Genomic DNA, 69650 nt, shown 5'->3' on the forward strand with positions numbered 1-69650 from the left:
TCGTGTGCTGTCACGTGACCAGCTTCACCCAGGGTCTCTCTCTTTCTCTCGCTAAGGCGGGAAGAAGAGAGACCCTGGGAACGAGGTTGTCTATCATCTCATATCCAACAAGCGCAAGTGGAATAATTGTTGATTATACTTCATAGACCCTTCTTCAAAATGACCGCCGAAAATTCAAATAAGTTAAAATTAAAAATGTATACCAGCACTAGAAAGAGCACTTTTACTTTAGTAACCCTGCAAAGTCAGTCAGCATATCAAGTGTAATATCAGCTGAGAAAATGTAAGTTGAAAAATGAAAAATTTCCAGACGTTTGTATGACTGGGGGTATGACGTATACCCCCAGTCATACAAACGTCTGTAAATTTGTCAAATTCATCTTACATTTCCTAAGCTGATATAACACCTAATATGCTGAAACTTTACAAGGTTACTAAAGTAAAGGTACTCTTTCCAGTGCTGGAATCAGTTTTTCATTCAGTTCAATTTTAACTCATTCAAATCTGTTGCCGCTATTTTGGAGAAGGGTCTATTGCTTGGCACTGAAGTCCTCCTCTCCATATTTTATAATTGCAGGTCCCATATATTGTCCACCCACCGGACCCGAAAGCAAAAATCCCTGAAACCCGGATGACGGAAAAAGGCTGCTAAATTTATGAGTTCTGAGGATCATTACATTTGTAACTTTATAATCCACCATACCGGTAATAAAATAGGAAAAATAATAAATTGTGTTTCTTCTCTGTTCTTCATTGTAGGTGTCGCCCTGGTTGGGTGCGTACAGATGTGGCCGGGCCTAGAGCAACAGAGTCTCCAGAAGAAGGTATATATAGGACTTTTTTAAAAGCTTGAAAACTTTCATTTATGGTCAGAGTTAAGGACTTCATCCACCGTGTCTGCAAAATGCTTTGGGATTTCATTTGCAGACTTGAAACTTAATTAGAACCTCCTTGTACATCATAATAAACAACACCACAGAAAAATACTACTCATGCAGTAGCTTTCATTTGAATGGCCACACCTCAAGGTTTATTCACGGACAAAAACCATGCTGAATTGTACAGAACAGTAACCTTTATTTGAATGATCACGCTTGAGTATTTTGACTTCATCTTGAAAGAAAGAGCCAACTTGTCCAGCTAAGAGTAATAAAACAATCATACAGAAAAGTGCTGCTAGCTGTGTCTAAGTGCCTTTTATATCAGTGGTGAAACTAGAGGATCGACAGAAACAGACCCTGATGGGGGAGCTGAGGGACTTGACGGGGGTGGTCGTCGTACCTTTTAGGGGTTAAAATTCGCTGATGTATGTTTGTAGTTATCTTTTTGTAACTCTTCACTGAAAATAAAATAAAAAAGACAAAAAAATATATAGCATGACAAATCTTACACGTTTTTGAAACTTAGAGTGCTTTTTCATTCGCCAGAACTATCCGGCCGGAAAAGCCAGTCTGTAAATCGAATGCGTCATTTTGAAGGTATGGTGTTGAAAAATCTTGAAAAATAATCGCTCCGCAAAAATGGTCGCCTTATTTGGAAAAAAATTCGAAGGACTGGACTTTAAATGTAAGTAAATAAAATGAGAAGCGATGCATGAGCCGCGCGTGTAAACGTATAAAGTTGAAGGGCGCTAAACATTTTATGTTTGCGCAAGCCGTTCATACGTCGCTTCTTACGCACTTAAAATTTTACGCGACATTGGAATTTCCACCTTTAGAGCGGATTTCAATTGAGCGTCGAAAGTAATCTCACGTTTGCTTTGGTTTTACTTTACTTTGTTCTCTGATTGGCCAGCAAAAGACGCGCCACCTTCTCAACCAATTAGCAGCAAAACCAAAACCAATAGTGACTTGCTCGCACGCGTTTTCCCGCGCTTAGCGTCCTGTCGGCTACATGTATTTGCTTCGATTTCTGATTGGTTCATTGCGCTGTTTACGCCTGTTGTGATTGGTCAGAGCAATTATTTTGGTTTTGGTTTTACGACATTCAAATGTAAACTGCTCTATCCTTCAAATTGGTACATTCCTTTTACAACCAGACCAGTTTGGACGACTAGTTCTGACAAATGTTTCAAAGGGCCCTTAGACTAATAGAAGTACGTTAATACAACGGGATTAAAAGACGCAAACTGAGCCGTAGTAGTTGGATCCTTTCTTCCTTTTAAAATCATCTGGTTTCATCTGCCGAGTTTTGTTGTTTAGTTCGCAAACTCGTTTGGCATTATCAGCACCGGGATGAACATTATATGATTTGCAAGTGTTGTTTTCGATGCACTTCAGCTGACATTCAAACTCGTCGACAACAAATGCCTTGCACATCACATGACCCACTAAAACGTGATCTGAAAAACGATAAGAAAATAAAAGAATTGTTAAGGCGCCCAACAGATCGTTAACGTGGGAAATTTGTTGCGAATTTTCTGGTTCACTAAAATTTCTCCTTACACTTGGGAAAAGTTAGCAAACTTCACCCTAATTTGGTTGAATTTGGCTCACGCTTGGGAGTGTCAGAATGTATAGCACGAATACTAAAGCAAGCTTAGGATGCCGTACGCGAATTTTTTCCTAACCAATCATGATCAGAGAAAATTGCCTCCAGCCAGCTCCAATTTTAGCCGCAACGCACATATGTCGATCCTCTTCTGTCATCGCTCGCCAAAGTTATTCCTGATACAAAGTCTCACACTCTGCTATGGCATCTCGTTCAGCTATGTTTTGGTTCGGGGACTTCCATGTTGGTAACGAGGTCACTCCAATGGATGTTGACAATGTTTCGAAATGTTGTGTTCTTTTCTCAAGGTTCTTACTGTTCGGCGTTTATTGTTTTCGTTTTCTACGTTGTGACGTTAGCTATTTTAGTTCAGGCTATTGGCAATCTGCATATGTTTAAATTTTTTGTTTTTGTTACTTTAGTAATTATGCTATCTAATTGTATCTCCTCCTCAGTATTTTAAATTCTAACGTCTTCAATTTTGCCTTAGGGTCAGGCGAGTCTGAAATGCCCTGTTTGGGCGCTGTCAGCACTCGAAAAGAAGGAGAAGTGTGGCTAAAGAAGTGAACCTCCGTCTCGCTGAGTATTTAACTGGGAACTGATCAATTTGTGACTTCGTAGCTCGCGCTGTCGGGTAAATAATGAAGTTCACTCATCCCGCAAACTCCTTTCAAATTCCCTCAAATGATAGGCGAAATCAGAAAAGGAGATAAAAGAAGACATTCTAAGGGCTTTTCTCACTTTTTTGTTGTTGGTTTTCTCCAGTTTCTGAATGGAAGCAGTACATGCACGGTTTATAAGTTTAAACGACTGAAAAAGGAATGAAACCGTGTTAACTTACCGACTTGAGTTTCGAAAACACGTGCACAAGAATCTGTGTTCATCACAACGAGCAAAACTCCAAACAGGATATTGAAAGACACAAAGATCAACCGAGTCAACCACAAAACAGCGGCCATTAGTCAAAATAATATCCGTGTTCTTTGGCGCTAAACAATTTCAACAACGTTTCTGGGCAGCTCCAGAAGCGGGGCTTGGCTGCACTTAAACAATAAAAAACCCCGAAAACAACCCTGATAAAACACCTTGTATTAATTATTAACTTGTTTTCAAGACGCTCTGCTTGTTTTAGGCACTGAGTCAAGAGCTAAGTGTCACGTATTGGTTTTCTTGATTATGTATGTGTCCTTTAGTGAGTCAAACGGTCCACTAAAAAGAACTGAAAACAATTCAATTTCAGGAGAAAGCAAATGTCAATGTCCTACAACAACAACAAAAAAAAAAAAAAAAAAAAGAAGAAGAAGGTGAATTAAACGAAACAGGTGGAACGGTAGAACTTAATTATTTAACTTGTGAAGACGTCCTTCCCCAACTACCAGAATTTTAATTTCAAACGATGACAAGGAACGTCTCTTTTAAGCTTGATTGCTGTTTCCTCCATTCTTAAACGAGTTGCCTTTCAACTATAAATTAACAGTACTTATCAGTAGAAGAGCCAACGACGAACAAGCGAAATTTGGGGCTTGTGCCTTTGCGAAGTGTGTTATAAACAATTTGGCATTGAAAAAGAGTGTGTGGTAATTTTATTGAAGTACTAAATATGCCGGGCCATCCTTTTTGTAATTATGTCTATAACAAAAGATATGTTAATACAACCTTGAAGGAGTGTTTTATTATTCTGTGTAAAGAGACCAAGATGAAGACTACCTGTATGATAAAGCTTGGTTTTAGGCTATGTATAAAATAATTTGTGAAAAAAAAGTTGAACGAAAACTCAACATGAAAAGTGTCTTAGTTTTCTAGCAGGATCTAAAAAGTGTTGTTTCAGAAAAAATCCATCGACACATGGAAGAAATTGGAAATTCCAGAGGGGAGGAGCTACGCCTCGCCAGTAACTCTAACGCATCTTTCGTGCTCTGGTCTGCTTGCCAAACTTCCCGCGTTCTTCATATCTCGTTCTCAAACTCATTCATGAAAAATTCATCAAGAGAAAACAAAGAAAATCACTACTGTGACCTTGGTTTGGATATGTGTTCCTAATTACCATAACATTTTGCCAACTTTAGCCTTGAATTTCTCCAAGAATTATTAATCGTTTGAGAAGCCATATCAAACACTCGAAAGTGTGTTTCATCAGATATCCAAACAGCTCGAAGTCGTTTAAAAAAAACTCGGCGGCGCCTCGTTTTTTCAACCTACTTCTCAGTGTTTGGATATCTGATGAAACACACCTTCTCGTGTTTGATATATTACATGAACACTCGCTGACGCATGAACCATTTGTTAAATTTAACGCGAAATACAGGAAATAGTCAAAACTGAGACAAGAAATCTATTCATCGAAAAGAAGAATTTATAGTCGGCTGAAGCAACAATATTCAGTTCACTGACAGCAAATTGAATTATTTCAAAGCTGCAAAAAGAATTTTTTTCTATGGCTAAGGGAAAGCCTTACATTTACATAAAACATGGAGACATCTGTTCGTATGTTTGTATTTGCATTCCAGGCTTGCTGTAAGTTGATTAAGTTGCGAAACATACGGCGTGGGTTTGTTTCGCAAATTACAGATCTGTACTTTGCAGCAAAACGGCTACGCTGCATTTTAATATTTGTTTTCTCTGTATTGAAAATCCATATCTATATTTTTTTTTATACATTTCGTTTCGTTTCGCAAATTGAGTTAGCCTTTAAGTGTGACTCTTTGAGCATCTCTTAAGATGCATTATTTTTGGACATTCCAAGCAATTCTTATTCCGGTTTAGGAATATTAGAATAGACTTTCACTGAGTTCCCAAAAGAATGCAATTTTCCATGTTCCCATTAACCTGAAAACTTGCAATTTCCCTTTAATTATAATATTCCGAGTAAACCCATTCTCATGCAGAGATCCGGCAGGGCAGCAGAGTTGGATCAGGAAGAAGTCAAAAACGGTAAAGGGGTAAGTTTACACGGAACGAACGAGCAAGCCCCTGGGATTCTACTCCTTCCAAAACGAAACGCGCAACCTTTGCCAATCATCAATGTAGATGTAGAAAACCCATTGAAATCCTTGTTTGTGATATTTTGTGGCTAATCAGAGTCGCTCCTTTCGCGCTACTTTCGTAATTTCTTATACGAAAGTGTTGACCGGCAAACTCTGCTAATCACCTGTTCCCCATTCAATAATTGTCCGGCTTGTGTAGGATAATCTTCCTTGAGAAGAGTTTCACTGAAAAGGGGACTCATAAAACCAAAAAAAGTGTTCAAACTGCCCTATTACGCTAACCCTGGATTAACGAGAATTTTGATTCGAGTTTAATTACTAAACAATAAAGATTTTTCAAAAAGATTTCTTTGACTTTTCTTTACCATCGGCTTAAAATTGGGCTTTAAAAACATTTTAACGAGCGAGCTGAAAACCTCGGTTAACTTTTAATCGTGGATAAGCGTTAATCGGCTTTCGAACAACTGGGCCTGAAATTTAGCATGTTCGCAAGCCAAACCTCAAAAGCGCCAACTGGGAAAATCAGACAAGACTGTGGACTAATCTAAGGTATGTTCGTATTAAAACGAACGAAAATGGCCATTGCATGAACTCTAAAATTATTTTACTCTTTACCTCGGCGATCAGTTTCCCGTTTTTCCTCGAGGGGTGGCGGGGGGGGGGGGGGGTGCAGCTACACGTAGGCTACTGCGATTTGGGTCACCAAATTGGTCAGCAGTGTACTTTAGCATGAAAATAGAAGAGTCTAAATATAATAAATAAATAAATAAATAAGTAAATTTTTAAAAGAATTGAACAATTTAAAATAAACATCGTTTTGTTTAGAGTAGACGAAGAATGGGTGGGGAAATTACGGCTGGGGTTAAATGAAGTACTCACTCAACTAGTTCTAGTCCTCGCTCGCTTTTTTCGGAATTGAAAACATTGTAGTTGGTGGGTTAGCGTCTGTTTGATTTTCAATGAAGGCAATGTAGCTGGAATTGATGATGGTATCAACGTAGTTCCTAGTTATGTCTGGCAAGTTGCTGTCAGCCCTGGTCCAGACCAAGTCAATTGAGCTGGTTTTGGCGCCAATCGCTGCACAGGTTGGCGAGTTTGTCTTTCAAGATTTGTAGTTTGCTAATTTTTAATTTAGGGAACTGATTTAAGTTTAATTAATCTTTACACAAGCTCGCACATTGACATTTAGGTTAGAGTGTCTTTATTGGTGAGCTCAAAAGTTGAATTCTAAGCAGTTTGACATGTTTTCATGGCACTGTCAAGATAGAAGATTGATGGAAATAACCAATAATTTTTCGTAAACCCTAATCAAATTACAGCATTCCATCAGTGCTTAATTATCAACATTCTTACCCTCCATTCCTGTGGTTTGGTATAATTCAATGTAATTGGCTAGGCAAAATTCCAAGTACCCTGAAAGTAGAGTTATCCTTGTAATTGTCTTAATGCACCTATCATCGGCCATCCCCTGGGGGGGGGGGGACCCCGGGCAAGGGAGGGGACTTTGTAAGGATCCTGTCGAAGTTCGTAACTTCCCCCTCCTTAATGGGGACAAAGAGTAGTCAAAGTTAAGAAATTCCCCCTCCCAGAGGGGTATCATGTTGAACAGTATGAAGCCAAAGCAAACTTAATTAAGATGGCCCTGCTTACCTGACTAGAAAACAGTACTTGACTTAAAAATAATAAGCAACAGTGTTCATGTCAATTAAAATTTTACATGTTCATTTATTCACAACTGCTGCCAAAACTACAAATATATATACAAAAAAGGTTATTTTTTACATGGTTTTTCACACAATTTCAACATTTCATCTTGCTGCATGGCCAGCTTATCAATATTATGTGTCAAATCGTGGTGCTTATACCCAATACCACTGCCAACCTCGTTCCCGGGGTCTCTCCTCTTCAGGTTGTACCTCTGTTGTATTGGCTTGGACTTTCACAGAAAGTTTATCACAATACTGACGACTATTTGAGTCAAGTATATTCTCTACAATTAAATTGTCACATGGGAAGAATTTGCAGGCAAACAATAGATTAAAAACATTAGTGAAAGAGTTGCACAGACTTGTCACTCTTAGTTTACAAAGTCCCCTGTTTTCCCCCTGGTGCAAGGCTTTTGGAAACCAAACCTCCGTCATTTCCCCCACCTCCAGGGTAAAATAATCGTTCAAATCTCCCATAAAGTCCCCATATAAAGTTGTATTTGCCCGGGGTCCCCCCCCCCCCCCCGGGATGGACGATGATAGGTGCATAACTCTGCTCACAGGAAAAAAATTGCCTAGATCTTCTCTACATACCATCACTGTGTTTCCTAGAAGGGGGGAGGGGGGTACTCCCTATGTAAGCTATATAGGTATGTGTGGCACTAGTGACATGGTTTATGAGCTGTTGTGGTCTAAAAATGGGAATACATTTTAATGATTTTGGTCTGAAAGCTAGATATGGGTATATGGATTTTACAGTTTTGGGGTAGAAATTCTAGAGACCAGGCCCCAGTTGTTCGAAGGGAGGATAATTTTATCCACTGGATAGTTCGCTGTCCAGCGGATAAAATGTATGCAAGATTTTTCGATAGTCCTATAATTTGTGAATAGAGACTAGAAGAATATGTCATATTTAAGAATGGGATTGTGTGGAAAACTTGCCAAAAGCATTGGTTGGAGTACATTATTTTGCTCCACTGGATAGCGACTTATCCAGTGGATAAAGTTATCTGCTGTTTGATCAACTGGGGCCAGGTCTGAAATTGGGGAAGAATTTGAGAGACCAGGTGTGCATTTCTCAAAAACTATCAAAGAGCCTTTGAGCCCAAAAGGTATTTTTGTTACCCCTTTTCTACAGATCGCCAGTCATTTTTTTTTTTGTACAAACTAACTAACAAGTGTTTCTGTCTCAATTATCTCAAGGTGTCACAGCTGATTTTGCTTAATGAGGCGGCACAGAAAGATGGTGTTCCATTGCCAGACTTGGTTCCCAGTGCTCAGCAGATCAGGCAGGCTGTTGAGAGTCTGGTACTGGCTGGAAAGAAGTTGGTTTCTGAAACTTCAGATAGTGTATGTTTAGGTTTGATTGTTTCTACATTACAATTTTTTATGCTGCCTAGTACCCAGGTATTGCCTTCCCATGCACTCAATTTGCCATAAACTTGTGACATCACAATGGCACTGAGTCACAGGCATCCTTTATGTGCACTTCAAGCCCCTCTCCTCCCCCCACAGCAGGATACTAGACTGTTTTTTTTATTGACTGAAATTATCCTGTGACAATGAAAAATATTGATAAGAAAGTGTTTTACATATAACAATCAAAATGAACATAAAATAATTATTTTGTTGTTGTCATTGATTTTTATCATGAAATGATTTTTCAAAGAAGCAGCTTTAAGTTATGTTATTCAAATATTTTTTTATTTAATAAATTATTAGACTGATTCTTTACTATCTAATTATAGATATGCTGTGACAGGTAAAAGTCATGTAATTGATAGATTTTAGTTTCTAACGAAGTTCATGTGCAACACAGTACATAGTTTTATGTCTTAACCATTGAAGACAATACCTTTAGATGTGACATTGTGAGTGAATCTTTATTAAATAAGCTCCATATTGAAGGTTATTTGACAGTGACAGCAGAGGAAGTTCCTTTTATCTGACCCTTGGAATTCTTGCTGTGTTATTAAACTTGTTATAACATAGGGCAGTATCTAGAGTTGTAGATATAAGACCATGTTCACTGAACAAATGAACTGACTTATGATTTTCACATGTAGGATAAATACGTGACAGTGACAGTAAAAGGAGTTGTTTTTCTCTGACCCTTGGAATTCTTGTTGTATTATTAACCTTGTTATTATAACATAGAGCAGTAGAGTTGTAGATATTAGACCATGTTCACTGAACAAATCAACTGACTTATGATTTTCACATGTAGGGTAAATACATGACAGTGACAGTAAAAGGAGTTGTTTTTATCTGACCCTTGGAATTCTTGCTGTGTTATTAAACTTGTTATGACATAGGGCAGTATCTAGAGTTGCAGATATTAGACTGTGTTCACTGAACAAATTAACTGACTTATGATTTTCACATGTAGGATTTGAAGTCTGAAATGCCGCCAGCATGTGATGCAGTGAAAGATGCTGGAAACAGTTTGTTAATGGCGACTCATCAACTTAAACAGCAGCCATTCTCAAACAAAGTCAGATACAATCTAGTTGATTCAGCAAGAAATATTCTTGAGGGAACCATGAAGGTATCAATATTTTTATCATTGATTCTTAACTATTTTCGGTAGTCAAAATGGCTTATTTTATTAAACGTGTAAAAATCTCAATTTCATTTCACCAAATATTGGCAATCCGGCAGACAACAAGGAGATACAACTGAAACTATTTGTGTATTGGACAACCCTCCACATGTTTGGTCATTTTTTATCATCACAACTGATCAGAATATTTTGTTTTAAGCCAAACAGTTTCCCATATTTCACAAGACGATTTTAATGAACTGTACTCTGATTACTGCATTCTGTAGGTATTGCTTGTTTATGATCAAGCCGAGGTTCGCAAGATTGTCACATCTGCTCACTGGGTGATGGACCGACTTCATCTGGTAGAAGCTGTTTCATCTTCTAGGGAACTGGTAGTGAGTTTCAAGGTATAAATTTATTTGCCTTATGTTTGGGTTACAAATTGTTTGTTGGTTACTTAACAGCCCTAACAGTGATCAACATCAAATTTCTCTTTGTAATATCGATGCTTTTTCAACCGCTGAGGTTGTGAGAATTAACCCTTTAACCCCTAATACCAAAGAAGAAAAATCCCCATACTTCTCTTATACAAGTACTGGAAATAAGTTATTTTCCTTTATTCTCATGACCTCAAGGGCTGAATAAGCATTGTTATTACAAGGAGAAATTTGATGCTGATCACTGTTAGGGCTTAAAGGGTTAAGGATATGATCACCCAAGCTGAATTTTCTTCAGTTGAATTTTCTCCCAGTACTTTTATAAGAAAAGTATGGGGACAAGATAGGAGAATCTGTTCTTTGACATCAGGGTTTAAAGGGTTAAAAGTATAATTATTTATAACCCATATTCTTTTCTGCTAGGGTTTTACAGAGTCTCTTATGGTCTTGGCAAGCTTATGCAACAAGAGGCAACAAGTATGTGGTATATCAAATTGTTTTTAATTCTACCTGTTATATTGGTAATGGTAATGGTAATGGTAATTGTAATGTATTTATATACTGCACATATGGCAGTCTCTTGGATGGCAGTTTATTCTTTTGTGGGGTGAGATTGGTCGTCAGCAGGTAAAGGCACCACTGGCAGCCGCTATCAGTCCATATTTTGATCTCACCCACCCACCCAACCTATGCATGAATGTGAAAGACAATTATGAAGTCAGAGATAGAGCTAGACCAACCCACAGATTATTAGGAATGTTAGTGTCATAGGACATTACCTGTGGTTGATTGTCCTTATCTGAGAAGACTAGAAACCATCTGCAGATGTCAGAGCAAAAGAAGCACTTTCCCTTCAGTTATTTAAAGACCCTGAGTGTTGGTCCGACCGGGCTTTGAACCTGCGACCTACCGCACGGTAGTCAGGCACTCAACCAACTGAGCTAACTAGTCGGCAGACATATTTTATATTGATCAGTTTAGAAATTGTATCATACTCTATGTATTTGTAATAGAATGTAATTTCTTGTTTATATATTAATAAGTGGCAAGAGAGTTTTACATTATTGCACTTGAAGCTTAAAAGACTGTATGACAATCTCATTCAAAAAATTATGGAATTAAAGGCACTCCTATAAAGAGTGTTTTCTTTTCTGTATAACTTGTGAGATGTAACAGTGATACCTTTGTTACTTTAGTAGCAGTGAAAAGATTCTTTTATTTTCTATTTTTGCAGGAACTCAGTAACCCGTGCCAGAGGGACAGGCTTTTGTCAGCGATGATGATTTTGAAGAAGTCTATAGGATTACTGTCAACATCTATGCAGACATACCTGAAAAATCCAGCTAATTTGCAAACAAAGGTTTGTGAAAGACAACAATATTTTTTCATTGTTTTCCAGTTTGAACTTGGTTATACTAATGAAACACTTTTTAGAGTGTGTCATACACTGACCAACTGAACAAAATAAAATTAAAATAATAAACTGACTGAATGGATTAATTGCAGCTTTTTTATTTTTTCATTCGCAGGCAAGTCGTGACTATGTGGTCGGTCAAATCATGTTAGCTTGCACTGAAATTATAAAAATAGTTGAAGCTAGAGGTGATTTGGATCAGAGCATAGAAGAACCTGGCTACATGGCTGCTACATTGGAAAAGGTTTGTGAAGTTGAATTATGAGAGATTTCACAGATGTATTAATTTAATAGGATGACATAGTCAAATTGAACAATGATGTGATGGGAAACAGAATCCACTTTTGCTTCTGAAGTAATCTTAAATATATTTTGAAGTTGGATTACTACTGGAGTTTTGATACCCTCAAACAAACAACCCCCACCCCCGAATCATAAAAGGTTCTTATTTATACAAAGAGGACTTTAATAATAGAATTGATTCAAATGTTGTGTTGTTCTTTTTTAGGCTCACAAGCAGCTGTCCCCTCACAGTAGACTGGGTACAAGTAATGAGCTTGACTGTTACCTGGATGCTATTGTGCGCAGTAGTATGGGCGTGGCCAATAGCTGTGAGGGAGGCAGAAGGGAGAGGATTGTACAGGCCTGTCAAAGTGTTAGTCATATTTAAATGTCTTTTTAATTAATATGTTCTTGTCATGACAATCCTTTGGATAATCAAGAAAGACTTGATTATAACAGGATTACAACAGGTTCACAGAAACTGCCAGTAGTAATATGGTCCAGATGTATGGATAAGGAACTTTGCCCGTATTGTACGAGATGTGATTTGGTATATTAATTAATTTTAATTAATGATTTGTTTATTTTTAAAAATATTTATTTATAAATCTATTATTCCTCGCGGAGCGAGGGCCGAAGGCCCGAGCGTAGCGAGGTTAATAAATTTGTCGGGCCGACCCGGCCCGAGCAGAGCCAAGCCGCGCGAATTCGAGCGAAAAATATATTTATATATATATATGTGTATATGTTTATATCTTTGAAGGTGTCCGCACTGAATGACGTCAGACTGTCTGGCGTCGTCTGGAGCGAAATTTGCATACATCGGAAAAAATATGCGTGCATGATCAAATTTCAACTGCAGTGTTCATCAATATTCACTGGATACCAAACTATCTCTCCAGAATCGTTTCCCTTTCTTTTAGAAATTTTTATTGTAAAGCATTGCATTGAAGAAATTACACGTTTTGTGGTAGCGGTGATAGAATTTTCCGTGGGAAATAAATTCATCGAACGCGACAGCGCTGCACGCCCGTTGTACATTACGTCGCGTCAGAAATTGATTTTTAACCACAAACTAGCCTGTGGAACTACGAAAAGACCATGTTCATCAAAAAAAAATTCCTATGCCCCATTTAATCTCCTCATTTGATGCTACAATACGAGTAAAGAGGCCTTTCCACCCAGCCCCAGCTTCGCGAGGTTTTGCGAGTCACGTATTTCTAGTAGTTTTATCTATTATGGGCTCTGCACTTTGAGAATTGAGCACTACTTTCATTGGCAATGAAACAGAAGTCAATTAATTTTTTTTTTTTTAATCTATTTATGTATTATGTTTAAAACACGAGCAGCAGTGTTTTATAGGGACTTGCGCCTCGTGGTTTTAGACCAGATAAAACACATGCTGCAACTGAACAGCTTCAAAAACATTCCTGGAAAAGTGTGTGTCAAGAGAGTTCATAACAATGATGCTTTTGTGAACGTTGGAAATTAGCATACGAAACACTGCATACTAATGAGGAGGAGGTTTTATCGGGTTTTAAAACCACTGCACGTGATGTTTTATGTTTTTGAAAGGTCAATGGGCTTATGAATTATTAATGAGTTTTTGAATTAATAATTAATAAATATTGTCTCTGATTAATTGTTCTTTCAAGGTTCTTCAGATGAGAAATGAACTTGCTGAGCTGCAGAAAGTCTTTCTAGAACGTCCTTTGTCACAAAGAACAAGGTATCAACATGAAAATTCTCCTTATCATTTTCCATAGATTACTTATGGTATGAGTTTGGAGAATTTGTCCAAAAATCAAGACCTTACATCTTTGCTGATCACTTCCTTCATTCTCCTCACCTGTGTGTTTGAACAATTAGTGACATTGTGAGGAGAAGATAGGTGCTCAATACCAACTATTTCACACTTTTAAAAGGAGGTTTGTAGACTTTTATGATCACAAAACCCTTTCTTATAATTCCCCAAGCGGTGGGGGTGCAAGTTGTTAAATTCACTTTAAATTAACTTGACTGTAATTATATGATAATTTATCACTATTAATACTTCTATTTTGTTGTCATATTAAATACTTTTAGTTGGGGGCTGAATATCAATTGGGACACCATCCTGTTTTCTGCTCCAGTTGCTGATGCTTAGGATATTCCTTTTTTATTATTTTAATTTTTTATGTATCAGTTGCAAAAAATTCAATAAAGTAAGGTATTCTTTTATGCACAGACATGAACTTGACCTGGCCTCTGAGCGTTTGTCAGTGGAACTGAAGAAGCTTGACCGTCTTGTCTCCACTGCTGTAGTTGATGACATTACCACTGTGTTTGCTGATGCCGAGCTTCCTGTGCATAATATGATACAAGCAGCCACGGCGCCCCTCCTGGTAAGAGTAAATTGGTGTAGAGATGCATCAGTGGGATCTAGCATGTCACAGGAGTGAGGGAACTTGCCTCCCAACAGACTCTAGCCTAGGTTCTAATCCTTTTTAGAGCATATCGAAGCATAGCTGCCTCTAATCATTCAGATTAACGTGCTGACCAGTAATGCACCACGCATCTTCACAACAAAAATTGTAGACAAATATCAGCATTGTGTGCACGAGGAACTGGACTTTCAGACAAACATGATCTTACAAATTTTAAACTACATGTCACCTAATTCAGGTATGAATCTTTGTGTAAGTACTTCTGATATTGCAGAAAGCTCAGAAGCACTGCAGAAACCCATCTATGTTTTTGCAGTAATATTATTATTGCAGAAGCCTTTGATTTACTCATTGTTAAGTTAATTTGTTTTTCACTAGACTAAGTCAGTTCTGAGCTTCATGACTTTTTTTGTTTCTGCAGGATATGAGCATACAAAGTCAAGAAGATGCAATGATGAGGTTGAAAGGAAAAGCTGATGAATTTCAGAAACATGCAGCAAGGTTAGCAGAGGTGGCCAGACAGTCTGCCGCAATATCAGCTGATGCCAGAAGTAAGTTGTATATTACCATTACTGACACAGTGACTATTAATAATATTGCTTAATTTTGTCATTGAACAGCATTCCCCTCACTGTCAACTGGGTTGAGTAAACTTTTGAACATGCAAGTTTTTTTTGTCCAAAATTGAATGCATCTACATTTTTTGAGCTTAAAAGAATCCAACAATATAGGCTTTTCTTGGTGCCAAATGCACTCAACTGCAAGAACAAAATACTATAGAAATCTGTTTGGATCTGGAGTCAGTTTCGCCAAAGTTCCATCAAGACTTCAGGCATGATAATTATTTTTCAAATCTATTTCCCAGCTTTTTGTGGAGACTAGGGAAATGTGTTTCCAATCTTGTAACGTTTTCAAAGTGTTTGCTTTCAATTTTATTAAATATCAAATTTCTAGTTATGAACATTGTTTTTCAGCGGTGAAGTGTTTTTGTAAATTTTGAGAACTGCATGCCTGCTTTCTGGAGCATAGCGACTAAGGAGCATGACCTCTAAACCCCTTGATTGGATACTTGTCCGTGGTACCAATTTACCAGCCACTACACCACGTCTGCTGACACTAGGGCTATAGCTTTTTAAAAATACCAGAAACTCAAAAGGGGTTGAAACTTGTAACCCCACTTGTAGGTCTTGTATTAAGGGTGCAGATATTCAATTTCCCAAGTACTATATTTGGAAGTTCAGCAGAAGTCTAGAGAAACGAACCAACCAATTGGTTAGCACAAGTTTTGTTACATAAAGGCAATTTCCTCGTCAGCATTCAGTCTTCAGCGAGTTTTTTCCAAATACGGTACTGAGCAAAAACGAATTTCCGCACATTGTGGGAGTTCATTACACGTCCCAACCCCCTTTCAGTTTCTATAAACACTTATCTAGTTATAGCTATCGCTAAGTGCCAGCGAACAAAGGTTTTACGTCTAAGCGCGGGCTGTTCAATTTGTTTAGAAAATTTAATGAATTACCCTAATTACCAACGACTTTAAATTACTCGAAAACAGTGCATTCTTGCTTGAATGTTCTGCATTACACGATTGGTTGAAGACGGGATGAGCGCATGGCTTTATTATGCTGCCGCCCTGCGTCTTCGCGAGGCTGCTCGTTGGCAATAAAACATTTAATTTAATTGGCCTTTTTTATCCTTGTTCATTGACAGGAGTACAAACTATCAATGGTACAGCCAATGACATTGAAAAACTTGCTCCTCAACTGATGTCAGCAGCTGCGAGAGTTCGACAGACTCCCACAGATGTTGGATGTACGGAGCACCTGAGTCAGTTAAGAAGAGACTGGACAGCAAGGATTCATGTTCTTACATCTCTGGTTGATGACATCACGGACTTTAATGACTTTGTGTTGATGACTGGTACTTAATTTAGCTGCAATTAACGACGGTGCCTACTTTTGCTACTGCGCATACATTCTGCGCATCTGCAGATACTCGGATTTCCCATGGGTGGTGCCTACTAATATTTTACGTGGTTTAAAATCATGCAGAGAAAGCAGAACTCAACAAGTGCTCTTGGTATCCAAAATGAAAATTGGGGGTAACCATGCATTTTTCAGAGATAGTAAAGCTTCAATTTGGAAAATGATGTCATACATTGCTTTGTATTTTAATGCTTTTTAGAATAATATGTTGCTTAATTATCTCTAGAAAATGCGTGGTTACCCCCAATTTTTTTTTTTTTTTTGGATTCCAATAGCCCTTGCAAAGATCTGCTTTTCCCTCATAGTCATAAACCGCGCATAAATACTTCGGTATTAGTAGGCACCGTCCTTAAATGAGAATGAAAGTTGACACAGGGTTGTTAATAGGGGCACAAGTTGGTTATTTCTTCCGGGCATCATTAGTTTGATTGAAAAGCAAAATATTGATGAAACACTAAGAAAGTACACCCAGGACTACTTTTTTTCCATTTCTCACTGACTTCGTAACTTGGTGACAGTCCTGCAGACAACTGGTGACGCTTTCCTCATGTCAACTCGTCCGATAAAATCTACTCACATTTCCATAATTAGTTTTAGCTGCAGATGGCTAGGATGGAAGTTGATTGCCAACTTCAAAAAATTGGGGGCCTTTTTTTTTCAAGTTCTTCTTGTGCATCTTGTGTGAGTCCCTAAAAACTGACTATAGTTCGTTCTTCTTCGGAGAAATCACTTATAATAAGTATTTCCCTTCCGGTGATCTAAGAACAATTTATGTTAGAAAAAAACTTCTTTGTCAAATAATTGAGCAGTTTTGACCAATATACAGCATATTTCTGAGATAGTTTTATATTTTCCTTTCGAAGATTTTAACATCCAGCGAGATATTTCACGTTCCCAAGAAGCATTACATCAGCAAGATATTTCAGCAGTTTCCCAAGCCTCGTTCCGAATGCTTGGCCGAGCCAGAAGAGTTGCCTTGGTTACAAAGAAAGAGATGAATGTCACAGCCGATCCAATGTACAAAGGAAAGTTACAGGCAGCTTGTGGAGAGCTGGAGTCAGGTGTGTCTAATTTTAATTTTTTTTCTCAAGATTTGTTCCAATTTGACAAAGAAAATGATTGAGCGGACGAAAATCGACCCGATTTATAAAAAATCTGTGGTAGTACTACATATTTTTTTTTTTTTTGATCAGGCTGATTTACACCCCGCGCGTTACCAACAGAAAAAGAAACCGTTCCAAACAAATTGTAACTTGTAAATTGGCCCACGAAATGAAATGAAAACGTTATTAATGTGTCGTAGCTTCTAGCGTGCTAGAATGTACCCTGACTGGGGACACCTAACTACTTTACACTATAAAATATACATACGATCGATCAATACCACTTATAAAAATTATAAAACTTATAAAAAAAAAAAACTATAAAACTTATAAACACCATGCGATTTGACCTACTTACCTGGCCGATAAATCGGCGAATTTATGTTGGACCCTTTCTATAAAGAAGACCGTTGTGTAATTAACATTAGGGGCGCAATACTTGATTTGATCACCCAACAATGGAAAAACACCCGATAATCTTGTCTGTTTTTTGTTCATACTTAACGTATTTTGTGTGATACAGGTTACTTTGTTACTTTGTAACTTTGTTTTTGTCGAAAAGCGTGCTTACAGTGTTTTGTCACGCTGGTTATAATAAGTTCCAGAGTTTTGGAGCATAAAATGAGAAGTCACGTTCACCATAAGTTGCTGTAGAAACTGTAGGAACTTGAAGGAGGTGCTTGTCACAGATGAGCGCAGTCTGCGAACCGATTAACTGATATCAAAGTTAGTAGTGTCAATGCTTTTTGGTGAAAATCACTGTAAGTTTTTTTTTTTTAATCTTTAGTTCTTCCCGTTGTCGTCCAAAGTGTGGAAGGAACGCTGTTAAACATGGGAGATGTTGAGCAACATAACAAGCTTTGTGAGAATTCCAAACTACTAAGTGACAAAATCAAGACGATAAAATCCGCTCTAAAACGGCCAACTGGAGTTGGAATAGGTATGTTGTGTTTGAAATAAAGCTTTTGCTTCGCTTTCGGCTTTAGACAGTCAAATCAATGAACCGATCAATTTTGGTTGCCATCTAGAACAGTCAACGGTTTGGTTTCGCTGGTTATTCCCGTCCAATTTTAATAACTTAAATTTCCGAATATTAATCCTGGGGTTATTTTAATTCGTTCACAGCACTTTTTTTTGGGTGGGGTGAGGGGTGGGGTTGGAAGGAATTTTGCGTTTTAAACTTACCAGAAAGCTTTGACGATAAAAACTATTTGAAACAGTAAGCTAAGAACTTAAAACAGCTGGGCTTATTATCGAAAGTGTTTTCGCGTTTGAGATCTGGGGGCTGTTTGGAATTTTACGGTGTTTTTCATTTTGCTTGCTTCCAGTCTACTGATTGCTTGATATCGTTGTTTCATTGCAGATTTAACTGATTACGACATGGGTGTTGCAGTTAGCAAAGTCTTGGATCCAGAGGATAATATGTTAGATTTGTTTGAGATTTTAAGGGGGCATCGCCCAGACACAGGTAATCTTTGTTACTGGCATGTTTTGTAAAGAAAATTCAGTCGTCACAAAGTGGTCAGTCTTAGAGGAATTCATGAATCAGGGACAAAAACCGTTACTGGTTTCCTTTCAAGTTATGCATCTTAAGCCAGTTCAGTGTTGACTCCATGGTTGGTTTCAGTTATCAACAGAGATCGTTGCGATTTCGAATCAAAACTTGACAGTTTTGTGCCTGCATGGACAGGCACAAAACTTGCGTGTTCTGTCAATGAAACTTCTAAAAGTAAGGAACGCCCTTTGAGCTGATGGACGTGCTTTTGGGCAGCAAGTTTGTTTCGCCAGAAAAACAAACAAACGGAAGCCAATTCCCGCCAACAAAATATGCTCAAGCCGTCAGTGGCCATAATTATTTGGCTTTAAATCGTTGTGTGTCTATGCGAGGTTTCGCGCGGCGGTGGCATTCCAGTCCACATACACAGACTTAACACTGCATGCACTGTGGTTCTGTATCTTAATCTTATTTGCCGTGTTTTACTTTTTTTTCTGCAGTAAGTGACACGGTATCAGTTGGTGAACCGGATTTAGCAGCCGATCTTGCAGCTGAACCTGTTACAGTTACCGCAGCACCTTTGGATCTTCCTAGTCCAGAAGAAGTAAGAATTTTTTGCAGTTACCGTTAATGTGATGCCTAAAGTATTTATTAATTTCGCACCCGAGTTTTGAGTGATGATTAAGCAACGGGAACCAAACATAACGATGTCAAAAAATCCCCAGTTGCTTTATCCTGTTTAACCAGAATTACGGGCCTCCCTGAAAAGAGTCTGACTGGGGCTTTCTCTTTTTGTGTTACCCGTAACTTCCATGATCTGAATGTTAATTCTCCTGACTGACTGCCATACATTTCTTTTTAAAGTTAGTTCACAGAATTTGATGTTACATAAAACAATATCACCAAGTTGATGATTTTCTTTCTGATTCTCATCACCTGTCTGGTTGACAATGTACTGATAATTTAAGGAGAAATTACATATTGATCACTCCTGCGAGTGAAAGGGCAGGAGGGGTTAATATATATTGGACTGTCACTTTTTATGCCCACCTATCCGGTTTTATCTGAACTGCTTCTGAATTAGCCACATGCTTGTCTGAGAAATTGTCATCCATCTCAGATTGAGCCCCAGCCAAGACCTATCCATACCAAGGTACCTAAAGAGAAGCGTGACACCTCACGTGACAGATCTCGGGATCGATCTCGGGACAGATCCCGCGGGCTTAGTCGCAGCGCGGATTCTGAAGACCTTCTGTTCAATTTTTCGGAAGATGACGAAATGGACAGGATCAATAGGAAAGCTCTATTTGGTAAATATCTTCATGAATATTTAATTAATTTTAGGAATTTGAAATCCGTGGAAAAGTAGGAGGAATAGTTCGAATGGGACAAAAAACCTCAATTTTTGGCTAAGGGGAATGTATTCGTGGCAGATACCAAATAGTCAATGTGGAACGTATCGGACCCAACGTACATGTAGTCTTTCCCGAAAACTTGATTGTGCAAGTTAGAAGCTTTTCAAGTCTGGAACAAGGTATAATGGCCTGCGCATCCGAACAAGCGATTGGAAGTTAAGGTCTTAAGTTCAACTCCTGTAAGGAGCACTCGGATTTCCTTTTTTCCGAGTATACCTGTGTCATTCACAGAATAATAAATCTCTCAAGGTATCCTTTTTCTGTAGAATGCTAACTAGATTTCTTTCAAACCTGTTCAAAATCCCTATTTGTGTAAGCCGAGGAACATTACTGTACGACGCGCCTAACCGTCTAACTTGTAAAAAACGTTTGATGGGTGACCACGGTAAGGCGCGTCGCACTGTAAATCGGCTTACCTGTACTTAGCTTCCTATCGCTGTTTTCAAAAATGCTGACATTGACCATTCTCGGATTTGCACAGACAACTGGGAGCTTTCCTTCATTATCCTTAGAGTATAATTCATTATTGTAAGTTGCTCTGGAACGCCTCTCAAGATTTCTTTTAAGAGTAGTTTGCATGCGTGAATAACCCATAGACTTTATTCCTTATCTATTTGCAGGGATAAGCGAGGAGCGCTGGGACGAGTCTTCACTGTCAGCAGGCGTTGTTCGTCCAATTAAACCGTCCCAGACCTCTCGCGCACCCGTCTCAAGGTTACTGAATGCCGTGAAAGGCAGAGATTTTGATTTGGCCGAGAGAGAACTAAGGAAAGTGGAGTCCAGAGCGTCCGCGGTGAGAACACTGGCAGGAACATGCGCGGATAAATCACGAAATTTGGATTCTGTTAGGTATCACATAATAGACCTTTTTAATTTAAGAATTTTGATTTGGGCCAGGTAACGGAAACCCATTGACACTACTTGGACGATCAGCTTAAAATTAGTAAAACTGACAAATTTGAGAGTCTTGTATTCTAATAAGAATAACGAAGATGTAGTTCGGTCAATTCAGGAAATTTTGCAGACCTTTGTATGAAGACGGGCAAAACTGGCCCGTTTCCCTACAAACGTCCATAACATTTTCAGACTTAACGAAACTATATCTTAAGAAACTACATTTTAAGAGACAAGACTCTCAAACTTGGCCTTTTTACTAATTTTAAGGTGCTCTTTCCAGCAGTTTCAATAGTTTTTGTTACGTGGCTTACATCAAAATTTATATCACCTTGATAGTGAAATTTATATCACCTTGATAGTGTTCAGTTTTGGGCAAGTCACTGTTCTTTTTCCTTCGTTAAACGAAGGAAAATTCATCTTAGTTTGGTTTCTGCCTGTATCCTCATAATTGTAATACAATCTTGTCCAACATCAGATCTATCTAAGCAATAATTGTGTCGGTTTGATTGTCTTGTTTTAGGCTTGTTCGAGTTTCTTCTGGCGAAATTGAAAAGCTCACTCCTCTCATCATACAAGCATCATGTGACTTTAGAGCTAATCCACGTGATTTAGTGGCTGTTGAACGCCTGCAGACGATTGGTCGAGAATGGGCGTCCAAAGTGCACGTGCTGTCTGGCGCAGTAGATAAAATTGTTCAGCCATGGTCAGCGGCGGCCTCTAAACTGGCGCTGGCTGCATCATCCGGGGATGCGGAACAGCTCAGGAAACAGGTAGAAATCCAAAGTGAACATTTATTGCAAAACGAACAGACAAAGAACAATAACGGAACCCTGAAATAAAAAGTAGAAATATGAAAAGCTTAGTCTTAAGCAAGGTTTCCCATGTTCTTGGAATGTTTGAATCTTGTAAAAATTTATCCGCAAGGTTTTTGTGGAAACTGCGCATATCAAACCAAACCAAGTTTAATCTTTTGCGCTTCAGGTGGACAGCATCAACAGACACGTTCTTCGCCTCAGGCAGCTGGCCGTGGCAGCGAAAGCGGCAGCTGATGCTGAAGACTACGCTATGGATGCCGGGAATGAATGTGAAGCGCCTGCGCGTGACCCAGCCTCGCTTCAGCGTGTTGAGTTGGTTAGTGTCGCGTCAGGAGAAGTTGAAAGAATTACACCTCAACTGATTACAGCCGCTCAGGTTTGTTTTTCCACTCTGGATCTTTTTAGTTTATTTACTTGGTGTGGTTATTGAAGTAAAAGCTACCGATGAGTACTTTTCTGTCATCTCTTCCTTTCGTTTTGTTTTCACTGTCCTTGTCTCTCCGTTTTACCATGCGGACTTCCGTGTGCTTGCTTTGTCTTCAATTTCATTTAGCTCAAATGCGCATGCAAGTGAAAGCCTTGGCCACCCAAAATGAATCGTCGCAAATTGTTCTCTGTTTTCTTTGGCAGTGCTGTGCACGCAACACTTAAGAGCTATTGGCCACTAAACCTAAACCTGAGTACGCAAGTTGCCGTTTCAAACTTGAGAACTTGAGAACTTGACTTGACAACTGTGTTAAATACGGTACCTCCTTTTTACAGTCATTTTTGCAAGGTTTGTTGACTATGCGGGATATCTTAGATCTTAGTCAGGGCTATTATATCCGGAAAGAAAATGGTAGACAACCACCACACGCTGTGTCGAAAATCGCGCTGTAAAATGTGCAATGAACGCGCGATGCAACAAGGCGTAATTTGCGAAAAAGCCTGAAACTGAATTATTAGATCGGGCTGTCACCGTTTCAAGACTTCAATACTTTATTTCTCCAAATTGTGTTTCCCAACAGGCGTTATCAAGAGACCCTTCAGACAATGCCAATTTTGAGCGATTAGAACTTCAGCGGAGGGACTGGGCCTCTAAAGTCTTCAGTCTGATCTTTGCAGTCGATGATGTCACTGTTGGAACATCAGCTCCTGTGGAACAGCTGACGTCTGTTGCCTTGGCAGCAGACCAACATGCTTTGCAGGAAAACTCCCGGATGTTAACGTCATATTCTCGAACTTTGAAAGAAATGGAAATTGGATCTACTGCGGGGTGAGAAGACCATTATACTACAGTCACCTCTCTGGAGCACCTCTTTTGTGTTAAGCAGAGAGTGCCTTGATGTTTAAACTTTTTTCTAAGTGATTGCTGTGAATATGATTAAATGAAACATATATTTGAACGGCAGGTGACGGATTAAATAGAAGAAGGACACTCGCAGTTGATTGCGAAAGGAAAGCTTGAGAAAAAATTTAGGCATGAAGGCGATTCGAACCCATGACCTCTGCGATGCCGGCGCAGTGCTCTACCAACTGAGCTATCAAGCCAACTGATTTTTTGTTCTGTTTTTTTTCTAGGTGCAATGATCCCAAGAAAATAAGTTTAGCCGAGGCGACCGTGAACTCTGTGGAAAAGCTAACCGCTGACCTGCAGGACACGGCTCGTGTGGTATCCGAGATGGCATCACGGGAAAACAGAACGCTGGAGCAGAGTTTGGCGTATATGGGGGTGGTAGAGCGGATGAATTTGCTTCAGAGGGAATGGGCTACTAAGGTAATTGAAGTCGCAGCTTGTAAACCTACCCATCCCGTTTGAATTTTTTGTGTGTGTGTGTGTGTGGAGTCGAATTTTTGCGCAAGCTGACGAAACAAGTTTAATTGAAAAACTGATACAGAAGGTGACAATCAAACATAACTTCTCAAAAACAAAGCCTTAAATGCCAGATCCGCTAAGTATTTAGAAATGTGGGCTTTCTTGAAGGAAAAAACCCTCGTAGCAGTCAAGGCAAAAACTAAAAACAAAGTACACTCAATTGGATTGAGCAACAGCATCCATACAAAAACACCATTATTGATTACGCTGAAACAAAGGTATCTTGTAATGATGGCCAATATGTCATTCTGCAGAACTAGTTTTCTGATGGGCCTTAAACTTGCCCTTTAGAAGTGTAGTCTAGATATTAGCCATGAAATCGTACATTATTGCATTGTACTAGCTTTTCACTTTGTAATTGTTAACGTGCACTTTGAGTGAAACAAACCCGGAGTTCGAAAAAGTGCAGCGTTTTATCCCTTGCGTCGTGTTGTCCCGGGTATCTTTGGTTAAAATCGCTTAACTTCGGTGACAGTCGGTTATGTTCGGTTATAATCGGTGTTTGTCTGCCCTCCAGGTCCATTTACTGACAGCTCTCGTAGACGACCTGACAGCTGAAGCCTCAGCACCAGTGGATCGGCTCGCGGGCGCGGCGCTTGCTGTGAGTAAAGCAGAGCCAGGTGAAAGAATACAGCAACAAAGTAACTTTGAGATGCAGGCGGACGAACTAAAAGCGCGCGTGGCACGCGTTAGAACTCACGCGAGCAAAGCAGTGGAGAATTCGCGGCATACCAGCAAGGTCAGGTACGTCCGCGTGACTGGTGACTTCATCGACAGGCTGACACCGCAAGTTATTGCAGCGGCACGTGCCCTGGCAGGTGAGATAACCCTTGGACTGGTATCTAAAGTAAGGTTTAGGTAAAATGTTGGACGCCCCAATCAAAACTTTGGCGCCAAAATCAGTTGGTTTGTTACCACGTTACGGCATTTTCAGTTGCTCCTCTCAGGCAATAGTTTTGATCTTCAGCTAGACTTGGAAGACAAGGAAATTGTTTGAAACATTGCGTCGACTTGCGTACTGCACAACGGGCAGAATCGTTGAAAAAATGATCACTCACTGGATCACTGGACCGGTTGCTGAGTAAATCCTTATTACAATTGTGCCTTTTGCCTGTCATTTCAGACAATCCAAACCAGCCCACGGTGGAATATTTTCAGATGCTGAGACGTCAGTGGGCATCCAAAGCACAGCTGCTGATGGCCACACTTGATGGGCTGCCTGACGCTGACAGCGCAGCAGTGCAAGGTAAGAAATATCACCCAGACGCGAGAAGATACAAAATTAAATTCATAGGGACCTTACGAAAACACGACGGCGACAATAATGATAATGTCAAAAAACAAAAGGTTTGATGAGTCAAACAATGGTTCTGCACATGCGTTAACAAGTCAGTACATTTCTTTGACGTCCTTTGCAAGGCAACGACGTGACATAAGGAGAACTTTGGCGCACGACGGTGGAGTTTTCTTTCTCTTTCGCCGTTGCTACAACTTATGTTCTTGGATAATTTTGCCTCATTCTGCTAGTTGAACGGGTTGGAATAATCACAAAGTAGATCAGAATATTTATTTCTAAATAACGTTTACGTTTGCGTTGCCGTCGTGCTTTCGTAAGGGCCATGCTCCCACGTGCGGGACGCGCCGTAGTGCGGCTGGGTAAGGCGCTTTCCGAGCCTCCGTCTCCCTCCTCTCTTGGTACCTACCTCAGGTTAGAAGCGCGAGAAAAACAGCATCATGTACGACGTGCTCGATTTAACAGAACCTTTCTTTGGATGAACTAAACGCGCGCGGGAACTGATTAATAGTTAATTGAGTTGTTACTAAAACTAAACACGTGAAAAAAGTCTCAGATATTGAATACTTTAAGAAGTAGTGCTTTGTGCCAGTAAAAAACAAAATACATAACCAAATAGTTTCCAGTCATTTCATATCAACTGTTGTCTTCTTGCCGCTTTACAGACGTGTTTCAAGATTTGTTGAGCATACCACATGTGGACGCCGCGCAGAGCTTCGAATCCTTGAACGAGGAGGAGGCGGTTGCTATCGCAGGCTCATCCCGTGGGCTTCTTCCTCTAACACCCCTCCCCACTGAGGACGGCAATGTGCAGACATCACCCTCCCCCTCTAAAAGTTTGTCAACTGCAGCTGATCGGTCGCCACAGATAAGCTCGTACTTTGATGACATGGCATTGAGTGATGTAAGTTGACCATTTTTCTTGAGTGCAGTAGCCTCACAGTTACAATCCCCGGCGGGTGCTTCATTTTTGAAACCGCTCCGGTAGTGACTATGCAACCTCCCTTTCTGTGGCTGTCAAACAGTGCCTTTAGTACTCTGTGCATTTTTGTGTTTGAATACTTTGAATGATTTCGTTGCATTTTTACCATTCTGTTACTTGGAATAAGGTTGAGTGAAACAGAGCAAAAAGTGGAATAAGAGTGCCGGTGGTCTCTTGTAAGTTGTTTCATTACCTTCTTGACGATAGTAAACTTGTTGCCTCCAAAATGTGCTCTTGTCGACTATTTTAGAGGTTTTATTAAATGACATGAATAAACAAGCGAGAGTTCACGGATATTTCCCAGACCCTACACTGATGAGCTGACGCTTCGCCTGTTTTCGGAAGGTTAATATTCACATAAGATATGTTTTTTCTCCTCGTTGTAGAGGAACAAATCCTTGCAAAGATCATCTTCGTTTTCTGACACCGAGAGCGCCCCTGAGGTCCGTCGGCTGAGGGGGCCTTGGGGATCAGCCAGTGAAACGGACCTCATGAGAAAGGCCCTGGTTGATGAGCTTCATGAACGCTTCTCCTCGGCGGAGTCTCTCCACCGCGCGGGATCACCAGGACGCTATCGACACCATCAGCGGGCCGCGAGTATCTCGGGACTTTCCCGCGGTGATACAGACTGGAAATCGACGTCAATTGAAGAACTGAGGGCAAGAAAAAGCTCGAAGTCAATAGAGGTATATGCCGTGGATTCTTGTGCTGGAAAACTTTGAATAACTTATTAGTTCTAGAGATTCTTGATTACAATCAATTCTCCCTAAAGCGGACACTCTCTGAACTAACTCCAGGGGTCCGCCTTATAGAGAGATAGTTTAACTTGACACTATAGAAACCTGTGACGTCACAACTGAAACGAGATCCCTATTAAGGCCAGTTACAATTTAGTAAAACTGTAACGGAGTAATGGTAGCTCAATTTGAAATAATGTCCAGCCCATAATTCATTGATTGTTCAAAGGAAGCAATTCTAGTGTCCGCCGGCGCCTTGAGAAGTATTTTGTTCCAGAGGTTTGCTAAAAAAGTGTCTGTTGCCTTCTTTAGATAGGTGTCCGCCTTGTAGAGAGTTTAGTTACAGGGAAACATGGGAAATTCGGCCGGGACCAGCCGTGACTGTCCACCTTAGAGAGGTGTCCGCTTAGAGAGAGTTGACTGTATACATAGCTCTACAGAACGATTGACGAAAAAATGATAAATTGGCGTGCTGTGCTTGGTTGAAAAGTTACTGTTGTTTTGTTTCAGCTCGCTGCCCAACTACTGCAAGAAGAAACAGACAAATGGGAAGAAGAGAACAATTCAATCGTGAAGGTGGCCAAGGAAATGGCGCAACAAATGCTGCAGATAGCCAAGTTTGCTAGAGGAAGAAACAGACTTCAGGTACCCGGGGTGGCTGGGGTTATTTCTCTGTAACCTTTTATCCCCTCTCTTCCCTCCCCCGAAAAAAATGGTACTACCAGAGGTACAGACAGTTCACCGCTATCGGTTGTTACACTTTCATTTCACCCGTAAACTCAAAAGGTAGAACAAGATTGAAGGACAGCAACGGTACGGCCATTATTTTCTGTCATGTGAAAGGCCCTTTGCAGCAGCCCATGATCTTGAGCCTCTATCTCATACTAAGCACTGGAGTCAACCCTTCGCTGAGTAGATTTATTTTTAGGACGGGTCTCAGGGGACCTTGGGGACGCCCACAATTTAAATAGCCAATCAAAGAAGAGCAACGGCAATTGTCATATGTCATACCTTTTCGCAGGAAAAGCAGTTCATGAAAATAAATTTACTCGGGAAAGGGTGGACTCAAGGAATTAATAAAGCTAAAGGCTCCATTTGTGGGCACCTGCCCTTCATAAAGGTGTAAGGCAGGGACCAGAGGCAGTTGCCTAAAATTAGGACCAGATTTTTAACAGCGGTTTTGCAAATTATCAAAGGTAGAACTGTCGCTTGTCCATATTGAGATTTATTTTCATTGTTGCTGCTGTTTGTCAACCTCGCTTTTTGAGGTGTCTTGTACAATTTTGCAGCAAGTTCTATTATTCTTGTTTTTGACAGAATAAAATGGAGATGATTAACACGGCAAAAGCTATCGCTTCCAACGCCATGTTTGTCCTGAAGTTTGCCCATGTTATCGCCGAGCAGAGTGTTGACGAAAGGTAAGGCAGAAGAAACAGAACTTTTTCCCTTCGGCTCTATTTTTCAGCATTTAGTAGTTGTACATAATTGTATGTAAACTATAGTTAATTGTTGTCGTTGTGGTTCAATTCTTGCATGGTTCAGTGGTCGAAAGTTTGGTGGTTCAAGCCCCATGCGCATCGGGCCTCATGTCGGGCAATTAGATGCTGGCCAACTGTTGTCAAAACCTAGCAAAGAGATGAAAGATAACCCTGTACGGGGAGCAGGGATGGTGCATTGGTGAGGAGCTTTGTGGCCCGGGTTCGATTTCTGGAGTTGACGCCATTTGTGGGTTGAGTTTGTTGTTGGTTCTCGTTTCAAGCGCCCATTTTTCAAAACCCCTGTTTGGAACCCGAAAAGTGGTGCGTTACTTAACACTGTAAAGTTTTCAAAGTTTCAAATTTTCAAAAATATTCTTACTCTAATTTCTGGTAAAACAGTTTTTCGGTCACCAAACATTTTCTGGCAGTTTGTGTATTTCGCCGGGTAACACCGGTTGTTCCTCTCTCCACAAAAACCAACACTTTAAAGTTACAATTCGGTCAGGAAACAATGGCTAGAATAGTCATCTGTGGATTTCCACTGAAGTTTCCATTTGGTATTTATTTTATTTTTTTATTTGTTTTGGATTAGTATTCTATTGTATTGCAATTTTTCTACTCCCTTTATTCTTCGAGAACTATTTACAGTGAAACCTCGATTTCAAATCGATACGAACCTCTGTATATACCGAAGGCCTCGGTACAACGAACGATACTCTTTAGCCCGGCCTTTAAAAATGTATGCAACAGAACCTCGATATAACGAACCAATTTTCCTAGTACCCTGGCACTTTAGTAGTGAGGGGGGGACCAGTTAGGCCTCTTTTTCGCGGGGGAATCTCATTAATACGCGGGGGCATAAATTAACACCGATGACGTCACCGCCTATTGTCTTGATTACTCATTATAGGATGACGTCATATTTAAGTTTAGTCTTACCAACAGGTTATGAACTGGTTTGACAGGTTGATCAATGATGTCATGCTCTATTTTTAACTTATGGCAGTCATGGTCGGTATTACCGGTTTGACAGGTTTTTGAAGTTATTTTTGGACACATGACATCATAAAGTATATTACATACATACTTTATTGTATAGCTCCCCTTGGGGGGTTTTTCTGTCATACATGAAAATAAAAATAATAATAATGAAAACTATTTACATTTGGATGATAATATAGAGAGAAAAAAAAAATACGATAATAAAAAAAAACCATGAATTAAAAAATTCTTAAAAATTCTTTTTTTAAAAAAAACGCTACGTTTTCCCGTGTTTCTGATATGCTTCAATAAATGATTGTAGATTTTTTTGCTCCACGGAAGATGAAAGCCCTTTGGCCTTTTGCAAGCCTACACTTGGGTAGTGTGAGGTCATTATTTTGCCTGGCGTTCCTTTGGTGAATTTTTGAACGGTGTTGAAGTCATTCTCGAAGATAACCGGGAGTTAGGTTGTTCATTCATTTGTATACAGTAGTCTATTTTCATTGTCCGTAAGCGTATGAAAAAGCGATTACTGCCAAGCACATTATTCACGAATTGTGAGTTTCAGTAATAATCATACATTTTCAGTGATTCTATTTTGGATGAATTTGATCGAGATTATGTGATTTTGTTGGTTATAACAGATGAAATCAGACATCAGACATCAGACGCGTGTTTCGATTCACGCACCGTTACTTAAGCTATTATGTTAATTAAGTTGAGCTTTGTCGGGGATTAAACAGTAAAAACAGTCTTTTGTTGTCTTTTGTTTACCAGATTGCTCCGAATAAGAATATTATTACGGTTGATCGATTCCTGGCTGCTTAAATTAATTTGCATGTTATGTTTGGCGCGCACTGAAAAAAGTAAACACGGTCAGAATTTACTGAAAATTCTTTATTTAAATCGTTCAACAATTCGAGTACAAAGCAAAGTTCTTATGACAGCGTTAATCATCTTTATCCTCGTCATCGCTAGGGGGATAGAATGTCATTTTTGATGTCCTTTCATCCTTGTGTGTGATTGCGCCACAATTTAATTAAAATTCATCCTCTTGAGAAGCCTTATATGGATGATTTCTGTGAGTTCGCCGGGATCTTCTTGAGGGACGATCATCATCATCCAGGTAGTTTTTAAACCGAATTCGAGGTGGTTTTTTTCTTTTCTGCGTAGGTGAGGGTACTGTGGGAGGGGGTGTTAAGATGGACGAGGGAAGTGACGCTTCCGCGGGCGTCGCTTGTGTTGCGATTGGTTCTTGGGCAGCGGTCGCCTGTATAACCATGGGCGTTTGGACAGCGGCCGCCTGTACAGTCACTGGTTCTTGATCTGGCATTAGATTGCTAGAAATTTGTCTCTGTTCTTCAGAGTAGGGTAGATTTGATTCTTTGAGTCTGGAATTCAACTGTTGTTTAAACGTCAAATACTTGTTTTGCAGCTGCATGTAATGCTTTGCTCTTTCGTCATCTCCAAGGTCTGATCGTGAGAGAAGACCATCCATTGAATCTTGTAATTTCTTCATTACTGGAACTACTGGGGGAGTCATTACGTTCTGTTGTTTGAGGTACTGTAGTAGTTCCTGCGAGATATTGTCCGGTACCGCTACGTTATCAAATCGTTCTTCGCTAGGTAGAACGTTCGTTCGCAATCTACAGTTGTCTTGGGTAGTGGTTTTCAGATCAATCAACAGATAACCAAAAGGTCTTTTCACAGCCTCTTCGTACTGATTTAAAAAGAAATCCGTTTGGCCGGGATACATTTGCTTCGCCAGGGTCAGCACTTGAAGTTTATCCCGGGGGTTCTTGAAAAGGACTAAGTAGTGACTGTTAAGGCTTATGCTGCGGCTACCTTTTCCCTGATGGAATAGATTCTGCACGATATAAATCACACTGAGATTACGATGATGAGAACCACGAGTAAAGAGGTTCACAATTCGCTTGTCTTTACTGGCGTCAATCATCTGATCATCAAACACGATCAAATTCCGTGTGTTTACATTAAAATAGGAATCCTGCTCCAAAGCCTTAGGAATGCCCTTGACGAATTCAATATGTGGCATGGGGACTAGCATTTCTGTGTACGCAGGCTGCCATTGTGAATAACACCAAACGATCCTCTCCGGGGGAGGGTGAATTGTCTCTGAAGCTTGTTGCAATAGAGATCGAACCCAGGCCGTTTTTCCAGACCCCGTCATCCCGGCAATCATGGAAGTAAAAGGATGCTGGAAGCGAAACCGCTGACATTTTTCTGGAGAAAACGGCATAGCTCTGAATGGTGTGAAACTCGGCGACTCGTTGTGCTTATTAAACATATGTCTTTGCATGTTATCTTTTCTACTAAAGGATTTTTCGCAGAAAGAACAGAACCAACTCTTGTCAACTCAGTGAAGACTTAACGTGAACTGAAAAAGACATCGAATGTGTCACATTTATATAGAATTAACCCCTATTGTTTTCCCTCCTCCTTCTCCTCCTCTTCCTCCTCCTCCTCCTCCTTCTCCTCCTCCTCCTCAATTCTGTTGTTTTTTCCTCCTCCTCCTCCTCAATTCTGTTATTTTCCCTCCTCCCCCTCCTCCTCCTCCTCCTCCTCCTCCTCCTCTTCCTCCTCCTCCTCTTCCTCCTCCTCCTCCTTCTCCTCCTCTTCCTTCATCCTTCTATTGTTTTTCCTCTTCCTTATTTCTAGTGTTTTCCTTCTCCTCAAGTCTATTGCTTCTCCCACACCCTACACAATAAAAGGGGGAACTTACTTTCTTAAACTCATTCCATGATCATGTCTCGCGTTGTAAAGAACAACCGAGGTTTCCTTCAGCTCCTTTCTGATTGCCCTTCCAAGCAGCGTCAGTTTCTCTTGAGAACAGCTACTCCACAACAGTTGCATGCGTTATTGCAAGTTATTTATAACGTACTTACAGAAAACATACCAGTGTCTGAAGAAGTTAGGGCCATATTGCGTTCGCATAAGGATGCTCTTCTAAATCTTGCTCAGCGAAATGTTCCTTACAAGACAAAGAAACACATCCTTGTGCAAGAGGGCAGTGGGTTTATACAAGAATTACTGACCCCTGCAATTAGTAGCTTGTGGTATCTTATGTTATAAAAGAGACCGTGGATTCTGAAATTTGGTCATTTGTGTCTCTCTTTTAACGAGTGCTGATCAATATGAAGAGAAAGATAGATTTGGTTGAAGAAGAACACGAGAGTGAACATGAAGAAAGCGAAAGTTCTGATGATGAAAGCGAGAATGAAGAACCAAGAATAAAAGATGTCTTGAACAACCTTTCCAACGCCGTTTCCAGAAAGCACGCTTCTGAACTATTGCATAGTATGGCTGCTTCTAAAAATATCTTGTTCTGGACACCTAGTGGACTGTTACTCCGAAACCAGCGCGCAATACCAGTAACAAACATCTCAGAGCTGGTCGAGTATGTGTTACTCCCTCATAACGAAGATGTCGCCAAACCCCGTGCGCTCAATACTTTCCTAGATGGACTAGCAGAGCTCGGAGTGAATAAGCGACTGATCAAAAATAAAAAACTTCTAAGCGATTTGTTAGAAAAAGAAAGAGGATACCAGGATAAAGAGGACGAATCAGGTAATGAGGCTAATGATGAAAACTTGTCGGACAGCAGTGAAGAGGAGGAAAGCAGTTCTGAAAATAGCCAACCTGAAGAGTCTCATAACAGCGGCCTGGAAAGTGATTGGGAAGAAGAAGAGGCCGAGAATAGTAGTGACTCAGTTGAAAATTCAACGATAGCTCAGGCAAAAGTTCATGATCCGTGCCGACACTGCAACAGTTCACATGGATATGATACCGTAGTCATGAAATGTCCTAAGTGCTTTTGGGAAGATAACTGTAAAGTTTGCCCTATATGTGATCACAAGATTCCTCTTGAACGAAAGCACGCCAAGGAATCTCTCCGTCGATGTTATGATTGTGGAGCGATCACACACAAGGATGAAAGGACATCAAAAATGACATTCTATCCCCCTAGCGATGACGAGGATAAAGATGATTAACGCTGTCATAAGAACTTTGCTTTGTACTCGAATTGTTGAAAGATTTAAATAAAGAATTTTCAGTAAATTCTGACCGTGTTTACTTTTTTCAGTGCGCGCCAAACATAACATGCAAATTAATTTAAGCAGCCAGGAATCGATCAACCGTAATAATATTCTTATTCGGAGCAATCTGGTAAACAAAAGACAACAAAAGACTGTTTTTACTGTTTAATCCCCGACAAAGCTCAACTTAATTAACATAATAGCTTAAGTAACGGTGCGTGAATCGAAACACGCGTCTGATGTCTGATGTCTGATTTCATCTGTTATAACCAACAAAATCACATAATCTCGATCAAATTCATCCAAAATAGAATCACTGAAAATGTATGATTATTACTGAAACTCACAATTCGTGAATAATGTGCTTGGCAGTAATCGCTTTTTCATACGCTTACGGACAATGAAAATAGACTACTGTATACAAATGAATGAACAACCTAACTCCCGGTTATCTTCGAGAATGACTTCAACACCGTTCAAAAATTCACCAAAGGAACGCCAGGCAAAATAATGACCTCACACTACCCAAGTGTAGGCTTGCAAAAGGCCAAAGGGCTTTCATCTTCCGTGGAGCAAAAAAATCTACAATCATTTATTGAAGCATATCAGAAACACGGGAAAACGTAGCGTTTTTTTTAAAAAAAGAATTTTTAAGAATTTAATAAAGTATGTATGTAATATACTTTATGATGTCATGTGTCCAAAAATAACTTCAAAAACCTGTCAAACCGGTAATACCGACCATGACTGCCATAAGTTAAAAATAGAGCATGACATCATTGATCAACCTGTCAAACCAGTTCATAACCTGTTGGTAAGACTAAACTTAAATATGACGTCATCCTATAATGAGTAATCAAGACAATAGGCGGTGACGTCATCGGTGTTAATTTATGCCCCCGCGTATTAATGAGATTCCCCCGCGAAAAAGAGGCCTAACTGGTCCCCCCCTCACTTCTCACTTTGTTAAATCGAGGTTCTACTGTACAAGTTGCTTACGTGTGTCAGCCTCCAGAACCTTTTTTTCCCTGTTGTTGTTTATCTGCAGAAGTAAGAGTGATCTGCTGTATTACGCGGAGTATTTGCCAACCATCAGCACCCAGCTCAAGATCATATCATCTGTTAAAGCAGCGACTCCCTCGGACATATCGGTATGTTTAACTTTGATTTGGAAAGAGTTTTCAAGTGACTGTCATAGAATTAATACCTATGTATTGCTATTACATCAGGCCCAACAGGGCGAAGGAAAGTCATGTAACTGGTGGCAAACGCGAAAGCGTACAAGCAAAGGTTCACTGAGTTTTGTTTTTATTTGTCGATGGTTTGTCGTAGCAACAGTGTACTCTTTGATTTGCTGAATAAGTAGAAAACCAAATCGATGTTAACGTTTTTCCTTATAATTCCGTTAGTACAATTTCTGTTACGTAACTTTATCAACCGAAAGTTGGACGATTTATCAAGTCATTGTCTGTTCAATAATTTGATCGTTTGTATGCTTTATCTTCCAGGCGGATGCAATGCTGGTAAAAAACGCTCAAAATCTTATGCAAGCTGTTGTCAAAACTCTCAAAGCAGCCGAGGCCGCTTGTGTGAAGGTAACGTGAAAAACGTGTCTCAATATTAACCTAAAGTAATCCTTGAACTGACTAAAGCTTTTCTTGTTTCTTTGAAGGGCCTCCGACCGCCCGAGCGGGATGCGTCGTCCGATCACACAGAAGCCGCTGACCTTGCTTTTCAATGGGAAAAGAAACTAAGAAGGCAACGTGCAATCGAGGCTCTGACTGCATCACGTGATGAACTAGGCCTGCGCAGACGAGAGAAGAACGTCTCCACGCCTTCGTTAGTAGATATCGTGCATGTATAGCACGTAATTAAATTAAACGATTTTACCTCTGAACCGCTAACGCAGTTGGCTGTTCTTGTAAATATTATTTTTAGAAGTGTGGATGGTTTGTCAAGAATGAGTTTGCAATAAAATCAACGTCTGCTGTGACAAAAAAATCTTGCATAAGGGGGTTAGTTTCTAAAGAAACTGTGGTGCTGTGCCGGTGGGGGATTCAGTTGGAAGCGAATGTTTGGTTTGACAAAGTAATTTGGCCACCGAGGGCTGATGTTTCGAGCGTTCGCCCTTCGTCTTTACGGTGGCCAAATTTCTTCATCAACTGACTTAAGAAAACCTGATATTCGTGGATACAGTGTACTTGTTTTTACTCAGGAGTTTGAAAACAGTGTAAATCTTGATAGTAAACGCCGAGGACGGTACTTTCATGAAAGAGAATGGACCCAATTCGTGGCTCATTATTGCGCCATTACATACCACTTGATCGGTTATTTCTCCGAGAGATTTCATGGGAATGATTCATTCCTCGGGATTTGAAATGGGAGAGCAACTGATCTACCGGTAGTCGCCAAAGCCAAAACCATCGAACGCTTTCCAGGCCAGCAACATCCCCCAACTTTTAACAGAAAAATTTTTACCAGGTATTTTGGGTGAACAATACATACATTTTTCGATTTTACGTTTTATGTGAATTATTTGACGTGGGATTTGCTTTTTTGCCAAACAGGCTGATATCAATTTTTTATACGTCTGTCCACAGTCATCCTTAGTTTTCCTCTCAAGAGTCTTTTCCGCTCCAGTGTTTTATCCGAAGTATTTTCGACGAATTTCTTCTTCAAGAAAGTTGATTTCTCCTTACATCAAGAACTCAGCGCTAGAAATTAAAGTACCCCTTACCCTTCAATTTGTTTTCTTTTGGTAGATTTCCATATCTGTGAAGAACTCATTTTCGAAAAAATGTTTTAGAAATAATGAATCCTTTTTATTTTACGAGCGCTAAAAGTTACTGAAATTTTTAAATTTTTGCGCGCTTTAAGCCCCGCTGGACAAATTTTTGTCTCGTGGGCTCATTAGGAACGAGCCAATGAGAAGCGTCCGATATTTGACACTTTCTTAGCTGTAACGTAAGAAAAGGACACAAGAAGGATTCAGAAGGAATCTTATGCATGCTGATTCCTTTCTCTACATTTCGAGAGTTGCTGCATCCAAAAACCACACATTTTTCAACCATTTTCTCTGTTTACAATTGAAGTATTACCGCGAATCTTCGGATATTTTTGCACTGGAAGCATTACCGCGAATCTTCGATTATTTTTGCACGATGTCCTTTTCTTACGTCACGCTCAATATTTGGCCGAGTGGGGGACTAATGCGAACGATAGGTGAAAATATCGACAAGACTGCCTTCACTTCTAGCGCTCGTAAAAAAAAAAGGATTCAATATTTCTCAAATTTTTTTTCGAAAATGGGTTCTTGAAAGATACGGAAATCTACCAAAAGAAAACAAATTGAAGGGTTAGGGGCACTTTAAAGTTTGAAAAAGTTTCGCTGGTAACGTCACCTCTCCGAGTTTTCATCCGTCTGCCGACTGTCCGATTACTGTCCTTACCGTCTTTATGGCGGAGCGGGCCAGGGTGGGGAGGGGATTCAGGCAACAAACATGGCGGTAGCATCGCGATTAGGAGACCGGTGAAATGGGTGTCGAGAAAACAAGACCCACAAACAAAGACCAAGAAAGCTAACTTGTTAGCATGATTTTTACACTAAAGATTCCCATACAGCATTAAAATTCGGAAAATGGTCATGGTGCTATCCGGGGGGGGGGGGGGGGGTACTTGGGTTCAGTTTTGCTGGGTATGTGCCGCTGGCCTCTCATAGCCCCTGCCCCATTATAGTCTATTTTGTGGCAAGTTATAGACCCCATCTTAGTCACTTTTGGGAAAATGTAATTTTCGCGATCCCAACTATTAAAGTCACTTTCTGTTTATGCATCTAATTTGGTCTGGACCGGTGTTTTTGTGCTATTGTGTAGCTGGTTTATTAAAGTTGTGGTTTCAAGAACGGAATGTAATGCGAGGTGATTGTTACATTTAATAAACAACAACTTTCTGACTTTTTTAGCCGAGACCATTTTGACTCCCTACGTAATAGAATTTTCTTACCCCAAAAATCCGAAAATGTGCGACCCCATTCTAGTAACTCTATTGAAAATGCAACCCCATTATAGTCAATCCAGTCGTGAAATGCGACCCCATCCAGCGGCAAATCCCCATAACCCTCTTATAAGGAAGTTCCCCCCCCCCCCCCCAATCCCGGGGTGCTATGACGTCCCCCCTTCCCCTGGACGTTTTCTTTTGAAACAATCGTACCCAGTCTCTTTATGCCAAAATTTTCAATATGGCGGGTAGCGCGGCTCAAACACGTGTGAAAGAAGAAGTTGAGAGATCGATTGAAAAACTAGAAAGAGAAGAACTAAGAGGGCTCCAGGTAAGTGGTAAATAAAGTGCTGTACTTTGCCTTTAAAAACCATTATAAAAAGCTAAAAATACTCTCCATGCAACAACGTTAGGCTTATCGTTTATATGTTGGCTTGAGTATCATAATGATATCTAAAGAGAAATGAGTTCCTATGCAGCTAGCTGTCACTGCATATGGTTCTCTCTACTAATGTAATCACACGCTGTATGCTCTTTATTATCACGCTGTCGGCAAATGTTAATTAAACATCATCTCACGACGACTTAGTATGAAAATACTTTCATGCAACTCAAGCAGTTTAAGGCCTGGGTCAAGGGCTTTTAAGAGGAAAAATGGTTTATTCTAGATAACTTTAACAAATTCAATGGCACTGAACTGAAATTTGGAAGATAAAAAGATCTCATCATTCTGAAAATTTCTAAGCATAATAAGTAGTGCTATAGATCACGTGGCATGTCACGTGATCATTTTTGTGAAAAAAGCAAAGATATGACAGGTAGGCGACGGTTTTTAGAGATAACATCAAACAAAAACGCATTTCTAATAAAGATTAAATATCTCAATCGCTTCACGTTTGGAATGATCGTCCAATGTTCTCCAGAAAAAAATTATCAGGGCAAAGGTCATTTTTTAGTCCACAATTCAACCTTTGATCGTTAATTTCTTCAATTTAAAAACTTAAGGACAGTCATTCCAAACGTAGAAAGTTAAATATTTAAAATCTGCTTCGGAAACACTAATTCAGTTATCTTTATAAAGAAAATTCGCCGCCATTTCGCCGATTTACGAAATCCTCATTTTTTGGTCACGTGATATGTCACGTGATCAAAATTATATGTTAAGGCAAAAGAAAACATCAAGTTTAATATTCAGGGAAAATTTCATCCTGTTCTAGGCAGACAAACCGAAGATATAGGGGATCATTCATAATTTCTGAACACCCTTCAAACCCAGGCCTTAAACTGCTTGAGAACTCAGGGTGCATTCCGTGTACGTCCCATGTCGAAGATACATACGCCGAGAGTTTCGAACTTCCACGTCAAGCGGCCGCCGAAGGGCCAACTCCAGGAAAATGTTATGCACACTCTAATTCCTACACAAGAAGAGAAATCCTGGATATTTTTGGACAAAAACTTTCATTGTTTGAATTGTGCAAGTTTTCAAAAACCTAAATAATTTTTCATCAGGTCCCAGTTGTTCAAAAAGTGGATAACTTTATCCACCGGATAGGTCGCTATCAGGCAGATAAAATGTGTGCAAGATTTTCCCGATAGCCCGATAATTTGTGGATAGGGTAGAAGCAAATGTGAAATTTAAGTATGGGATTGTGTGGAAAACTTGCCAAAAGCGTTAGGTGGAGTATATTTGCTCCGCTGGATAGTGACTTATCCAGTGGATAAAGTTATCCGCTCTTTGAACAACTGGGGCCAGGCCATTAAGCCTACGAGGTAACTTAAAGCCAAGCATTACCTCTGTCTTACGCCGCTTTGTGCCAAAGACCACGATCGTGGGCCAGTACGCTGAGCAATTTGGAAACCCACGCTAAAGATCTTTGGTGTAACCCACATAAAATACAGCCTGGCATGCAATACCCCTCCCCACCCCCTCTTACTTTTATATGGGACTTCCCCCGGCCTTCTATGCCTCTTATTTACCTTAGAATTAATTTATTGAACTGGTGGAGAGACAGTTTGTGATCAAAACTACTCCATCATATCTCCAAACAGGCCAAGTCGCATCTGTGTGCTGCCAAATGTTGTGAAAATCTAGCTGCAAGTAAAGATGAAGTTCAACAGTGCATGAGTCAGTGTTTTGTACCAATACAACAAATCCAAGAATACCTTGGTAAAGAGCTGACTGGATTTCAGGTAGAGAATAATAGTTTTATTATTATTGTATGAAAGGTGATATATATACTACCAGCAGTCTCCTTTTCAGAGGCCAAGAGAACAAGTTAAGGAAGTGCGGGAGCAAACCAGATGAGTGGAGTGAAAGACAAGTTGATCACACAAGTACACAATTTGAGTGAAATAAGCTTTATATAGGGGAGAACTGAAGAGAGGCTGTTTCTCCCAGGTCTCCATTTTGCCGGTCCACTCACTTGAACATTTTTTCCCTCTTGCTTCCTTGGCTCTCCTTCTTGGCTATCGCAATGTGCAGTTCCAGAAAATATTCATACCCACCCCATTGAAGATCATTGGAAGTTCTGAGGGGGTGGGGGGTATCAAAATGTTTGAAGGAAAGTATGGACCTAAACTGTAATTTCCTGAGGGGGGGGGGGGGGGGGGAAGGAGGGAGGAGCTCAAACCAAACACCTTCCCTAGGGGTTGTATGGATAGTTTCTGGAACAGCACAATATATGGCTCCCACATTCTGACTGATTGTGTGGGGGGAGGGAGGAGCTCAAACCAAACACCTTCCCTAGGGGTTGTATGGATAGTTTCTGGAACAGCACAATATATGGCTCCCACATTCTGACTGATTGTGTGTTACTTTGTTGTAGGACCGTATTGGTCGCTGTGCGCAGCAGTGTCAAGACAAAATTCAAGACAATGTTGGCCCAAATACAACTCAATCAGAGCTCACCAAATACCAAGCAGAACTGAACACATGCATTGATCAGTGTTGTAAGACGCACTTGGAACTTGTGCCAAAAATGTTTGAGCGAATGAAGAACGTTTTGTCTCAAGTAAAAGAACCTGGTCCAAGGTAGCCTTGGAACTGAAAATAGTGGTAACTTTAATTCCCAGTGAGATTTTTTCATCACACAGTTGAGAAAATCAACTTACGCTGGTCGTGAGTGTAAAACATAACACTTATTAATAGGCCATTTTCATGATTGCGTCATTTGACTACAACTACCAGAATTCATTTTGTTTTCCTTTTCAAATTCAAATTTTGTAATGCCAGTGGAGAGCAAAGAACAATAGCTCTAATTAGCATGAGAAAACAAAAAACTGAAGGATTCTGGTAGTTGTAGTCAAATGACGCCACAGTGGAAATGTCCTATTACCAGAATCTCATGAAATTTTTCTACTTTAAGCGTTTCTAGCCAGAGTAATTGACGCTAAAGTAACCATGTTAGGAACAAGGGTCCCACATACACACAAAGACTCAAATCCATTTGATTGCTCACTTATGCCTGATGTGACACAGGTTGTCAGCAACTGAAGGTTTTATTAATGTGAACTGTGAAATTAAAAACTCAACCATTGATTACATTGTATGCTTGGGTCAGTTCTCTTTATTTAGTAGTTGTCTTAGGAAGCAACAAAGTTTACTTCAGTGGTTTCAAACTGTTTCATCTGTGATTTGTGATTGGTGGATTTCAATCCATTTCGTTTCTTTTGTTTTGGGTGCTTTAGCCGTCAAGCTAATCCTGGATTAAAGTGAACTTTGATGAGAGTTTAGTTACTAATCAATAACGATCCTTCCAAAAGATTTTTGTCCTTCAGTATTGACTTAGATTTTTTAAATACCTTTAGCTTGAAATTAGCCTTTAAAACCATTTTTAACGAGCATGGTGAAAACCTCGATTAACTTTTAATTGTGGATTAGCGTTAATCAGCTTTCGAGCAACTGAGCCCAAGATTTTAACTTCAGGTTTTGATTATTGTGAAAAGCACAGGAAGGTTTTTTATAGGCACAGTAAGGTGGTTCAAACTGTTTATAGTTTGTGTACAAGATGTTACTATGTGGTGATTAATGTCACAGATGTTGAAGTTGTTATTTCTTTTGGAGCTCTACATTTTTTATACCAGGGCCCAGTTGCTCGAAGCATGGTTAGCGCTAACCCGGGTTAAATACCATGACAACCTATAGGTTTTAATACCTCTTAACCAATGGTTAGCGCTAACCATGCTTCGAGCAACTCAGCCCTGTAGTTTTATTTTTTGGACAATAATATTATTGATAAATGATTGGTTAGACTGAAACAAATTTATTATTATTTGCATGTGGTGTGAAATATTGTGAGAGTTTTGGAAATCAATAAAATCTTCAAATTATGTCAAAACTGTACTTATGCCAAAAATAACAGGTCATTCACGGACAAAAATCAGGAAAAAAAGGACAAATTGCAAACTTCCCTTCTGTAGTTTCTTCACTGTGAGAGTTTAGCCCAATTTTTGTGCCAAAATGTATTTTCACCTCTGTACATAATTTAAGCATGATGTGTATCATAGGCTTTGAATAGACAACCAATCAGATTGCTGGAATCTGTTATATCCTTTGGAGAATGTAGATACTTTTTGGCTTGTTCAAGTCTTCAGGATAAAATCGGTGTTCATTCAGAATTTTTCTCAAGATCCAGAGGCGTCGTAACTCTAATAGTCCTCAGCCGTTGGTTCTGATACCATCTCTTGCCCAAGAGGTTTAAATAGAAGTTCTGGTATTTGGCCGTTTTCTTCTTCGTCATCTGATTCCTCAAGGAACTCAAAATCAACGCCCTCGCAGGTGACCTCCCTGATGGGCCCCTCTCCATAGCGCTCCAGAACATCTTCAGATGATGCAGTAATGGAATACACCGTTTCACTCTCTAGCGTGACACCACCAGGAAAGAAGATGTCGTGGGTGTCATTATCATTGTCACGCTTGATGAGATCCGCGTTGTGTGACATCAAGAGAGAACCGCTGTTATCACGCAGCTCAACTTTAAAAGGCTGTGACATTGACTGGGTGAAGCATGGGAAAAGCGCTACTCCAGTGATATCGATGGGCTGACTAACCTTGAATTTAACAGTGGACTGCTGGGGTGCCACCTCTTTAGACTTTGAGCGCAGCGCCGTCGATTCAAACCGCGGGCAGCGGAAGGCTGTTTCTTGCGCAGGCATGGTGCGTGGCTCAGTTGGAAATCTTATGTTGCACGACATAAAGTTGGAGTTGAAACCAACATACAAGTTAGCTACTTCTTCGTGGCTCAGAAAAGAAGACTGCGCTACTTCTTCGGTGAATTCTTTCACGCTCATTAACGGAAAACGAATGGAGTAGAACGCATCGCCAAGAACCCTGCGTTTATTCTCAACCGTCAGTGGAATGGACAAACGCTGGCACTCTCGCCCCGCCCACTTTACAGCCGCCCGGAAAAGCAGAATCTCCTTGACAACGAGCGTGTCACGTGATAAAAAGCTGGTTAACGTGCCGTGGTCGATTTCAATGAATTGGTCATTGTTTGCCACTTCATAAGCGTGCTGGTTGATAATGCTCCAACAATGTTTCTCAAGACCCTTGCTAACCCCGAGAAGCAAACAGTGATCTAAGATAGGCAGCGCGTTCTCCACGGTTAAGTTCGTAACGATAAATTCTGTACAGATCTCGGCCAGGCTGGGAATAAGGTATTTCTGCGCCAGGAACAACACCTCTGGTGCGGTACGTGTGGTTAGCTGTACTTCATCATAGTACATGTAGCGGAGCGTCTCCAGAAATGATTCAGGCTCACATTCGGATACTTCAATCTAAAAACAAAGGAATCCGGTTATTAAATAAAGTGTCGAATTTTTTGGAAGATCACAAACGTGCTTCAGATCAAAGACAATTGAACAGCGCGATTTACCTTTACATTGTTTGGCAAACTCTGGACACAATTTAAGTCCTTTTTTAGCGCTTTCACCCATAATCGTAACAGCGTTGCAAACAGTACTAACAAGCTTCTGATTGGTTGACTCGCAAACAGTGAGTTAAACACAAAATGCCGATAATCGCAAACAAAACGAAAATTGGCGTTAGAACAAATTTTGACTTTTCCGTTTGGTTTGCGATCATTTTCATGAATCACGTGAAAGAATCTGTACATGGAACCAGGGATTAGCAAAAAACGAATATTTTGCAGTTATTCCATGAGCGCGCGTTGGATATGAAATGATAGATAGCCGACGAGGCGCGAAGCGCTAAGTTGGCTATAATCATCTCATATCCATTAAGCGCGAGTGGAATAATTATTTTATTAAAACAATCAAGAAATATTGTTAGATTTTGCTGGTTTCTCTTAGCAAGAACAGCCAGAAGACCATTTTAATGGTCGCTATTTCTCGGGAATGGTATAATGGCTCATATACCATGGCCGCTAAGCCAATCAAATCCCTGGAATTGCATTATACAATGATCCAGTTTTTAATAATAATTGTTATACCCAGGAGCACTTGAAGCGTAGGGCCTAAGAGGTAACAGCCTTCGATCCAATAATTTTTGAATTTTTGTTTCAAATTTTATTACTGAAGCTTGGAACAGAGGCAGCTGCGCCTCTTCAAAGTATCAATCAAACGTTCAAAACTCAACAAAACGTTTTTAAATCCGTGAATCAATTTTTATTAAATTACCTGCTCTCTTGTGGCTAGCTCCGATTGAAGTGCGCCGAATGCGTAGAAAAGCGACGAGAACACCGGACTGCTGATAGCCAGTACATAGCGATGTGCCGGGATGGATGTCTTCTCTGCTCTCCCCACAAGAAATCGCACATCACTGAAAAGTTCGCGGTTAAACATGTACTTGTTGCGATCACGAAGCGAACTGCGACTGGTCTGCCACTGGTCATCCTCCCCAGTGTATCGCAGGCTTGCACGGAGCGCCAGCTTGCTTCCGTATGACTCGCACCTAGAGTATAGGAAAGACTCGACAGAACAATCCAGCTTGGAATCTTGGCTGAAATCCAGTTTGCTGTGTGAAGATGTCTCCACCCCTAAGTCACCCATCTATGAAAACGAAAAAATAATTCAAAATTATAAAGTTGTTAAGGCGCTGTTACGCTAGGCAATTTTTCCTGCAACTTGCGCTGCGAATTCATTGCGTCGTTGTCACACAAGTTGCACGGATTGTGCCCTGGTGTAACGTGCACTAAAATAAACATGCCTCGCAGCGTTTTTGTGAACCTCCGATGTTCTGTTTCTGTGCGTTTTCTGTTACCTCACTCATTGGCTAGGCAAGTTGAAACCGAGCTTCTGAGAATGAGTGAAAAAACGTAGAAGACCTATCCGCTTGTAGACTAGGAAGCTTTTCTGATCAGTTGTTTTACACTTGTCTCTGCATGATTGAGCTATACTGAACCCTGAATCCCAGATCAGAGAAATTTTCTCCTGCTTTTCATGCTAACTGGACCAGTTGAATTCATAGTTTTTCGATGCGAATAAGCCTACAGGAAAGCTTCGCTGCACCTAAAGCTGCTTCTGCACCTAAAGGCGCGTCTGGCGTTTGTTGCGCGCCAGAAAAGCGTGTGTTTTAGCTTTACCTCAGCTGCGTGCGTGGCCAGTCCAGGCTTTGCGTGGCCTTTAGCTAAAATGCAGAGTAAATTAGCGAAAGTAAGGTCGACATGGCAAACAAAGATTTCAGCTACTCGCAATAAAGTCTTGTTTTGTTGGTGTAACCTAGCATTTTGGGGGTGCTTTAATTAATACGGCCCCAATTAAATTATTGATTATAATATATAGTTCAGGTGCAACTTGATTTAATTATCGAGATACAAACAATGCCGTATTCTAAACACTTTATATTACAATTAAACCCCCAAACACCTGCTTTTTTTAAAAAATAAAAGGATTCGTTCACTCCAGGCCATCAAAATATTTTTGAATTTTTTTTGTATATTCTTTTACAGAGCGGATTTTATGTTCAATTTGTACGCGTACTTTCTGTATAAATGAGTCTAAAAGTATCATCTCCCCCATGACGCCGTAAGCATTATGAACCGTACATGAGGCAAAACTAAGAAGCCATCTGGATTATGAAATTCACTGTCGGCCTCATATCTTGTTCCGACTGCTGAACCGCAAAGTTAGGATTATACTCGTACTCTCATGAAAAAGTTTTAAGTTTTCGTCTTTCAGATTTTTAAACGTTTTTAGTTGTTTTCTATCCAATAGTCAACTGAGTTCAGTTCAAGTTCATTATGTTCAAGCCCGCACAGATTTAACCGTTACTAAATACGAAGTAAGATAATAAGTAATTAGAATTAGACACCATCAGTAGACTGAGTAAGAGTTTTACCTTAGGTTGATTCAGTTGTGTTATTGCCTGTAGAAGGGTTGAGGCGATTACTTGCAGCTTATTGAGTGAGAGAAGCGTGCCGTGTATCGAGTACCAATGGCGGCAGGAACAACGCAGACTCATTTGTGATAACCACAATCAAAACAACTTATTTCTTTCGGCTTAGAAAGGATTGAAAGGAAAACGTAAACAAGAGTAACTCAACCGATAGACTCTTGCCAACTATCCTGCTGACCACTGAGAAAAATCATGTACTTTCGAGTGGTAATAATTGAAACTAAATTTTATCTATGTTAGGTTGGGAGGCGCACATCTGCAAGCAAGCTTGTATAAGGGCAATTTTCACAACGCATGAACTTGCTTTATGTAGTAAAATTATTTAACACGGCTAATAAACCAACTAATCTCTAAATTAACAGCCTAATCATAGTACTGTTTCTATCTGTTTGTGTCTCTATCTGTGAATGTTTAATACTCAGATAATCAGTGTCCCTAAAGCGAGCGTTAACTTTGTATGACTTGAGCGTGTCACTCAGGTCACTGAAAACGGTGTCCGTTGTCCGCATTACTTGGTGATCACATTAATCGGGCTAATGTACATGAGCTTTTCGTTGGGACACTGAAGCACAAATGTCCGTAAGTTATCAGAGCGGGCATCCTTATTAAGCGGGTGTCCGTAAAACGGGGTTTCATTGTACGTGTAACAGTCCATACAGATCTATTGTAGTTGGAGCCGGCGGAAAGGGTGCAGTGGGGCCAAGGGACCGGCTTGAGTTTCTAAACTCTCGAAATCAGTTAGGCGCAAAAAAAAAAAAAACATGCCCAATGTTCCCGAATCGTTTTCGTGAAATGTTAAGAAAAACCTCTGGATAGTTTGAACGAAAACTATTCTCGATGAATGCGCTTCTTCAAAAGATGTAAAACAAAGGACAAATGAACTTGTTAACTTGGCATTTAGCGCAAGGCATAAGGGAATCAGCGTTTGGGTTTTAACTCAGCAAATGACAAGTATAGCAAAGCCTTTCAGAGAGAATATTGCTTGTTTAGTTTTATTCTATGCGCCATCGGCGAAAGACATGAAAGTCATATTTGAAAATTACGCTGGTGATTCAACGAATGATGAGAAAATAAGTTCGATGAATAAGTTGAAAGAAGTCAAGTATTCTTCATCTTGATTTCTTACATGTTTTTTTACCATACTTTAAGTAATATAACCTTGTTACAAAAGGAATAGTAATGCACTGTTATTGTACACTATACATATGACAAAAGTATTTTAAGCGATTTCAGTAGTTATGAAATAAACTGCATGTAAAGTACGAAGCGTAACGATGCATTGATGTTTTTGTATAATTAAAAAAAAATTGGAAACAAAAAAAGTTGCTGCACGTTGTTAAACGGAATGGAGCTAGGAGTTAAATTCCGTTCAATGTTCAACGCGGTGCAGTCCAAGGCTACTACATTTTCAACGTCGATCGCGCGATTTGACATGTCGCTACACGTTATTAAACGGAATAGAGCTAGGGGTTCAATTCCGTTCAATGTCCAACGTGCAAGTGCAAAGGCTACATTTTCAACGTCGATCACGCGATTTAAGGGGTTCAATTCCGTTCAACTGAACGAGTGCAAGTCCGAAGACAGGCAGCCCAAGCTCAATATCAGAGAACCGTTGAATCAGTTGTAAGGATTTGTAAGGGAATACAACGGATTTGTGTAAAATGGTAGAAACTAACATTGTTTTGTCAATAAAGTCAACTTACCCTGTTTCTACTTGAATTTTTTGTCATTTACCAGCTTTTCAAGCCGATTCGAAGCGATTTCGGCGAGTTAGCGTCATTCGGGTTTCCACTGCTAAGTGTACCGAAAGGCCGAACACAGTTTCAGCAATGCCCGAAGCGTCAAATGGAAAAAATTCCAATTCCTTCATTCAGCACACTCAACTAACATTGCATCTTACAAACACCAACTGACTGCCTCAGAATATCCCGGAAGAATATCTAGTGCTGTTGAATGGTTTAATCAGGGATTGACCATTGCCACTGAAAATTATATGTCGCATCTAACTGTAAAGAGTTGATCAGTGTGAAAATAACTCGTTCAGAGTTTTTGACCTTTCAAAAAGCATTAATAATTCTTAATCCAATTGACCTATCAAATGGTCGATAAAACATCATGTGAAGTTGTTTTAAAACCCAATAAAACCTCTTCCCTATTAGTATGCGGTGTTTTATGTTTTTCTCTATCTCGTATGCTAATTTCCAACGTTCACAAAAGCATCCTTATTGTGAACTCTCTTGATACACGCTTTTCTAGATATGTTTCTGAAGCCGTTCAAAAAAACTCGCAGCAACCACTCGGCTGCGTCTCGTGGTTTTAAATCCCGATAAAACACTGCTCCTCGTGTTTTAAACCTGACCTAAACCACCTCCACTCCAGGGCTCAATGATTGCCTCATGTGACAAACTTCTCATAATCACGATGAAGCTGGATTGAATTGCATTGGTTAACTTCATTTCACGGGGTTTATTTGTGACCACTTTCTGGCTGAAAAGCACGCAGCAGGGGTATAATTAGTCCACATCTGTTTGCCATAAAAGTTGTAAAACATAATTATTACTAGTTTCGGTGCTCTAGTAGGGCAAAACTGAACCATTATTTTCAGTGGCGATTCCATCGAAATTGAAATACGTTTTTTGGCTGTTCAAAGTGACACAAGATGACACTGCCCCTTTAAGTTCTCCTAATGTTCAATGCTATTCGATACATGTTGCCGCAGATTGTGTTCCGGGATGAAAACTCGCTGCAAACGGTGGAGGAAATTCCAAAACAACCGACTTCAAAGGTAAATAAAATAGTTATCAGAAGAGGAGCCGAAAAACTGCGTACTTTACTTTTCATTTAATGGCTCAGTCATTTCCAAGCCACGTGACCAATCCCACGGTCCCATGTTTGTCATGGTGGGGGCTACAAGTGCCCCAATTACCCCTAGGGCAACATTTTCCCAAGAAGAAGGAAGAATGTTAAGCATCGAAAAACTACTCCATTAGTTTAACTATTCCATTTACCGTTAAGTATAATATTTGTTTGATTTTCTTGAGATGTTTTATAACTGATGACATATCAAAATGGTGGCAAAATCACTCGTCTCATTCACTTTCCCAGTACATGTTTTTGTTTTTATCAGATCCGCTGCCAAAGTCATCCAAAGTCCCAGCAATGTTGCCTGTTCCATTTTTGATGTTGGAAAGTATCGAAGAAGTTCCATATCCATATAACAACATCGGTTGTATTGATTTTTGTTGTTGAACCACAATTTGAAAAGTATAAATTTTCGCTGCCGTGGAAGAATTGGTCAATAGTCAATTTACGAAGGTTACATTAAAAAAATCCCTAGTTTTATTGGAACAGGCATGTAATCAGATACTGAACGTACTCATGTAAGTCGTAGGGTCTCTGCAATAATTGATGAAATAAATAACTAAAAAAGTTGAAATTATTACTGTACTTGTGCATGGGTTGTGCTTGAGGGATCTGAGCTATATATAAACCGAGGTTATGGATATTACAAAATGTGCAAAGAAATGTGCACGAGCATTGATCGGTCAAATAGAGTTCATATATTCGTATTTGCTTACAGTCCCGCTTGATTGTGAGAAATTCATGGGCTCATTTACCACTGGTTTAACATACACTGCAGGCTTTTGTCTGGGTATGATCGTTTTCTTTTTAAACGGACCAAACCAGCCGTAGTTGAAAAATTTCACTAATCGTTTTTTTTACGTTTGTCAATGTTACACACTGATTACCGTATTTATTCGATTAAGGACGGTGCCTACTATTGTTACTGCGCATACGTTCTGCGCATCTCGAGATACTCGGGTTTCCTATGGGTGGTGCTTACTAATACAGGAATATTTTTGCGCGGTTTAAAACTATACGGAGAAAGCAGAACTTAGCAAGTACTTTTGGTATCTCAAAAGAAAATTGGGGGTAACCATGCATTTTTCAGAGATAATTCAACTTCAATTTAGGAAAAAAATCCCATACATTGCTTTATATTTTGGCACTTTTTAGAGACATTATTGCTTAATTATCTCTGAAAAATGCCTGGTTACCCCCAATTTTCTCTTTGAATTTCAATAGCCCTTTCTAAGATCTGATTTTCTCGCATAGCCATAAACCACACAAAAATATTTCGGTATTAGTAGGCACCGTCTTTAACCGCTGGGTGCTTACTTCATTTTAGTCCTATAAGGGTGGGCACTTATTTCAGAGTGGGCGCTTATTCTTGCGAGGGTGGTGGGCGCTTAAGCGAGAACATTTTAATAGAACAACAAAACAAGGGATAACAAGTTTATTTCGCTTCAACAAAGGGTTATTGACGAGCGTTTTTCAAACCAATTTTCGAACACAGGTGGCGTTCCTCTAACGTCACGCTGGGGTAGTTCAGAGATGACTCAAATGCCACACACTTTAAAACTCAACTAATAGACAACATTACTAGAATTACAATTTAGTTCATAATTGATTGAATAGGCCTTTTTAGTGTTAGTTGACTCGAAACTGTCCCCTATGGTAAGATGCTCACAGACCTGGCATCGTTTACCTCCGCACTTAACAGTTCCCGGTGGTTTACACTCTTGAGAAGGTAGTGGTTTACGTTTCGCGTGCACAAGATAGCCTCCTAGACTTTTGGGTCCCCCGTGAGAATGAAAAGTTTGGCATTTTGACATGGTGACACATTTTGGAAAAAGTAGGCGGCATGAGGTGTTTAAGAAAATGATTATAGTTTCCTCTTCTTTCTCTCTTTTTCTCTCCCCCAGTCCTCCTTATTTTTGTCCCCTCGCCGTCTCCTTCACGCGTCTCTCTAAGAGCATGGAACAGGCTAGCAGCGCGCGCTCCAGAAAGCGCATGCGACAGTAGTAAGCAAACGTTGTACCGTCTAGATCGGCCTTAACTCGCCCTTAATGTCTCCGAGAAATAAATAACGTTAATAGAAACAAAACAATTCCAGGAAAAAGGGTAAATTTAAATAAAGATAAGACCTCTGAAACTGGTAACTATAATTTTACAAATTCGTTTCACTGGGCAGAAGTATCCAGGCTTTGTATACGTCTCTTGAAATCAGGAAAGGTAACCTTCCTAAATTTTTAAGGAAGAGCATTCCATTGCTTGGCGGAAAGAACATGAAAAGGAGCATAGCCCATAGGTTGTAGTTCTAGGCTTGATAAGGGACAATACGTTTGTACCACGCAAATCTTAGCTTGCACAGCTTGTAGTAAACATATTTCTCTCATAGGTGGGATACCGACTGAAAAATAAGCCCTTGTAAACTAATACTAAAACAGTTTGAATGTGCTTATTATACAGCAAAGTCATTTTAACCTTGCTAAGCAATTCAAGGTCCTGTAGTCAAAAGTGTAATTATTAAGGCAACCAAAGTCTTTCACATGCATCAAGTTTCACGTACAGTGTTTGGTGAAACGGACAGATGCTTTTCAAATCCCACAGATGTATTGGCAACCGCAGCGCCTGCAAACAGATTACAAGATGAGTGCGTGTGATAAATTCGGGTTTTTTCTCACTTTCAGGAAGGAACCTGCCCAATATGCCTAGAAATAGGAGACGTGGAGTTGCCGTGCTGCAAAGCCAAAATCCACCAAATTTGTGCCGAAGAATGGTTGTGGCGCAGCGCATCGGTTACATGCGTTTGCTGCAGGCAACCTTTACCTACAACCTTCGTGCAAAGAGCGTTGGCGAACAGGTTGGAAAGAGTGCCTGAAATGAGGGCAGGGTTCATTGGTGTAAGTAACCTTTTAAACCTTACGCATAATTCTAACATGCCAAATTGATGAGTGTACTTTCTTTTTCTTCTCCTTTCACAGGCTCTAGAAGAACAACGCAACGACAGGCTTAGAGCGCTGGCTAACGGCGATGCTACGCGCATCGATGCAGCGTATCAAGAGTTCCAAGAAATGTTGAACCTTTGCGTTGTTGCGCTGGGGTTGCATTTTTTAAACTATTTACCCTATTTGGCCCTCGAAGGGGACCAAGTTACTATGGATTTAAACTTTTAAACGTCTCAACTTTTTTTTTGGAAGATTTCTTTTGTTAAACGTCTCAACTGTAATTAAAAGCAAAGAATAATATCGGATGCCTAGTTGTTGTTGTTGTTGTTTTTTTTTTTTTGTCGTTGGGTTCCGATCATCTACATAATTGCGATTGACTGTTTTCCACTCCCATAGCATTCATTCAATTTTCAATTTCTAATCTGGTGAGGTTGAGGGTGGACAAAAAAAGCCACTGGTCCGAATTGGTCTCTGAAAGTTTTTCATATTGATAGGTCAATTGTAAATGAAAATGAACCGGCTCTCTATTATTTGAAAGGCGGCCCGAAGCGTGGATTCGTCAGAGAGGGGTTGGTGATTGTTCCTCCTGGAGCTGAATTGCCTCCACTTTAGTTGAAAATTTCAATAGATAGTTCTATTGAAGTTTGTGTTATCTCAATTTTCACAAGCTTATCAGGATTTTTTCGGCATTCTAAAATTTTTTCTCATAGTCTGCCATGGCAGAGAATTTTATCCAATGTTCAAGAGCTTTTTCTGGATTATTTTTTCGCCAACGTCGTAAGCATTCTCTTGCTTTTTCTCGCCGTTCTTCATTATCTCGATATTTGTCCTTGCGATCTTTTCGAGATCTTTAGCTGAAAGATAAACTTTTTTTTTGAGATAAAATTTCACTCATTTCTTGTTTTCTTATGTTCATTGCATATTGAATTTTACGTTCTTTGCAAATTTGGGTTAATTCTTTTGAAGTTATAGGACTGTAATCCATTTTAGAATAATCCTTTTTTTTTTTAATTAATAATGCTTTAGAAATACACAGGCAAGTAAAAACTAACGATATAATGTTCCGATGTTTCGGCGACGTCATGACGCCATTCTCAAGTAATGAATAATACAAGCGAGTTCAACAGAGTAAGATGTAAGATTTGCATTAATGGGGTAATTTAAATAAATACTTTGGCGCGGATCGAATCTGTTTGTACATTCAAGCGTGGTCTTAATTGTTTGATGTACAGAATTTCGTTAATAAAACAATCAGATTTGTTCCTGTATTTTTTCAGTACTTTGAAACAGCTAAGGAGGTCTTCAGGGACTGCGCTCGCGTGACCATCATAATGTTTCCGCACAGAGGATGAAGTGCTGTTGTGGCCAAAAATTGTTTTTTGGATTTTCTTTCAAGGTCAATTTGAGTGACCTTGGGAAATGTTTTTTTTCTTTTGAATTTAGCACATTTTTTTAAAGAAATCGATTTTCAAGTAGTACGAAATCAAAAATGAGCCAGAAACCCCATTTTTATGCTACTGAATTGATTGTTCTCCAAAAAGGCTGGTATTCATTTGATTTTGTTGACAGAACCGCCTTTGCTGTTTTGCTGTTTTTCTTGCAGTGTTGACACGTCATTTACCCTAAGCTTAATAATATTGCTAACTTCAGAGCAATCTTTTGAAAACAGTTTTACGGTCCATGATTATTATTTCCCCTGGAGTTTTATTTTCTAATCTCGTCCCATTTTACTTTATTTAAGAAAATTTGATTCTTAGTATTGATTTGTGACAATCTTGACAGAAAACAAACACAAATACTTAAAATAACAAGATATAAAAGTAGAGAGTAAGATGTGTGACTATTTTTCACTGAAAGTCTTTTTTAACAAATTTCGCTAAAAGCGAATGTAAACATTTGAAGTGTGATTTCATTTTCATCCAAACAAGCTTACGCAGAACATTTGTTCGCTATTTTCAAAAATGATAGTTGTTTAGTTGATTTCTGTACTTCTTGCAATGAAATGTCAATGTTTTTTTTTCATTTATAACTCCAAGATCTGTTTAAGGTCTGTTTCATCATTAGCCTAGCATTTTTCTCTGAGGTTTATACGCACGGCTTTATTGATACTGAGCAAACATTAACTAGAAAGTGAGTAAGTAATTATTGAGTAATGAAGTAAAGGAATAACCATACTTTAAGTAATATAACCTTGTTACAAAAGGAATAGTAATGCACTGTTATTGTACATATTCATATGACAAAAGTATTGTAAGCGATTTCAGTAGTTATGAAATGAACTGCATGTAAATTATGAAGCATAACGATGCATTGATGTTTTTTTTTTTTTAATAAAAAAATTTTGGAAACAAAAAATGTCAGTTGCTGCACGTTGTTAAATGGAATAGAGCTAGGAGTTCAATTCCGTTCAATATTCAACGTGGTGCAGTCCAAGGCTACTACATTTTCAACGCCGGTCACGCGATTTAACATGTTGTTACACGTTATCAAACGGAATAGAGCTAGGGGTTCAATTCCGTTCAATGTCCAACGTGCAAGTCCAAAGGCTACATTTTCAACGTCGATCACGCGATTTAAGGGGTTTTAAAATTCCGTTCAACAACGTGCAAGTCCGAACACAGGCAGAGAACCGTTGAATTATAAGGATTTGTAAGGGAATACAACGGATTTGTGTAAAATGAAAGAAACTAACATTGTTTTGTCAATAAAGTCAACTAACCCTGTTTCTACTTGTATTCTTTGTCATTTACCAGCTTTTCAAGCCAATTCGAAGCGATTTCGTTGAGTTAGCGTCATTCGGGTTTCCACTGCTAAGTGTAACGAAAGGCCGAACACAGTTTCAGCCATGCCCGAAGCGTGAAATGGAAAAGAAATCCGTTGAAATCATCCCTAGTGTCCCAATTCCTTCATACAACACACTCAACTAACAATGCGTCTTACAAACACCAACTGACTGCCTCAGAATATCTAGTGCTGTTGAATGGATTAATCAGGGATTGAACATTGCCACTGAAAATTATATTTGTGGCGTCTAACAGTTAAGAGTTGATCAGTGTGAAAATAACTCGTTCAGAGCTTTAGACCTTTCAAAAATACATTTAATAATTCATAAGCTCATTGACCTATCAAATGGTCGATGAAACATCATGTGCAGTGGTTTTAAAACCCAATAAAACTTTCTCCCTATTAGTATGTGCTCTTTTATGTTTTTTTTTTTCTAGCTCGTATGCTTATTTCCAACGTTCACAAAAGCATCATTATTTTAAACTCTCTTGATACACGCTTTTCTAGATATGTTTTTGAAGCCGTTCAAAAAACTCCCAGCACGTGTTTTATCTGATCTAAAACCACACGGCTGTGTCTCGTGGTTTTAAATCCCGACAAAACACTGCTTCTCGTGTTTTAAACATTATCTAAATCACCCCCACTCCAGGGTTCAATGATTGCCTCATATGACAAACTTCTGATAATCACGATGAAGCTGAATTGAATTGCATTGGTTAACTTCTTTTCACGGGGTTTATTTGTGATCACTTTCTGGTCTAAAAGCACGCAGTAGGGGTATAATAATTTTAAGTCCACATATGATTGCCATAAAAGTTGTAAAACATAATTATTACTAGTTTCGGTGCTCTCGTAGGGTTGTCTTTCACAAAACTGAACCATTATTTTCAGTGGCGATTCCATCGAAATTGAAACACGTTTTTTGGCTGTTCAAAGTGACACAAGATGACACTACCCCTTTAAGTTCTCTTAATGTTCAATGCTATTCGATACATGTTGCTGCAGATTGTGCTCCGGGATGAAAACTGACTGCGAAGGGTGGAGGAACATTCCAAAACAACCGACTTCAAAGGTAAATAAAATAGTTATCAGAAGAGGAGCCGAAAAACTGCGTACTTTACTTTTCATTTCATGGTTTAGTCATTTCCAAGCCGCATGACCAATCCCACGGTCCCATGTTTGTCATGGTGGGGGTATTTTCGGGTGTTTCCCCCTTTGAGGTCTACAAGTGCCCCAATTACCCCAAGTGAGGGTGGGTGGGGGTGAGGGGAGGGGGATCTCATTGATAATTGACTGAGCTATAAGTGGATACACGATTTTCATTTAGACGCGTAGTAACGGTATCGTATCGGTATCACATCGTTTTCGTGGATGACTAGGGCAACCTTTTCCCAAAGAAAAAGTAAGAATATTAAGCATCGAAAAACTAATCCATTAGTTTAACTAAGTATAAATTTTCGCTGCCGTTGAAGAATTGGTCGATAATCAATTTACGAAGGTTACATTAAAAAAATCTCTAGTTTTATTGCAGCAGGCATGTAAACATATATTGACACGCACGCATGTTTAGTCATAGGGTCTCTGCAATAATTGATGAAATAAATAACTAAAAAGGTTGAAGTTATGAATGTACTTTTGTGATTTGCATGAAGGATCTGAGCTATACATGTATGATGATGTGCAAAGAAATGCGCACAAGCTTTGCCCGGTCGAATAGAGTTTATATATGCCTATTTGCTTACAGTCTCGCTTGATTGTGGAAAATTGATGGACTCATTTAGCATTGGTTTCACATACACTGCAAGCCCGTAAACTGGTTTTTGTCTGGGTACGATCGTTTTCTATTTAAACGGACCAAACCTGCCGTAGTTTAAGATTTTCCCTATTTTTTCACCTTTGTCAATGTTATACACTGATTACCGTATTTATTGGATTTACCGCTGGGTGCTTATTTCATTTTGGTCCCATAAGGGTGGACACTTATTTCAGAGTGGGCGCTTATTCTTGCGAGGGTGGTGGGCGCTTATCATTTTGCCAGCATTTCAGTAAGCGAGAACATTTTAAGAGAAAAACAAAACAAGGGATAACAAGTATATTTCGCTCTAAAACTCAGTGCAAAAGCTAACACCAACAGGCCGAAAACAATATCAGTAAAAGGGTTATTGACTACCGTTTTTCAAACCAATTTTCGAACACACGTGACGTTCCTCTTACTTCACGCTGGGGTAGTACAGAGATGACTCAAATGCCAGATACTTTACAACTCAACAAATAGACAACATTACCGCTAGAACTGATTACAATATAGTTCATAATTGATTGAATAGGCCTTTTTCAGTGTTAGTTGACCCGAAACTGTCCCCTATGGTAAGATGCTCACAGACCTGGCATCGTCTACCTCCGCACTCAACAGTTCCCTGTGGTTTGCACCCTTGAGAACGTAATGGTTTAAGTTTCGCGTGTACAAGATAGTCTCCGGGACTTTTGGGTCTCTCGTGACAACGAAAAGTTTGACATTTTGACATGTTGACACATTTTGGAAAAAGTAGGCGGCATGAGGTGTTTAAGAAAATGATTTCAGGCTCCTCTTCTTTCTCTCTTCTTCTCTCCCCAGTCCTCTTCGTTTTCGTCCCCTCGCCCTCTCTCAAGGCTTAGCAGCGCGCGCTCTAGAAATCACATGCGACAGCAATAAGCAAACGTTGTACCGTCTAAATCGCCCTTACCCCTTCCCCCTAAATATCTCTGAGAAATAAAAAACGATAAGAGAAACAAAACAATTCCAGAAAAATGATAAATAAAAATAAAACCTCTGAAACTGGTAACTATAATTTTACAAATTCGTCTCACTGGGCAGAAGTATTCAGGCTTTGTATACGTCTCTTGAAATCATAAAAGGAACTCTTCCTAAATTTTTTAAGGAGCATAGCCCATAGGTAGTAGTTCTAGGCTTGCTAAGGGACAATACGTTTGTACCACGCAAATCTTAGCTTGTACAGCTTGTAGTAAACATATTTCTCATATAGGTAGGGTACTAATTGAAAAATAAGCCGTTGTAAACTAATACTAAAACAACTTGAATGTGCTTATTATACAGCAAAGTCATTCAAGCTAAGCAATTCAAGGTCCTGTAGTATAGTCAAAAGTGTAATTGTTAAGGCAACCAAAGTCTTTCACACTGCACGAAAAAACGCCTTTGCGCACATCAAATGTGTGGTCAAAGACTGTCAAAGGCCGCGTTTGATTACCTTTGATTCGAATCACAGGTGACAAAGGCCGCATTTGATTCACGGTGGAGTCAAATTTGTTTCGAATCAAAGATATCATATATTTGATCCACCTTTGATGCGCGTCATAGGCGGAGTCAAAGTTGTTTGATTTCAATTTGACGCGCGTCAAAGATAGGGTCAAAGTTGTTATTACATTTGACCTCACTTTTGATTCGAGTCAAAGGTATATGCAAAGGCGTCACATATTTGATGCGCATCAAATGTGTTGTCAAAAATGTTATTATATTTGACCTCATCTTTGATACGGATCAAAAAAAGAGCAAATCCAATTTTTCGTGCAGTGTCACATGTATCAAGTTTCATGCGGCCAGCTGGAATAATAAGCAATTAACTTTAGACATCAGGGCTGAGTTGCTCGAAGCGTGGTTAGCGCTAACCATTGGTTAAGAGGTATTAAAACCTATAGGTTGTTATGGTATTTAACCCAGGTTAGCGCTAACCATGCTTCGAGCAACTGGGCCCAGTAATTCAAACTACATGTATCATTACAATCACCTGTTCCATTCACGAGTTCGCGCACACTGAGCGCTTTGATTACATGATTAAACTTTACACGATTAAACTTCAATTAGATATGGAGCTTTCGTGTATGAAATGCTGGCAACAAAATCTCTGTTGAATGTTCCATTCCAAAGAGAAGAGTAAGTGAAAATACCTTATCACTCCAGGCTAAATTTCAGGCTTTCTGTTAGTGTTTTTTTGTTTGTTTGTTTATTTGTTTCCGTGTAGGTGTGTAGAAATCATGGAACACCCGTTTTACACCGAATTCATGACAAGAGAACAAGAGAAATTATCAAAATGACAGAATGACGAAGAAAATAATGGACGAGCGAGGAGAATTGAAGGTTTGATCAGAGTGAGAAAACAATGACTGCCAAGCGATTTTTCCCCTTCGCAAAACGAGAAACTGGCTCGCTTTTTCGATTGAAAGGAAGCCTTTAATAAATATGCTGAAGAGTGAGTTACTTACAGTGTTTCGTGAAAGGGACAGATGCTGATCAAATCCCCGCAGATGTATTCTCAAAACAGCGCCTGCAAACAGATTACAAGAAGAGTGCGCGTAATAAATTCGGTTTTTTCTCACTTTCAGGAAGGAACCTGCTCAGTATGCCTGGAAATAGGAGACGTGGAGTTGCCGTGCTGCAAAGCCAAAATCCACCAAATTTGTGCCGAAGAATGGTTGTGGCGCAGCACAACAGTAACATGCGTTTGCTGCAGGCAACCTTTACCTGCAACCTTCGTGCAAAGAGCGTTGGCGAACAGGTTGGAAAGAGTGCCTGAAACGAGGGCAGGGTTCATTGGTGTAAGTAACCTTTTAAACCCTACGCATAATTCTAACATTCCAAATTGGTGAGTGTATTTTCTTTTTCTTCTCCTTTCACAGGCTCTAGAAGAACAACGCAACGACAGGCTTAGAGCGCTGGCTAGCGGCGATGCTACGCGCATCGATGCAGCGTATCAAGAGTTCCAAGAAACGTTGAACTTTTGCATTGATTCACTGGGGTCTCATTTTTTAAACTATTTACCCTATTTGGCTCTCGAAGGGGATCAAGTAATTATGACTTTAGACTTTTAAACGTCTCAACTTTATTTGAAACTTTTCTTTTGTAAAACGTCTCAACTGTAATTAAAAGTAAAGAATAATAATAATAAAAATAATAATAATAATAATAATAAATTTATATAGCGCTTTTTATATAATATTCAAAAGCGCTTACAATATAAAAACGAAAAATTTAGTCAAAATCAATAAAATATAAAATTTAAGAATAATCAATCAAACAAAAAGTAAGAAATAAAATAAACAAAGTAAAGAATAATCAGATGTCATATGCTTTTTTAAACAAAAATGTCTTCAAGTGTTTCTTGAAAGTGTGTAAGTTCTTGGCAGTCCTAATTGCCAGAGGAAGCTTATTCCACTTGGATGGACCAATGCTAATATCGGAAGCACTAGTTTTTTTTTCAGTCTTTGTCGTTGAGTTCAGATCATCAACATCATCGCGATTGTCTGTTTTTCACTCCCATAGCATTTAATTTCCAATTGTTAGTTTTCTCTCAAAGATATTACCACCAGGTGAAATCCGTTGGCGCGAGTGGTCTTCCCGTGAATGAAAACGCCATGCGGTTGCATACAACAACACATTCGAATAAATGATTCCTCACCTCGTTCGTTGAGCTTCAAGACTAATAGCATTCACTTTTTTCCCAGGATAGGTTGAATCTTTTGTCTGCACGTTCAAATGACTGTCAGCTCAGTGAATGGCATCAAAGAATCATTTTTTACTGCACGCTCAAATGAGCGCCAACTCAGAAAAAAACTGAATGAAGCCAGCGATCTTTGCTGATATGAGTGGTAAACTGTTGAAGCGATACTAGCGGTATCTCTCTGGGAGGCGTTGGGGGGGGGGGGGGGGGATAAAACAAGAATCGACTTGCGGTGTAAATTTTTCAATAAAAAGCGCTTCAAAAAAAGCTTCACACAAGTATGGCCTGGCTGGTTAAAAAATCAGATTTTTTCATCGTTTCAAAATACAGCCATAGTGATCATGATAAACAACCGAAATCGCTCTTCTGTCTTTTTTCACTCATCTCCTGAGGGCGGGGGAGCACAGCGGAGATTCAGTTCCAAATCCGCCCAGCAGAAAAAAGTACACTGCCAGCGCTCTTTACAGCAAAAGTAAGGCCTCCCTGGATTCATCTCTGGACGTGACGCCCTCAAGGCGCAAGATCTCTTGTGTTGACAGAGCGGAGAATCTTTCCCTGTAAAGGTGGTGGACACATCCAATCAACTGCACTGCATTCTCGTAGGTCGACAAATCCTCCACCGAACAAAAGTAACCGCACAAAAGTAACCGCACGTACTCTCCACCATGGCGCAAAGCCACAAACTCTTCCCTCTGGTTTCTCTTGCATAAACCGCATGAAACCATCTATTTTGCACTCTACAATGTAAACCCGTTTAAGAGTGTTAATTAATCTCTAGAGACAAAACAGATATTTAAATGGTGAAACCCACGCGGTTTACGAAAAAATCACGCAAGAAGTAAAGAAGTTCATAAACTCAGTCTTTGGAAAGGATACAGAATTGTAAGTAACATTTCCATCGAGGGCTTGTTTCTTCAATAACGGATGTTCGCACTAATTCTTGTATTTTCTTTTTCTCAGTTTGACTATCGTAGAACTTTCAAAGAAAAGTTGAGTACAAGAATTAAAATCCTCAGATTTCCGTTGGGTTGAGTGCTGTGTAATGAGCCTCATACAAGTCCAAAATACCATAGTGAGTCAATGAACCAAAAACATTTCGCGTCAGCTTTTTATGCTCTCCCGAGAGGGGGTACCCCTGCTGACGTAAGTCCACAGAGAGGGAGGGCCTACTGAGGGGTAGCCGCCATCTTGAATAATTAACATGACCCTCCACGTTTTAGACCTACGCCTTTCGTTCCCTCTGTCCTTTCTTGCATAAGCCGCATCAAATGAGCGCCAACTCAGAAAAACTGAGTGGGGGCAGCGATCATTGCTGACGTGAGTGGTAAACTGTTGAGAAACGATACTAGGTGTCACTCGGTGGAGGGGAGGGGTGGGGGAGAAAAACAAGAGACGACTTCCGGTGCAAAAACTTTTTCTTGAATTAAAAACACCTTCACAAAAGCTTAATTTTCACACAAGTATGACCTGATTGGTTGAAAAAATTTTACCAAAATAACAGTTTTTTCATAGCTTCTTTACAGCCATAGTGATAAACAACTGAATTTGCTCTCATGTCTTTTTTTCCACTCAATCCTGAGGGTGGAGGAGATTCAGTACTAAATCTGCCCAACAATAAAAAGATTACACGGTCAACGTTCTTTACAGCTACAGTACGTCACTTCCATACTAACGAATAGGATTGTTTGACAGTGCCTCAGTGTCAATGTTCATGGACGTCATGAAAATCGCAAAGGAAGACTCTTCTTTCTCGTGGCCATTCTTTTTCCACTCCTTCCATCCCGCTTTTAAAAAACTTTCATAAAACCTCGTCATGTACCACTGGTTTGTCTTCCGAGGTCTTGAGGATTTGCCGAGACAAATATCTCTTGTACTTGACGATTTCAGCGAGAAGTTCCCTCTCGCCTTCGCGAAGAATTTTAATCACCACCAGGCGAATTAACTCTGTTAGCGGATCAAATTCAGAGGAAAGCTCTTTGTTTTCTGACTTAATCTCCCTCTGGTCTTACACGCTTGAAGCCATCGTACAGGAAGTCTAGTGAGTCTATGAACTAAGAAAAATATCGCGTCAACTTTTTAAACTCGCCCGAGAGGGAGTATCCCATTTTGACGTCAGCGCATGATGGGGGTTCCGAGGGGTAGCCGCCATCATGAATAATTAACGTTGACTCTCCAACGTTTTTTGGGGCGCTCCCCCAGTTTTGAGCCACTTTCTCAATCACTTTGACTGGCGGCCATTTGAATAATTATTCCCTTCTGACGTCAGCCCAAGAGGGGGTAGCCAGGGGTTAGCTGCCATCCTGCATACTTAAAAAAGGGGGGATACGCATCCTTTACGTTTTAGATGCTCACCCCCCGTTTTGAGCGACTTTCTCAATCACTTTTGAATGATTAAAAACGGGGATCAAAACGGATAAATTGGAACCTATACTACTACTAATACCACACTGCTTGTCTTTTATTCGCAAGAAGGCTGGGGTGGGTAGAAAATCTGCTCTTCCATTTTCGGCAACATCCTGAAACAATTAGTCAATTTTCGCAGGCACCAGGCAAGGCTTCATTTTGGTGGATGACTGTTCGGAAGTCCTTAAAGGGGAAGAATCACGTGGATTTGACCTTTTGTGGTGAAAATGATGCGACAACACCTTTACTTAGTTACAAAATATTTCTAGACTGTCATCAAGAAAAAGGAAGTAGATGAATTCTTGATAGGAACAACTCCATGACCTGCTCTAGTGCATTTTTGAAACGAAAATGGGAGAACTTGAAAACAGTTAGCCTAACTTTTAATTTTTCAAGTTGCAGTCCATTCTAACCCTGTCTCATCTGCGGCTAGCGACAATCATCGATAGTCTTAGTACACTGAGGGGACCGTGAATCTACAAACTGGAACAATACGTTTAGGCTTCTGTTGACAAAAAACTTTTTGCCGGACTCAGTATTTGATTTAACACCAATTTCCGTGATACTTCCCCTTTAATCACCTCACAAAATTCGGATATACAGTCGGACCTCTATTAAGCGGCCACCCTCCATTAAGCGGCCACTTTCCAAAGTCCCGAATTATTATTTTGTCAGTAAAGTGCTGTATTCGATACCTCTATTCAACGGCCAACCTCTATTAAGCAGCCCGTTTTCAAATTCCCCGGGGTGGCCGCTTAATAGAGGTCCGACTGTAGTTGTAAAGAAGATTTAATGTTTCGGGGCACAAGATTCCGTCCCCCAAAACTTTTTGCAGGGATGCTTTAGCCGAAAATTTACAGTGCGACGCGCCTTACCGTGGTCACCCAACAAACTTCTTTTACAAGTTAGCCAATCAAAATACGCGAATTTGATTTTAACGGTCACGCCTCCTTGCAAAGTCCAACAACGAATTGAAAACATGTCGTTTTGTATTTTATGATAAACTTGTAAAAAAACATGTTTGTTGGGTGGGCACGGTAAGGCGCACACTTGAGAAAAGAGCTGAACAAACTGCCTCGCGAGGCAATTAGCTCAGTTGTTTCATCACGTGTGCGGTTGAATTTTTGTGAGTTTTTCGCCTCGCGAGGCTGTGTGGAAGATATCTGTCGTGTTTGGTATTTGAGATTTCGCCTTGTGAGGCGAAATTCTCACGAAAACTCAACTGCGCACTTGAGGAAACAGCTCAGCTGATGGCTTCGCGATGTCTCGCAAGACAGTTTTCTCAGCTCTTTACTCGGGCCGTAAGGCAGTTCGAGTTAAGTTTTCGGTCGCGTTATCAAATTCTTTTTTATTTTTTGGTCGCGATGGGCCGAGAGATAAGACTTCGGGCTACGAGTTAAGTTCTCGGTCTCTTTTTTTTTGCACTCGGGCGGTACGAGTGAAGTTTTCGGTCGCGTTATCAAATTCTTTTAATTTTGGGGGGTTCGCGATGGTCCGGAACACATTTTTAGACGCGGTTTGCCCCTGAGGGCATCCCACGTAATTATAACTCGGCACCTTACGGCCGGACTACAAAGAACGCAACCGACGACGCAACTCATGACACGAAGTCTTATGCGTTAATCGATAGATACAGAGATACAGTTTTTCAATAAGTAACCATCAGATAAAATTGCATTTCTTGCAGTCAGAATGAAATATCGGGAAAAACGACATTTTTTCATGCACAAAAGACACTATAAAAATAGACACATAAACAGATTAAGTTTCTTCGCGTCTGTTCATGTGACCCCGGGTCAAATGACTAAAAATATTAAGATTTTAGCATTCATAGAGAGAAGTATCTCGGAAATTCTTAATGAAAAAGACAGTGCTTAATGACTACTTTAAATCATTTCTGTTCAAACCTGTAAATATCCTAACTTGAACAATGATGACGGAAAACGCTTGCAAAAGTTTGCGTTTTAATACAATGCCAGTAATCACCACAAGATTTACTAGAAAGCGTAGAACACTTGAATTTGGCCTTCACAATGATCATACCGGAAATTGCTGTTAGCGTCATCAATGACATCGATGCTCGGGGTCATACAGATATTTATATGACTCTCGGTTCCGTATTGAAACATAATCAATGTACAAATGGTTTCTGTCTCCAAATCAAAGGTGAGCGGCATAAGGATTAAAGCCCGGGAATTAAAGCATCCCGGTATGAACAAAAGGTATTCTACTTAAGAAATGTTTTCCCCTGTATTTTACTCGTACTGCAAATAATGCAATTCTATCTGGTGGTTACTTTATCTCTGTATCTATCGATTTGGGGGAATTAACGATGCTGGAGGTTATCACTGCCAAAAGATTGTAAGCTTACGCACCACGCAGTCAAATATGGCCCGAGTATAACTTGAAGCTGAAAACAGCTTCTTGTTTCTCAAGTATGCGGCAGGCTTACAGTCAATCCAGGTCACGCGTGAACAGTATTTCCAAGAATGAAATGAACATTTGAATTTCTCTTTGTAATGTCCGACGTGTGAATGGAATGTTGGACATTTCTCTGGAAATCGTTCCGAAAAAGACGCATTAACTGAAGAAAAGATTTAAAATACTTGGGAAACAATTGTTATTCTTGAAATATTCAATTTTGCAATGTAAAGAAAAATTCATAGCTTTATACCGTCAATAAGCTAGGGAAATTTATACGGGAACTCTGAAATCTCGTTGGCGATTTTCAAAACTGACATGTAAATTCCAAAACTCCGTTCAAATTTCAAAAATATCGTTCACGCGTGACCTGGGTTGATTGTAAGTCAGTGCACATCAATGTCGTCAAACTGTGTTAGCTCGCACAAAGATCACAAATTCCCGTTGAGTGTCCATGTCAGATAGACAATCAGTAGGGTCCACATTTGATTTGCAGTTTCTGAATTCTTTACATTCTAGAAAGTTCCAAATATGTCAGAAATTGAGAAGCCAAGCCAAACTGAAAGTGAAAACGCTGCTCTCAGCTAAACACGAAAGCCCTCTGTCAAATCGCCACGTTTACCTGGACCTGCGCGGTGCCAGTGTAAAAAGCCTTGTCATCGTGGGAGAAATGACGTCATCTAGTTTTGGGAACCAATCAAATCGAAGATTAGAATGTTGACAACAAATATGGCGGACGTTCCAGTGTAAAATCACGCGTTGAAAAATTCAAAGTATATTTCAGTTTATTTACTGCGAAGAGGGGCATTTTTCTGCCTCCTTTCTACCTGAAACGGACCAAAAATGCTCCTGTAGGAGGATGAATATTTTTGATGCCTCGGCAGCTCTAAAATTTGTCGCATTTATGGCGGCGTTGACCTCTGTGGACGGAAAGTTGGACGGCAGTAACAAAGCTAACGATTTGTCTACTCAGAGTAGCTCATGGTGAGGGGAAATAGTCATGTTTTTGAAACTATTATGACCTTTTTTCATTGTCTATGTTTTTATTGTAGTTCGCTTGTTGTCGTAAGTACGCTGGATGGCAAATTGAGTGCGTTGAATACACAGGAAAATGGCAAGCTCTTGTGGTCGCTTCCCGCTTTTCATGGTCCCCTGCTATCGTCCAGTCTCAGCTCAATTCAGGTGCTCCACACATATCCTACAAATAGTTTAATAAGCCTTATAGATCACATTTTCATATACTCAACCTCATAGCCAGGTTTTATGTTATTGTGCAGTGAATTGAATCGAAAGTAAGCGATAGGCGTAGTAAATTTCATTACGGAAGACTTTGTTGGGAATCCCCATTGAAGTTGTACCGGTAAAAGTTGAGGTCAGTTCATACAAAGCTAGGCAATGTTACTAACACATTATCCTTAAACTATCAATCCTGTAGTTACATTTGTCGCCCTATTTTGATTGTACACTGTATGTGTCATTGTAACAAAACAAAGTTTAAAGATTGATTTTTATATAGATCTGCATTGTGTTTGTTCAGATGGCGAAGCATGTGGGTCTGATCCCATCACTAGACGGTGGACTGTATCAAGTTAATGGAGACAAAGTGGAGGTACAGTCAGTAGCAGACACAAGATGTTTGAACATGTGTATGGAAACATGGTCAGAAAACTATGCAGCGGGGAAATTTGGCTGTGAAATCCAAATTGCCCAAATTTAGCTCTAATTTGGCAGACAGACTCATTATCATATACAAAACATAATCCTGTTTCTAATCTGTGATCTTGAGGCTTATATTGAAGAATTAGTGCATGAATGTTTCCTAAAAGATTTAAGATAATGAAAGTAATGAAAGCAATGAAAAAGTCATAAGCTAATATTATTTCTTGAAATTTCGATGCTGAGATAAAAAAATAAATACAGAACTGCACTGTGTGATTCTGGCATGATAATCAATCTGCGTGCCAAACTAGATCTCACTTTGACCAGCTTGAATGTTCCAGGTCTACAAATTTCGCCGTTCAATTTGATTTTGCAGCCCATTCCGTTTACTGCTGACACACTCCTTGGCTCATTCTACAAACTCCCAGATGGATCTATCTTAGTCGGTGGCAAGGAAGCCACCTCTTGTGGAATTAATCCTTATTCTGGAAAGGTAACAGCCATTAAATGTTTAATTAAATTTGTTTTAATGTCACTGTTCCGTTTAGAGTATCCAAACACACAAGCTTTAATGAAACGTAGAGTAATAAACTAAAGTAAGGACCACTAGACAGGTTTGGCATTAATTTGGGGGACACCGCTCGGCGATTGGCGTGACTGGCGACTTCTATTGCGTGACCATTTTAAAGCCTCACTTCTCTGGCACTTCCAGCTGCACCTAGGCCAACAACAACAAAACACAACAACGCACTGCAACAGCAGCACAGCTAGGCCAGCAGCGCCACTCCAAGAAGAGTATTGGCAGGTCGCAAAACTAGAGCGCTACGAGCTGCCATCTAGGCCAGCAACGCGCAAACCTAATTAACTGAATGACCTATCATGCCTCACCTATCTCACCAGCGCTGCTAGGTCGGACCGGAGTATTGGCAGGTCAATATTACCAACGCACTGCCACAACAACGCACTGCAACAGCAGCACAGCTAGGCCAGCAGCGCCACTCGAAGAAGAGTATTGGCAGGTCGCAAAACTAGAGCGCTACAAGCTGCCATCTAGGCCAGCAACGCGCAAACCTAATTAACTGAATGACCTATCATGCCTCACCTATCTCACCAGCGCTGCTAGGTCGGACCGGAGTATTGGCAGGTCAATATTACCAACGCACTGCCACAACAACGCACTGCAACAGCAGCACAGCTAGGCCAGCAGCACCACTCGAAGAAGAGTATTGGCAGGTCGCAAAACTAGAGCGCTACGAGCTGCCATCTAGGCCAGCAACGCGCAAACCTAATTAACTGAATGACCTATCATGCCTCACCTATCTCACCAGCGCTGCTAGGTCGGACCGGAGTATTGGCAGGTCAATATTACCAAAAGTCAAATGAACTAGAGAACTTAGCTTGGGGAAGTCGCTACGCAGACTTAACCGAAGCGCAAACGCCGATAGGCATCCCCAAGTTTATTTGTTATATTACAGATCAACCCCCACAGGGAGGGAGGGTACATTTTTTACAGCGTAACAGTAGATAAAACCGCGTCGTAACCAAGTGTGACTTAGAACCTTCTATCACACATTTAAAGCTAGACAGCGTTCAATGTCAGGGCCAATGGCCAGGGTTGTACTATGCTTATGATAGACTTAACATCATAGCAAACGAGACATGAATGCACCATTTACTGGTTTAGCCATACAGAAAAAGCGAACTAACTTGTCTCCAGACAATGTCGCAACATATTACAATGTGACTACTGACCAACGTGACAATGATACAGTGATAAGTTTAAAGTACAGTACGTAGAGATGCCCCCCAGGGCTAAGGGCGTCACATTCCATTAACTGCGTTTTACAATAAATTGTATTGTAAAACTTTCATAATAAGCAATCTTCTAAGTATTCATTGAAATAAAGAGATCTGAAAAATGAATTTGGGTAAAATATTAGGTTTACAGAAAGCAGAAAGCAGTTTGTATTACCAGCTGAACCGTATTATACTGTGCATTAAGTTCCAAAAAAATATCCGTTTTTCCTCATTGGAGGTGATTGGAAATGTGTAAAGCGGAGGATGGGGGTGGGTGGAGTCTCAAAAGGCACAGTTTAAATTTCTTGGGGGGGAGGTAGAGGGGGATTGGGAAAGAAGCTGTATGGGAGGGGTATGGATATTCATCTGGAACTATTTAATCTGGAAATATTTAATAGTTACTACTCCTTACCTGATGTGTATAATGACAATGTTGATGAAGTGTTAAAAAGGTTTGTTAATGTTTTTGAAAATGAAGAGTTTTGTTAAAATTTTGAGAAAGAACACTATATCAGCTTTTGAAGATGTGCAAAAAGTCTTCATAAACTTCTTAAAAAAACATTGTGTTGAGATGGTTCCTTATGGAGCCAGCTAGCTAGCTGACTCCATAAGGAAAGAACATGATCATAATCTATCATGACTTTTGACATGTTTAAGTCATTTTCAAAACTCTACAGTTGCCTGTCATAATATCAAGTTGCCGCCTATAAATGGTAATCCTGTGTTGTGTTTTTAGGTACGGTATATATGTTCTGCAGATGGCTGTCAATTGACAGAGACTGATGAACGTCATGTTCAAGACGGTGATGTTCTTGTGCTCAAACGAACTCAGCAAACAATCAGAGCTGTGGATCAGAGATCAGGATCAGAAAGGTGCCTGTTCAGATTACTTGATCAGTTTTGCGATTCTTGGACTGTCTATCACATTTCAAATTTTTTAGGGGTTGTTCACTTCTGAAATAAAAACTTAAACCATTCAGTTCTACAGTAAAGGTGGTGTAGGTTAACCTTAGTTTGTACGGCTAGTGTGTGATAGGTCTTACCTTCAATTTTTTCTCATTCAGATTTACATGTATTTTATTTCAGATGGAATTTTTCAGTTGGACAACATGATATTAGCTTCCTTGAAGCGATTTTAAGTGAGAATGATGATGGTCGTTGTTCAGTTGAAGATGAAGAAGCTTTTGTAGATTGGAATCTGCGTGTGTCCATTCCTAATGGCCTTGTAGCTGCAGTCCACTCGCATGGCTCTAAGGAAAGTGAAATGGTGTTGTGGAGTCACCAGTTTGACTCACCAATAGCAGCTGTTTGGCAGTTGAGTGGTGGTTTTATTCAGCCAGTAACTCTATTGTCAGAAGAAGTCATGCCAGAGCTGGCTGGTTCAACCTCACAGAAAACATTTCCTCAGGGACCAGTTATGTACATAGGTAAGATATTTTCAAGGAAAAATGTGATATTAAGAATCACTTGTAAGGAAGTTTCCTGATTGATAAGAGGAGGATAGGTGATTGTCAGGTAGTGTTTAGCTGGTTTTGAGTAGGAGCAAGGTGTTCTTTAGTAGCCACACCCCAGTC

General features: G+C 39.9%; 6 protein-coding genes across 10 annotated transcripts in view; 4 read left to right on the forward strand and 2 right to left on the reverse strand.

Annotated features, from left to right (window-relative positions):
• Positions 1-1008: 1008 nt before the first annotated feature.
• Positions 1009-4461, reverse strand: LOC146464646 (uncharacterized). Its single transcript, XM_085129487.1, has 2 exons — positions 3332-4461; positions 1009-2341 (listed from the first exon to the last, which is right to left on the reverse strand). Exons 1-2 carry the CDS (start codon positions 3447-3449, stop codon positions 2115-2117), a joined length of 345 nt encoding a protein of 114 aa, XP_084985613.1. The 5' UTR covers positions 3450-4461; the 3' UTR covers positions 1009-2114.
• Positions 4462-6398: 1937 nt separating this feature from the next.
• On the forward strand, positions 6399-35380 carry LOC146464647 (uncharacterized). The gene is made up of 31 exons (XM_085129427.1): positions 6399-6559; positions 8384-8530; positions 9570-9728; positions 10010-10132; positions 10586-10639; positions 11397-11522; positions 11692-11820; positions 12085-12231; positions 13514-13587; positions 14086-14242; positions 14706-14835; positions 15995-16204; positions 17133-17330; positions 18160-18312; positions 18736-18840; positions 19368-19471; positions 19988-20177; positions 20903-21131; positions 21700-21949; positions 22161-22370; positions 23002-23249; positions 23555-23750; positions 24367-24667; positions 24973-25095; positions 25809-26047; positions 26512-26811; positions 27373-27507; positions 28180-28280; positions 34428-34530; positions 34888-34974; positions 35052-35380. The coding sequence occupies exons 1-31, from the start codon at positions 6485-6487 to the stop codon at positions 35241-35243; spliced, it is 4995 nt and encodes a 1664-aa protein (XP_084985553.1). The 5' UTR covers positions 6399-6484; the 3' UTR covers positions 35244-35380.
• Positions 35381-37603: 2223 nt separating this feature from the next.
• Positions 37604-40515, forward strand: LOC146464648 (protein FAM136A-like). Its single transcript, XM_085129485.1, has 3 exons — positions 37604-37706; positions 39425-39565; positions 40201-40515. The coding sequence occupies exons 1-3, from the start codon at positions 37617-37619 to the stop codon at positions 40408-40410; spliced, it is 441 nt and encodes a 146-aa protein (XP_084985611.1). The 5' UTR covers positions 37604-37616; the 3' UTR covers positions 40411-40515.
• Positions 40516-41451: 936 nt separating this feature from the next.
• LOC146464649 (BTB/POZ domain-containing protein 6-B-like) lies at positions 41452-47701 on the reverse strand. Of its 3 annotated transcripts, none has more exons than XM_085129437.1 (3): positions 47432-47701; positions 44012-44383; positions 41452-43150 (listed from the first exon to the last, which is right to left on the reverse strand). In XM_085129437.1, exons 1-3 carry the CDS (start codon positions 47456-47458, stop codon positions 42023-42025), a joined length of 1527 nt encoding a protein of 508 aa, XP_084985563.1. In that variant the 5' UTR covers positions 47459-47701; the 3' UTR covers positions 41452-42022. The 3 variants fall into 3 exon arrangements, with proteins under 3 accessions (XP_084985563.1, XP_084985564.1, XP_084985565.1); XM_085129438.1 differs by lacking the exon at positions 47432-47701 and adding an exon at positions 45672-45735; XM_085129439.1 differs by lacking the exon at positions 47432-47701 and adding an exon at positions 44917-44936.
• Positions 47702-48213: 512 nt separating this feature from the next.
• On the forward strand, positions 48214-59231 carry LOC146464650 (uncharacterized). Of its 3 annotated transcripts, none has more exons than XM_085129481.1 (3): positions 48214-48513; positions 58682-58894; positions 58976-59231. In XM_085129481.1, the coding sequence occupies exons 1-3, from the start codon at positions 48415-48417 to the stop codon at positions 59165-59167; spliced, it is 504 nt and encodes a 167-aa protein (XP_084985607.1). In that variant the 5' UTR covers positions 48214-48414; the 3' UTR covers positions 59168-59231. The 3 variants fall into 3 exon arrangements, with proteins under 3 accessions (XP_084985607.1, XP_084985606.1, XP_084985608.1); XM_085129480.1 differs by lacking the exons at positions 58682-58894; positions 58976-59231 and adding exons at positions 51263-51475; positions 51557-51825 and having other exon boundaries at positions 48236-48513; XM_085129482.1 differs by lacking the exon at positions 48214-48513 and adding an exon at positions 54951-55376.
• Positions 59232-65329: 6098 nt separating this feature from the next.
• LOC146464651 (eukaryotic translation initiation factor 2-alpha kinase 3-like) overlaps positions 65330-69650 on the forward strand; it is a 13806-nt gene continuing 9485 nt past the window's right edge. The window contains exons 1-6 of the mRNA XM_085129428.1: positions 65330-65604; positions 65673-65802; positions 66158-66229; positions 66656-66772; positions 68813-68949; positions 69163-69503. Coding sequence (XP_084985554.1) covers positions 65480-65604; positions 65673-65802; positions 66158-66229; positions 66656-66772; positions 68813-68949; positions 69163-69503 — 922 coding nt within the window. The 5' untranslated portion in view covers positions 65330-65479. The remainder of the gene's footprint in view (positions 65605-65672; positions 65803-66157; positions 66230-66655; positions 66773-68812; positions 68950-69162; positions 69504-69650) is intronic.

This window comes from Pavona decussata, unplaced genomic scaffold (genome assembly GCF_977016875.1).
Source record: "Pavona decussata unplaced genomic scaffold, jaPavDecu1.1 SCAFFOLD_161, whole genome shotgun sequence".
NCBI lineage: Eukaryota > Metazoa > Cnidaria > Anthozoa > Scleractinia > Agariciidae > Pavona > Pavona decussata.

Coding starts and splice junctions, on each gene's coding strand:
- LOC146464646 (XM_085129487.1), bottom strand. CDS start 3,449: ATGGCCGCTGTTTTGTGGTTGACTCGGTTGATCTTTGTGTCTTTCAAT. Junction 2,342..3,331: donor TGTTTTCGAAACTCAAGTCG/GTAAGTTAACAC, acceptor ATCGTTTTTCAG/ATCACGTTTTAGTGGGTCAT.
- LOC146464647 (XM_085129427.1), top strand. CDS start 6,485: ATGTCTGGCAAGTTGCTGTCAGCCCTGGTCCAGACCAAGTCAATTGAG. Junction 6,560..8,383: donor TGGCGCCAATCGCTGCACAG/GTTGGCGAGTTT, acceptor AATTATCTCAAG/GTGTCACAGCTGATTTTGCT. Junction 11,821..12,084: donor TGGCTGCTACATTGGAAAAG/GTTTGTGAAGTT, acceptor GTTCTTTTTTAG/GCTCACAAGCAGCTGTCCCC.
- LOC146464648 (XM_085129485.1), top strand. CDS start 37,617: ATGGCGGGTAGCGCGGCTCAAACACGTGTGAAAGAAGAAGTTGAGAGA. Junction 37,707..39,424: donor AAGAACTAAGAGGGCTCCAG/GTAAGTGGTAAA, acceptor ATCTCCAAACAG/GCCAAGTCGCATCTGTGTGC. Junction 39,566..40,200: donor AAGAGCTGACTGGATTTCAG/GTAGAGAATAAT, acceptor ACTTTGTTGTAG/GACCGTATTGGTCGCTGTGC.
- LOC146464649 (XM_085129437.1), bottom strand. CDS start 47,458: ATGACAAAAAATTCAAGTAGAAACAGG. Junction 44,384..47,431: donor AAAATTCAAGTAGAAACAGG/GTAAGTTGACTT, acceptor TCGTTTTCATAG/ATGGGTGACTTAGGGGTGGA. Junction 43,151..44,011: donor AGCTAGCCACAAGAGAGCAG/GTAATTTAATAA, acceptor CTTTGTTTTTAG/ATTGAAGTATCCGAATGTGA.
- LOC146464650 (XM_085129481.1), top strand. CDS start 48,415: ATGTTCAATGCTATTCGATACATGTTGCCGCAGATTGTGTTCCGGGAT. Junction 48,514..58,681: donor CAAAACAACCGACTTCAAAG/GTAAATAAAATA, acceptor TCTCACTTTCAG/GAAGGAACCTGCTCAGTATG. Junction 58,895..58,975: donor CGAGGGCAGGGTTCATTGGT/GTAAGTAACCTT, acceptor CTCCTTTCACAG/GCTCTAGAAGAACAACGCAA.